General features: G+C 39.3%; 7 protein-coding genes and 1 pseudogene across 7 annotated transcripts; 5 read left to right on the top strand and 3 right to left on the bottom strand.

The window, feature by feature from the left end:
- Positions 1-3,214: 3,214 nt before the first annotated feature.
- Positions 3,215-3,727, bottom strand: LOC113752757. Its single transcript, XM_027296824.1, has one exon. It carries the CDS (start codon positions 3,725-3,727, stop codon positions 3,215-3,217), a length of 513 nt encoding a protein of 170 aa, XP_027152625.1.
- A 5,434-nt stretch (positions 3,728-9,161) lies between these two features.
- On the top strand, positions 9,162-13,125 carry LOC113753583 (high affinity nitrate transporter 2.5-like). The gene is made up of 2 exons (XM_027297770.1): positions 9,162-10,487; positions 12,342-13,125. The coding sequence occupies exons 1-2, from the start codon at positions 9,343-9,345 to the stop codon at positions 12,715-12,717; spliced, it is 1,521 nt and encodes a 506-aa protein (XP_027153571.1). The 5' UTR covers positions 9,162-9,342; the 3' UTR covers positions 12,718-13,125.
- Positions 13,126-14,392: 1,267 nt separating this feature from the next.
- Positions 14,393-17,139, bottom strand: LOC113752759 (polygalacturonase At1g48100-like). Its single transcript, XM_027296825.1, has 8 exons — positions 16,843-17,139; positions 16,412-16,540; positions 16,047-16,217; positions 15,883-15,915; positions 15,557-15,764; positions 15,287-15,368; positions 15,077-15,185; positions 14,393-14,794 (listed from the first exon to the last, which is right to left on the bottom strand). Exons 1-8 carry the CDS (start codon positions 17,137-17,139, stop codon positions 14,393-14,395), a joined length of 1,431 nt encoding a protein of 476 aa, XP_027152626.1.
- An 18,868-nt stretch (positions 17,140-36,007) lies between these two features.
- On the top strand, positions 36,008-38,620 carry LOC113753642 (rust resistance kinase Lr10-like). Its single transcript, XM_027297846.1, has 2 exons — positions 36,008-36,964; positions 37,177-38,620. The coding sequence occupies exons 1-2, from the start codon at positions 36,157-36,159 to the stop codon at positions 38,307-38,309; spliced, it is 1,941 nt and encodes a 646-aa protein (XP_027153647.1). The 5' UTR covers positions 36,008-36,156; the 3' UTR covers positions 38,310-38,620.
- Positions 38,621-43,361: 4,741 nt separating this feature from the next.
- On the top strand, positions 43,362-45,961 carry LOC113751351 (peptide methionine sulfoxide reductase-like). The gene is made up of 2 exons (XM_027295329.1): positions 43,362-43,832; positions 45,428-45,961. Exons 1-2 carry the CDS (start codon positions 43,494-43,496, stop codon positions 45,680-45,682), a joined length of 594 nt encoding a protein of 197 aa, XP_027151130.1. The 5' UTR covers positions 43,362-43,493; the 3' UTR covers positions 45,683-45,961.
- Positions 45,962-46,285: 324 nt separating this feature from the next.
- Positions 46,286-48,074, bottom strand: LOC113754165 (vignain-like). The gene is made up of 4 exons (XM_027298519.1): positions 47,508-48,074; positions 47,144-47,379; positions 46,898-47,038; positions 46,286-46,703 (listed from the first exon to the last, which is right to left on the bottom strand). Exons 1-4 carry the CDS (start codon positions 47,953-47,955, stop codon positions 46,434-46,436), a joined length of 1,095 nt encoding a protein of 364 aa, XP_027154320.1. The 5' UTR covers positions 47,956-48,074; the 3' UTR covers positions 46,286-46,433.
- A 3,044-nt stretch (positions 48,075-51,118) lies between these two features.
- LOC113752760 (putative multidrug resistance protein) lies at positions 51,119-51,448 on the top strand. The gene has a single exon (XM_027296826.1). It carries the CDS (start codon positions 51,119-51,121, stop codon positions 51,446-51,448), a length of 330 nt encoding a protein of 109 aa, XP_027152627.1.
- Positions 51,449-61,447: 9,999 nt separating this feature from the next.
- LOC113752761 lies at positions 61,448-62,271 on the top strand (annotated as a pseudogene).
- Positions 62,272-69,330: the final 7,059 nt, after the last annotated feature.

Below are 69,330 nucleotides of genomic sequence, written 5' to 3' on the forward strand. Positions count from 1 at the left end.
AAAATGTGCGAGTTAGTAGTGAATGTGTTTGGATAGAGTATTATTTGAAATAATTACTATAACACTTTTTATGATATGATATATGTGAGATAAAAAAATAATTGGAAATATAAAAAGGTAGATTTGAAAATGTGTTTATGATGCAAGCAAAATATTATTTGGGATAATTACTATAGCACTAGTATTTGTAGCAGTGTTTTCAAAATCGGACTGGACTGGCCGGTTCGATCGGTCGGACCACAAATTGGCCTTGGCTCCGGTCCGGTTTATGCTTTGGTTGATTATACTTAAAAATCGGATTGAACCGGTGATTTTTTTGTTTTTGCCTATTAAATTGAAATTTTTTTTTTTTAAAAAGTATGTTGTCCCTAACCCTAAAAAACTAATTATTAAATGCCACATTCACTCACTTCCTTCTCATTTTTTCCTCTTATCAAGTTTGTATTTTTATTTTCTATTTTCTTGACTTCCTCCAAACTCAAAACTTCTTGTTTTTAAGTTGCAATATCTAAATATCAAAAACTTGAATTAAAATTTAAATTCACAATATCTAATTCTCATAGACGTGAAGTTTGTATAATTTCAAAATATTATGGTATTTTTTAGTTGGATTTAATATTATTTTTTTGGTCAATTCAATTAAAATTGAGATGAAATTTATTTATTTCAACTTATAATTTAAAAAAATTATTTGTGAAAATCTAATTTCTTTGAAAATATTAAAATTTTCATCATATAAAGTCTTAAATTAGTCTAATGCATGTCTTATTTTGTGCATATATATTTATATAAATTATTTTTAAAAAAATTCATTGAACTAGAATTGAACTGGTCCGACCGGTTGAACCTCGACCCGAAAACCTCATCGATTCAATTAACGGTCCGAGTTTTAAAACATTGGTTTGTAGTTACAAGCGTCTAAAATTAAGTATATTTCATACATTATTAACTTTTCTTTTACCATTATTTCATTCATGATGGGACTTTTGTGATCACTCCTATGAGTGTCTATCAAAGCTATAAATCATCAACCTTTCATTGACTAGTTTAAAAATTAATTATTTCAAGATAACAGTAAGGCATTATAAACAGGAAAGAGAAATTTGCCAAATTGGTCCCTAATATTTACCAAAAATACTTTTTTAGTCCTTTACATATAAAATTAGCCAGAATGGTCCTTCACATTTAAATTGTGAGCCAATGTGGTCCTATTGCTCGTTTTTGCTCATTTCTCCGGCTAAAAATAGCACGCCCCTCTCACATGGTCATATTTTTAGGGGCAAAACAGGAAACACATTTCATTACCCGTTGAAAGTAAAAGGAATGGATAACCACCAAAATACACATTTCACCTTTGGCTCTCAAAGTTTCAAGAAACCCTAAATTGCATCCCCGAACATGGTGGCGAAAATCAGAAAATGTTCTTCTGGAGGGTTCAAGGTCAAGCTCAGGCCTTTCAGAACTCTTGCCAAAGGGTCCCTATGCGGCCGGTGGCTCTCCAATGAGGGCAACAGCACGGTGACGCAGCGGAGGAACAAGAGAGACAATAATACCAAGGAGATTGCCGAGGTGGAGGCTGTCGATGGTGGGGTTGAAACCACAGTAGACTCGAAGAGGTGGTTGGTTAGGGGCAAAGGAGGAGCAGATGACCTGAGACTATCGCTGATGAGAGATTCCAGCAGGCCCTCTGTTCAAGAATTTCCACTACACTGGAGGAGGTATTGGCGGCATGTGAGCGTGGAAGATGGGAAGCAACATCTGCTACTTCTTGTGAAAGCTAGAAGTAGAATAAGAAGCGAAGTGATATCGGTATGAAAATGGTGCAAAAGCTCGGAGTCCTTTGAGAAGACAAGAGCAGGAGGAGGGTGGAGGGGGAAGAAGGCAACCTGCTTAGTCTGAACAAGGCGACCACCCCAGCCCCAACAGCAGCAGCAACAGCCGAAGCCGCCACAGACATCTCTTTTGCTGCTAGATATATATATATATATATAAAAGGGCATGAAACTAAAAGATCCTTCGAAAAAAAATCAGAATTTAGCAAACGCCAACAGCAGTGGAATGCTGAAAAATGAGATTCGAGCTAAATACACACTACTTATTCAATAGCCAATAGCAGTTTCAAGAAACTCATTGTGAAGTCCCATTTTCCCGATTCGTTCTGCATCTTTTTTATTTTCTTCACGAATTTCTGGCCAAATTTTCGATTATTTCTCAATCACACCTTACAGGTTTGTCGTCGTCATCATCAGCAGTACATTTCCAAGTAATGCTTGTTAATTCGAGGATGCAATTTAGGGTTTCTTGAAACTTTGAGAGCCAAAGGTGAAATGTGTATTTTGGTGGTTGTCCATTCCTTTTACTTTCAACGGGTAATGAAATGTGTTTCCGGTTTTGCCCCTAAAAATATGACCATGTGAGAGGGGCGTGCTATTTTTCGCCGAAGAAATGAGCAAAAACGAGCAATAGGACCACATTGGCTCACAATTTAAATGTGAATGACCATTCTGGCTGACTTTATATGTAAAGGACTAAAAAAATGTTTTTGGTAAATGTTAGGGACCACTTTGGCAAATTTCCCAACAGGAAATGATTGCTTTTCATTGTTTGACTTTGAATCCACGACATATGCGATATGGATGTCAACGTGATACAAACCAGGTTATTATCTTCATTATTCAACCCCGTAAAAAAAATTTAAAAAAATGACTATTCTAGTTCAGAAAGCCATACATCTCTTCCTCTATATGACAAGACATGTAACATTTAGAGAAAAGCAAGAAAGAAAGAACGAAGGATAGGGATCAAACGGGTTGCCTTTAGGATCACTAGCTAGCTTGATACATAAAGCCAAGGATTTTCAAAAATTTTTGTCACCTTTCTCATACTCTTCCTTAATTTGCTGTCTAATTTGGGTGCTCGCTGACGCGGACTAGAATGGTAATCAAACTATGAAGGTACAAAAGTTCCTGACAATTAATACGCCCTTATTATCAGGCTGAATGTTAAGTAATTAGATGTATGAAGAGGAAAAGACCTTCTCTTGAACAGACATCAGCCCTTAATCAATAAGAAAAAAATGAAAACAAAACCAAACAACGTCCGTATCTACGTTTTACATCAATAAAAAGAGAATTCCATGTGCTTGATTTATGCGCTTAAAAAGCGTGATTGCAGGGACCACGGCTTCTCCTTCTCCAAATGGAACAGCAATCGATCAAGATTGAAACGCCACAGCCAGGGAGTTGTCCATGACTTTTTCGAACCTTGAATAAATCCTGACTAAAGATGGGACGGCCACGCCTTGCTCTTTCAATGCGTCCAAGCAATCGCTGTCGAAAGCTGCGCTCAGACGAGTACCGACTCCGCCCATATCTCCTTGTCGGAGCAAATCAAGGCTGAGATTCAGGTCTTCGATGGTATTCTCGAAACTCTCTTTGCATGTATCCACGATTTGGCTTTTCATGGTCGGGTCGAGATCGGAAGCTGCTTGTACAACCACAGGGGTCAGGGCTCGAATTTTGTTTGCAACATGAATTGCTACCTTGATGGCGCTGGCCGATGCATCTTGCAGATTTGTTGCACCGTGCACCATTCTAGTGCAGAGAATCTTGTAAGTTGCAGTTTTGCAAAATTGGTTGACGGGAATTAGTGCGTCGGCGTTTTGGCTGGCGAGAAGCAGGGTGACAATGGCTAGCGAGAGCAACGAGAAAGAGTTGTAATTCGCCATCTTTAATTGGTTGATATATATATATGTATATATATATATATGATTTATTATTATTTTGTTTCTAATTTTTCTCTTTCTCTTGCTCGAACAATCTGATCTCTTTGGCTCTAGAACTAGGTCCCTGCAGCACAGAGTGACCTGAAGACGAAGGGATCATTTTCCAGGAAATATTGCGGAATAAATAATAAATGTCATCCAGTGTTGGTTCCCGTGACCTATGGTTCTCCATTAGTATAGCCAGCAAAGCTTTTATTGTTAGTATCTTAAGGCTACAATCGTGTTATACCGCTAATATTTCCCGTTTCCAAAGGATAAAAGTCTAACTAACAGAGAACCTTTGTTGGAGCCTTTGAGGTGGACTGGCATTCGAAATACTACTTGTTAGTGTAAGGCGCTATCGTTACAAGTTACAACTAGCAAACATATGTGATGGACGAGGAAATTCATCACCTGTAAAAATTTATAATACGTCAAATTATCCACTCTCTCTGTCTCATTTTAATAGTTCTAGTTTTTTCACATAGTTTAAGGGAAAGCAGTTAATTTTATTTAAAAAATAAATTTAAAATACTATTTTTCTAAAATACCCTTATATTAAATAAAGTTAGCTTTTCATATATTAACATATGTTTTGAAAAATCTAAATGCATTAAATGGGATAAGTTATATTCAATACTAACAATCTATATTAAATAAGGTAATTTATAGTAATAACAACTTACATTGAACAAGGGTATTTTAGAGAAATTAAAAGACACCTACATTCTTCAATTAAAAAGTGGACTATAATTTGGGGCAGACAAAAAAAAAAGATTATCAAAATGGGACAGAGGGAGTCCTACTTAATAACTGCAACAGGACAGAACTAATTAAAGAGGCGCACCGTTTCGACCAAAAAAAAAAAAAAATTAAAGAGGCGCAGTTTCCGAATAAACGTGGCCCAAGAAGATCCGCAATCTTTCGTCAAGTCTGAAAGTGTGAAGATAAATATGTAGTGTTATCATCAGGACTAGGAGAGTGGGCTATACAGTACAGATGCTTCCTTCCCATTCACGGCTTTGTAACATGGCTGGAGAGTTAATGAAGGAGTAATTAGTCCGGATTATTGCGTAAAAGTGGCACGTGATTCTGAGTTGAGTTACAGACACTCGTTAGCGGTGACTCAACTTTCCTATTATTTGCCAGCTGACCCTCGATGAATATGAGTACTACTGTTAACCTTTTTATGAATACGACTACTATCGTTAGTCCTCTCAAAATAATAATAATAACAAGAATAATAATTTGTTAGTCTAATCTCGTTCTTCTCTTGGACACATGGTTGTAGTAATTGATGAAACGTGTTGTTCTACTATATTTTTTCCATAATTTATGAGAAAAAGATCACACACTACCTCCATGTTATTCTTGTCTGTCAATAGCACATTTTTATTTTCATTTTTTTAAATATTTGGCGCAATGTAGCCGCTTAGTTACCAAATAAGTAATTTGGAACAGTTTATTGCGCTTAAAATTAAATTAAATGTCTCAAAAGATAAATCTTAGAACTTTTTATTGAACTAAATAAAAAGAGAGTATGGCAAAAGGTTTTTTTTCCCCTCTTTTTTCCAACCTATGATAGGTCTAAGTACGTTATGCAACGGATACTTTTGTGTTGCTAAAAAATAACTTAGACACCCTGCACCAAATCACCAACAACCATTTGATCTGTTGATCACCACCAAGACTTTAAAGTTTTGATTGTGGGAGAGAGGCATTGTTGGGAATATTGTGACAATAATTGGCTTCAAATCGTCATAGAATATCACTTTTCTTTTGGCTTTATTTGTCTGGTATAACGTACAATAACCTTGGACAAATATTCTTTAGGATAAGATGAAATTTGTTTGTTTTAAACTCTTGCACAAAGTAAGACAAACCCTTTTAAATTAAGGAGTGCTTTTGAGAGAATACACAGTTGTAGAAAAGTGATTTTCTGCACCAAATCACTCTCTACTTGGCCTCTTTATATAGGAAAGATTGTTTAAGAAACAAAAAGAACTCATTAAATACTTGTATGAATAAATTCAAAGTATTGGGCTTTATTTGTCTGGTATAATGTACAATAACCTTTGACAAATATTCTTTAGGATAAGATGAAATTTGTTTGTTTTAAACTCTTGCACAAAGTAAGACAAACCCTTTTAAACTAAGGAGTGCTTTTGAGAGAATACACAGTAGTAGGAAAGTGATTTTCTGCACCAAATCACTCTCTACTTGGCCTCTTTATATAGGAAAGATTGTTTAAGAAACAAAAAGAACTCATTAAATACTTGTATGAATAAATTCAAAGTATTGGGCTTTATTTGTCTGGTATAATGTACAATAACCTTTGACAAATATTCTTTAGGATAAGATGAAATTTGTTTGTTTTAAACTCTTGCACAAAGTAAGACAAACCCTTTTAAACTAAGGAGTGCTTTTGAGAGAATACACAGTAGTAGGAAAGTGATTTTCTGCACCAAATCACTCTCTACTTGGCCTCTTTATATAGGAAAGATTGTTTAAGAAACAAAAAGAACTCATTAAATACTTGTATGAATAAATTCAAAGTATTGTGTACAAATTCATGCACTTTAATTCATGCATCTCATGATCCTAAGATCAAAACATGAATCTATCATTTCATTCAATGATTCCCACGTACGTGAATATATTCATGAATGAATGTACATTTTAGAAATATTCACAATACCATACATGTATCAAAAACATGAATGAGTATACATTAATTACATGTATGTACATCATACAAATTTTGAAAAATTTCCAACAAGCAAAACTGCCAAAGTTTCGAATCTTGCCTCCCACCAGCCATTATTTGTGGCTTTCTCCTTCCCTTTTCCTTAGATTCGGATAACCTTAGATTCGGATAAAGTAGGTTATACAATTATTATAATTACTTGAAAAAAAAAAATTGCACCAAATCCTCTTAATTCTCTACAAATAATAATTATGTTCCCCTAATAGAAAATAATTTTTGCTATGTTTTTTTAAGTAGCATATTTAAGGTTAGAACATAGGAAAACAAGAAATCCTCATAAAATGAGTAGCAAAACAAGAAATCAATTTAACCTTTTGTTGCCCTTTACCCTTATTTTATTGCCCTTTTCCCTTATTTTATTGCTAAATCAGTTGCCAACCACTTTTGGAGATTTAAATTTCAATAAAAAAATATTTTATAGAAAAATAAGAAAGGAAAAACCCGTTGTGTATACTGCATTCCACCACTCATAGCGAGCAGATGACCTCCGAGAGTTGATTGGAAATAAAAAATAATAATAATAAACTTAATGGTCGTAAATCATTCTAACTAAGATTGGAACAAGATTTGAGGCGGCAGGTCTGCCTAAGCCTCTCTTGCTATTGGATTCCAGTCTCTCTCGAATAGCTTTCCTGACTACACAATTCTAGTACATTTGTATAAATGAACAATATATATATATATAGAGGTCAAAGAGAGCCTGATGACAAGCTCTAATAATACTTATTTGTGTGAAAAGCTTGGTTGATTTGTGTTCTTAATAATATCCTAAATTAAAAAGCTAGCAACTTCACGGAGTAGTCCAACGTTGAACCCTTCTTGCTTACCGTGCAAGGGACAGGACATAGAGGATTACGCACTCCCCACTATCAGAAAAGGAAACCTAGTCATCTATACAATAATTTCAACCATTAATTCAAAGGTAAAATTTTTTTTTAAAAAAATCACATGTCTTTGTTAATCAATTACTTGATAGAATTCTTTGGTCAGTGGCAGCGGTGGAGCCCGCATTTTCATTCAGTTGGGAAGCATAAATCAAAGGATTTTTTTTCTTTTAATTTATCATGAATAGAAGCAAAGAGTAATGCGTTCATAGAGCAATTACTTCTAATAACTAGCAAATAATTTTACATACATATTTAGTAAGAGTAAATCTTATATACACCGAGTACCCTTGATTTATATACACCGAGTACCTTATTAAGCCCTGCAACTCATTAAATTACGAACTGCTTGTCGATACCAAAAACTCACTAGTGAAGTAAAACTTCTAAATAAAAAAAAATATATATATTGGGCTTATACTGTACTAATCAGTAAGTCATGAATTATGTGTGCCATTTAGTTTTCAATAAGAATTGTTCTCAAATTACTTACAGATACGGATGTAAGTTAACTTTCTGCAAATTATTCGGTGTAAAAACAAAAAAACTTCTAGTACTAAAATGACCATTTTCCTTTAATCTTTTAGTAAAACAAAATTAAATCTTTCAGTGTAAAAAATAAAAAAAAAGAATGTGATGCCTTAAACTGCAATTTTTAGTTTGTCCAGTAGGGGGAGCGTGGCCCCACTGGCCGACGCTTAGGTTGGGGAATTGTAGAGAGATGGGAAAGGAAACAGTTGTCATCAACTCATCACTTAAAAACATAAAAAAGCAAATTGGAATATGCAATGTGAAGAATAGGAATCTCTTGCCAAGTCAACAACGGGATATTCAATTGGGATCCTGCAACATGAACCATGAATAAATATGCACTGGCATTAAGCTCTGCAAAGTCAATGAAGGCAACGTCTCTTTCCTTCCTTCCTTCCTACCTGCCAATCGTATTATCCATCCTTGGCATTGGGATCGACCAAGCAGAAGTTCATACGGCAATGCATTGAATTCAACTAAAAAATTTGTCAGTCTTTCAAGTAGTAATAGTTTGGATCTATACGTCGCCTCCGTCTTACCCAATTTCAAAACTGGAAAGAATGGGGCAATGAGACTCGGCGATCGTCCTGCGCGAGTACCCCATACGCCTTGAAGCTTTCTTCTGCACCCAAAAGCCCACTTCAATTCTCCAAGTCCCATTTGGATGCCTCCTGTTTACAGTATTCAAACACGACTTCTGTGTCACAAAGTCAGATAGAAATGGTACAGCTTGCGACTTTTCCATCCAACTTCACTGCCTCGTGCTGCGAGGAGCATCACTCTTTTCTGTATTTGGTGATTAATCAGACAATAATGTCTTTGTTCCTTTGTTCAATAACAAAAATGTGAACGGGGAATTGAGTTCTGACCGCTTAGTGGAAGAAGCCGCCAATTAATCACCAAAAAGAAAAATGGACGATTTGATACATTTTTTTTTTAAAAATTTTTACCCTGTGAATTGAATCATTTAATGTGCCACAACAAGTCCGTTGAATTCTATTCATAACATAAGATAGGCTCTTTTATATATTTTTTTTAAAATTTTTTTTACGGTACTAAACTACAAAGCTCCCCATACAACAGATACAAATTAAACTAAAAAAATGATCCACCTCACCTCACCTCTCCTCTTGGTGGCTGGTGCTTGGAAGTTGGCTCACGTTTTTGTAGGCGAGCTCTTTGGAATATCCTCGCGACGTCATTAGTTCTCGTTCTGTACATAAACCAACAAGACAGGGCTCCTTGGGGCTTTCCATTTCCTTTACAGCAATACTAACAGGCCCTCGAAAACAACGTATTAATATTGTCTGCTCTGTTACCCAAGATCTCTCCTAGTTCGCAACTCTTCCTTAAAAGTGCGATAGTTATTCTCAATTACCAATCTTGAATTCACAAAAATGGAGGTGGAGCAAAAACCAAATGATCTTTCTACCCAGAAATTTCCTCTTCCAGTGGATTCTGAGCATAAGGCGACTGTATTTCGAGTACACTCGTTTGCACCACCTCACATGCGAGCATTTCACATCTCCTGGATTTCCTTCTTTTCTTGTTTCGTCTCCACTTTCGCTGCCCCACCCCTCTTACCTATCATCCGTGACAACCTTAATCTAACCTCCACAGACATTGGAAATGCTGGAATTGCTGCTGTTTCTGGCGCAATATTCGCTCGAGTCGCCATGGGAACAGCTTGTGACTTATTCGGACCTCGTCTCGCCTCATCATCTCTCATCCTCCTCACTGCACCCGCAGTTTTCTGTAGTTCCATCTCCAATTCCCCCGTCTCTTTCCTCCTTGTCCGGTTTTTTACCGGGTTTTCTCTGGCCACTTTTGTTTCAACTCAATTCTGGATGAGCTCCATGTTCACTGCTAGAGTCGTGGGAACTGCTAACGGCCTAGCAGGAGGATGGGGGAATCTTGGAGGTGGCGCGACCCAACTGATCATGCCCCTCGTGTTTTCAGTCATCAGAGATATTGGTGCAACAAAGTTTACAGCTTGGAGAATTGCATTCTTTATTCCAGCCCTTTTCCAAACATTATCAGCATATGCTGTTTTCTTTCTAGGCCAAGACATGCCCGATGGGAATTACTCAAAATTGCATAAATCAGGGGAAAGGCATAAAGATAATTTCCCACAGGTTCTCTATCATGCGGTCACGAATTACAGAGGGTGGATTCTGGCATTGACTTATGGCTACTGTTTCGGAGTTGAATTAACTGTTGATAACATAATCGCACAGTATTTCTATGACAGATTCAATGTGAATCTCCGCACTGCGGGAATGATTGCTGCCAGTTTTGGACTAGCCAATATATTTTCCAGGCCTGGTGGGGGAATCTTGTCGGATGCAGTTGCCAAGAGGTTTGGAATGAGGGGTAGGCTATGGACCCTGTGGATGGTGCAGACAATCGGAGGTCTGCTTTGTGTGTTGCTGGGGAAGGTGGGATCTCTAGGCGCATCCGTAGCAGTGATGCTTGTGTTCTCTATTTTCTGTCAAGCAGCTTGTGGTCTTACTTTTGGAGTGGTTCCATTTGTCTCAAGAAGGTATGATGCTTTCTCCACTCAATTCAGATTCCCAGAATCCAAAGAATCTGTTCCTTTATTTTTTTTTTAAGCCATTTAGCACGCTTATCTGAGTTGTTGAAGTCACAAAATGCAGCACAGTCATAAAGATTAATTGATAAAAACTATGGCAGGTAATCAAAGTGCACTTTTCCCATAGTCAACATTGAGAAAATCATGGTTTTCAATTACTAATAACAATCTACGTTGACCAACGATCTCTTGAGTCTGAAAAAGGGCAAGTAAAAAGAAAGAAATTTCCCCTGTTCGCTTCACTTTTCTTGTGACAATTCAAATCACCACTTCGGCTCCATTTGAATTAGCTATTTTTTGGGGTGTTCTTAAAATATTTTACTGTAGCAATGTAAGTGAAAAACTTTTACCGTAAATGAGTTTATTTTTTAGGTTATTTTTGATGTTTTTGAGATTGTTTTTTGTGTTTTTGGTATTTTTGAGGTTGTTGAAGTTTTATGCATTACTGTAACATTTGAAATATTATTTGAAACATTACTGTTATTTGAAATATTATTTGAATAGAGTATTATTTGGAATAATTACTGTAGCATTTTTTGTGATGTGATGTATGTGAGATAAAAAGTAGTTGGGAATATAAAAAGATAAATTGGAAAATGTGTTTATGATGCAAGTGAAATATTATTTGGGATAATTTGACAATCCAAACATGCCTATCTCAAAAACTTGTTTTTCAAAATGACCACTTCACAAATGACAATTCAAATCACCACTTGTTAAGAGTATACTTATTTATTTAATGTGTTATTATCTGCTGCTGATAAGCATACAAGCAAAACAAGAATAGTAGTTTCTAATTTTTCTTTTTTTTTTTTTTGAGGAAAAGATAAACAATGTCATAGATTAGATGGAAAGTATCTATCACAAGCAGGGGCGGATTTAAGGTGGGGGCACGGCCCCCACTGCCCCTTAAATTCCTATAATACTTATATAATTTTGATATAATTTTAAGTGTGCTTCTAGAGTTTTTTTAGAAAAGATGTGAAAGAATGGGTCGCAAAATTTAGTTTAGTTACTTATATTAAGAAAAGTATACTTCGTGAAGTTCAAAATGAGAAAGTTATAAACTGTTATCAAAATATGAAAACTCGTCGTGAGTAATTGTAAATAGTTTAGTTTGTTTTTGAAATAAACTTATTATTACATTAATAATTTTGAGTTTTTTTTATGTTTTTCATGGAATATACGTATCATTTGTACTTGTTGGTGAATTTTATTTTTTTTTGCTTAAAAAACTACAAAAAAAAGTAGATAAAAAATTTTTATATTATTTTTGCCCCCACTAAGACTTTTTTCTGGCTCCGCCACTGATCACAAGGCCAATTTTTCTACTTTTTGAACTTTAAGATCCTTTTAAGAACAAATTGAGAGAAAAAAAAAACGGAGAGGGAACAAAATGTTTCCATCCCCAACTTCTGGGAGACAATCTCAATGGGCATAGATGATATGCGCATGGATATGTTATCTTCACCACATAGAAAATCCTTTTACACTGGTTTACACATGGTGGTTACCGCTACTCAAGTGGATAATTTGAGTCTTTGAAATGGAGCATCAAGTTGCCTGAGATAATTAAGTTTGACAAGACAAACTCTGATAACTAATGCTAGCATAGTTAGTTTTCAAGTGTTCTTCTTGACGCGTTGGAAACATGGATTTGATCTTGGCTTGCCCATTTTGGAGAAGGAAATACTCTTTTTTGATTATGAGATTGAGTTTGAACCCCGAAAAGAAATTATTAATTGTAATTACTGCAACAAGCTATCGTATTCCAACGCAATTTGTTGCCATCTTATGCACCAGGTCGCTAGGAATAATATCTGGGATGACTGGAGGAGGTGGAAATGTGGGGGCTGTTTTAACACAAGTGATTCTCTTCAGGGGATCAAGATTCTCCACGGAAACAGGGATAACTCTGATGGGAATCATGATTCTATGCTGCAGCCTCCCAATTTGGTTGATCTACTTCCCGCAGTGGGGAGGAATGTTTCATGGCCCGTCGTCTAAAGGAACAACAGAAGAAGAATACTACATGTCTGAATGGAGTTCAACAGAGAGAAACAAAGGTTTCCACCAAGCAAGCATGAAATTTGCTGATAATAGCAGAAGCGAAAGAGGTAAAAGAGTTGAATCTGCCCCCGCCCCTGTTGATCAGGGGACTCCAAGCCCAGATGTGTAAACAAATAAAATAACCCTCTTTTCTTTTATTAAACTTCCAAGAAAACGAAGCGAGGGTGGAGAATGCCCCAGTCCCGGTTCAACGAGTGCATTCGATTGCTCCTCCTGCCTTCCACAATCCTCCACCCGTCCACAAGTAAAGAAATGCTACCTTAAACCTCATGAGATGCAAGCCCCTCTCTAAGATATTTTCACTTTTTCGCTATATGTGCTTGTGGATTTTCAGCATTTCTTGGTCACTTCTGATTTGCGAATTTGTCAATAATCTTCAGACAAAACATCTGACTAGATAAATACTTAACAATTGGCAAATCAGGCCATTCCTGTTGAAAATGCGGCTACATGGGCTCTGGGAAAAAGGGGCTGGTGGATGGTTGAAAGTAGGGGGAGCTCCACTTTTCGAAGGCCCAAAGTCTTTCTTAATGGCTAGAAAGCAGTAGAAACTACCAACTTGTTAGCAGGGGGCCCAAAGAATGACATCACTTTGTCGTTTGTAGAGTAACCCGTGAGTATCTTTTAAAGTTGCCAACAACTCGCTTAGATCGTATAATTTAGGATTACTCAAGTAACTTGGGAACAATTACAACAGCCCAAAGTAAGTACTGTAGTAGTTTGATTTAGGTCATGTCAGTAACCAGGTTACCAATACTTTTGCATTTTCTCACGTTTCATGCTTGGTAATTCGTAAGTTCTTCTTATTTTTTTTGGAAGTAACTAGCAACTTGGCTGGTGTTAGTGTTAGTGTTACTAGTTCCAAGCAAGTAATAATTAATCTGTTAAGAGAGCTTGCATTCAGGGATCGAATTATAATAAGCTTGACAGTTGGGGGTAGGAAGGGTGCGAGAGAGAGAAAGGATGGAAGAGGCAAAAAAAATTAGATTATTTACTTAACTGAGTTAATAATAGTTTAGTAATTTGTGGCAACTTTAGGAAGTTATCAGCTATTCGTCCTTTGTGATTAAACCAAATTGTCATATAAAATTTCAATAGATATGAGATACTAAATTGGTAACTTGCACAAGCAAAATTATGCTATTATATTATATTCCGTTGTCGTGATATTATTAGTGTAATCAGCTTTTAATTAAGTAAAAAGGTACTGCTATTTTAATTACTCCGCTTTTACCCTGTGAGGAATGGACGCAAGCAGCTTTAGCTTTATATGTATAAACTATCAGTCTCTCCCGGCAACTTTTGAGGTTACCTGGCCTTCAATCGTGCGCGTGCAATAAAGGGTACAAGATTATGGGACGGTGGAAACAGTAGTACCTTTTGAGGTTCGTCACCACCATTACATTACCAGTCCACCACCACCACCACCATCTCCCAAAAACTTTTATATACGCTTTCTGCCAGCTAACTCAAAGAAAGCCGCAGCCACATTTGATGGTGGTGACATCGATTCTACTTGGAAAGTGTTTTTACTTTCATATATTCTATGTTACTCTTAATATGTCTGTTTGTGGGCGCTTCTAAGTTTGAAGCTCTACTCGAACGATTGCAAGCTTTTCCCGCAAGGCATCCTGACTGATTAAGGAAAGGATTCTTGGTCCCTCTACTATGGATGAACTTTAAACATATTGCTATGACAAAATTGTCCTATATTCAATGCCAGAAACTTTCGCGGCCAACACACTATCAGGCAAATCTTCTGATATTATACAAAATACAAATGACTAACAAGATTTCCCGTGGGATCTTGATATTTTTTGCAAGACGCTACCTCCCTTTAACAGGCAATAATCAATGCTTGTTGGAACAAGGGGTGCTTGTGACTTCCCGTAAGAGTTCCAGCACAAGGCATCCCGCAATCCACGAAACTCAAGCGATGGTTGTAAATTAATGGCACTTAAATCAACATTGCTGCACGGAACCGAACTGCTGCAGGCCAAATGAAGGGGCTGAGCTGAATAAGTTCCTGTTATTTGATCAAATTTGACCCCAGATATTGCCACTGCTCCTGTTTTATTCTTGCAAATATGCTTGTCGCAGTAGTACTGATCGATCATTATTGGGACCTTAACATCAGATACTTTTATGTTGGAAAATGACACATTTTTCACTGCTCCAAGACCACCCTGATATTGGAACATAAATGTAAAAATAAATACATATATCAATATAAAGCGAAACTTCAAAATATGAACAATTTTCAGTTCAAGGACATTGGACACTATTCTACTGTTGCTGACAGTTTGGTAATTTACACTATGGGACTGCGAATAAATATGTTTGCTTTGTGAAATGGCCCTTTTACTTTTTGCACTGGGTACCTATCTAGTGATAAATAGGAATCTCGCGAAATACATTGCAACGAAGGTTAGAATAGAAAGTGTCGGTGATTATTTGACCAATCTTACCTGCCACGTCTTGATCCGTGCACCATATAGAGTGTTATTCATGAAAATGCTATCCACAATAATGTTGGAGACACAAGCCACGGTTCCACCCTTACCTAGCCCTCCTAAGCTGTTATTTTCAGCGCACAGTACTATTTAGTACTCAATTAAAACTAAACTCCAAAATACCGCAGTATGGTACCCCAAAAAAAAGAAAGAAAAAAAAATTACCTTATACCATGTCCAGGACCGCAATTGATATGATGCACAAAAACATTGCTGCAACCAGTTTGGATTGAAACACAATCGTCCCCTGTTCAAATCCAATTATCCATTAGAAAAATAGTTTTATTTTGCCTTATACAATCGCCATAAACAAATACTTGGGCTTTAAGAACACTTAATAAACAGTATCTGGCCTAAGGTAATCAATCTCCTTTGGCCTATTGTATTATCCAAGAACGACTATTAAATCATAGCACATTAGTAATAGAACCGTACCACATCCGATGTTGGAGTGGTGAATTTCTACATCTTGGGAATTTTGCAGGTGAATGCCGTCAGTGTTTAAGCTGGTTTCTGGTGCAGAGATTGTAATATTGTTGACCCTCACTCCTCTGGAGTTGTCAAACTTTAAATGGCAGTTCGGACTATTTATGATCTTGATGTCACGAACCGTAACGTTGTAGCTTGAGTAGAATCTCAAAGCCTTCATCGACAGGTAGAAAGCCAAAAAAAATCCATTAAAAACACGAGTGTGAGGAATTTTTTCTAAAAGAAAAGGAATAATATTCCCTATATATTTTATTGTAGTAAGTCTTACGTACCGTGGGTTTCATGTCTGGAAAGGTTTTGGGCCGCTTGTCCTGGAAATGAATATCATCAAAGTTGTGAGAAGCAAAATGAAGTCAAAAGAGAGAGAGAGAGAAAAATAATGCTATTGCAAATTAATTACGTACGTAATTAGCAATTCTATGGAATTGGTACAAACCTTCATCGAATCAAATGGAGACGAAGGAGTCCACCAGTTAGAACCTTGACCATCAACAATCCCAGAACCTTGAATAGTGAAATTCTGAAGCCATTTGAAATTTATCCATTGAAACAAACTTGATTTTGGCCCTGACCATACTTTCGAAGGAGCCAATACCAGGCCATCTATCTGTTCTCGATTCCAATAACTGAATATTAGTCGGCCAGTATCCCTACTAATTAGTTGTGGAGTATATATTTTGCATTGTGAAATGACTTTCTAGCAAAAGAAAGAATTATACATTCCAATAATTAAATGACTTTCATGCAGTTCATGAAATGCAGAAATCTATTCAATTCATTAGTGAACTAAGATTTGGGTACTTGAAGAGTGAGGTGTGGCTGGCATGGTCCTTGAAGTGTTATGGGCTTAATAAGAAACTTGAATTCCGACGGAAACTCCATAGTAGCTCCGGGGACCTTGCATGCAGCCTCCCATGCGGCTGCAACCGCCTAAAAAGTTTACAAATTCAATTAGGAGTTAGACGGAAAACACGACTAATCTCCGATCAAACTCCCCATCATTATTTTACCGGGACAGCGGAGAGGTGGAATTAATGCCGATCAGTAGTAGTTTGAGCTCCTTCGCTTTTTTCAAGAATAGTTTTTCTTGTAAAGCTGGGGTGAAAAAAGCATGGAGGAGTATTTTCGTTAACTCTTTTTTTTTTTTAATTAAAAAGTTTTCTATAATTGAGCTTTTTTCCGTAAATATGTAGAACAAAACAGATTGAGGGCTCGACGAGTAATATATTTACCTTGGAATCATCACAAATTCCATCGCCCTTGGCACCAAATGACAGGACATCAAAAATGGTGGACTCGGTTATTGGCGGTGAAGCAGGAGCATGAGCGGGAATGCGTGACCTTCTGGGTGGAGAAGTAACATTTCCTTTATGGTTTTTGTGTTTCTTGTGCTGACCACGATGCATTTTCTGGCCTTGACTTTTCCTTGCTTCGACGGACAATGTTGAAAATGCAAAGAGGAGAATAAGCGAAAAAAGAAGGAAGAAATAAGCTGAAGAGTTCCTGTTCCTCTTCATGTCCCTGGCCATTTTACTCTAGACCTCTCGCTGATTGAATAAAAGCTGAGAGTTTCCGGGAGAATCTTTTCAGTTGATGGAAGTTTATATAGTTGCATTTTGCAGAAATGCCCTTACAACTATTTCAAATTACAGTGCAACACACAATTACTTCAAGGTCGTCATGTTCAAGCTCAAAAAGCATTCCATTGAGCATAGAGTGTCGCGCAATGATTGTCGAAAAGTATTATTACATATATGATTAAGTATGAATTTTCTAATGGATTAGCATCTAATATATAGAACTAAATCTTTAAAGAGGTGACAAAAAAAAATTTAGGATCCAACTAAGATCTTAGTAATATACAAATGGATATAAAAAAATGAATAGTTTTATAATGCAGGAGCTTCCCAAAGAATTGAGTCACTGACCCCATTCTCCCCCGTTCTCTACCCCTGTAGTGTACAGAAAAACAAAAGGAGCAAGCAGCCCATACTTCGTGTGGTGGTTGGTTGCCTTCCTCCCTTTTTCTCAACACATGAAAAAGCAAATAAGTATAAAGAGCTAAACTTCTAAAGGTCGTGCCAGGACACTCTCTTGGTCTAGTTGAGTCTGCATGCTCACTAGTCCCCTACCACAGCCTCCTTGGACTCCCACTCCCCCTAGATTATCATAGAATAAGTTATACAAATATATCGTTGCTGACAAAAAAAATAAAAATAAATAAAGAGCTAAAAAGTTCAACAACCTATCTATGATATGACATGCGGCGAGCGACGATGAGGATGAAAGTGGAATCTCGTATATACCGTCCACTCTGCTTACCTAGTTAATTTAATTAAGGATCTTTGGATCACTATTCCCCAAATAACGTATTTAACTAACAAAGGTTGTCTGGTACGAGTGCTTTTTGTGCGGAATATTAATATTGTCTCCTCTTATTGATAAGGCATCCATCTCATTAGAACACAATAAATGAGATTCTTCCGTATGTGTAATAGTAATCATTGGTGGGTTTGGTACAACAAAATAATATTAGTAGGTTGTCTTGTTTCTGATCTAATAATTATCCTTTTCTATCTGATTATACGAGGGGCAATTGTTACCGATAAGTTTGTTGCTAGACATAATCATCACAACTTGTCCAGACACTCTATGCTTTTTTCTTTTTTTTTTTTGTTTAACGAGAGACTTTCAAACCTCATAAGAAAGAAGAGAAGGCAAATTACTAAAACGTTAAGGTCACATGGCAAATGTTCATAGAGGTTAGTTTTGGGCACTGGGCATTTCTTAATTGGGACGACTAATGTAACAGAAGCCCATGACAGTTTACTTCGTTAGGCTAAAAGTGTTTGGGAGAGGGCCCATGCATTGCCTTCTCCGGTGTACGAGCTTCAGCCTGTGGGAAATTGTCGATGCAAAGTTGACAGAGGAGAATCTAATTTGTCCAATGGGAAGCCCATAACTGGCTGCAGCACTCAGGTTCTGTATTCTGTCTGGGTTGCAACACCGAAAAATCAACATCTACAAAATTTGTTCTCTCTCTCTCTCTTTCATGTAACAACTATACATCATACAAAATTTGTTCTCTCTTTCTCTTTCATCTAACAACATATACAGAATTTGCACAATGCGCGGAGCACGTTTTGGAAAATTCTCTACGCAATTGATCTCGACGACTCTTATTTTTATCTTTCCCTAACCAAAAAAAAAAAAGAAAGACAAAGATATAGAGAAAGACGATTAATTTTTCATCGTGATTGAACGCGGGTACTGAATTGCGGCTGCCGACTACCACAAGGCGGCTGCTGGACACATTATGGGCCCTCTTCTCAAATAGTGGGTTAAATATGGTCCCTGTTTCTGTTTCCATTGGACGACGACTTTGACAACTATGAAAGGGTAGTCATATAGCTCAGGACCAGAAAAACCGAATCCACGAAAGGGCCCATGTTATTTTGAGTCTCCTCCTCCTCAGTCCAGACCTGTGGTCGACCGTAGTCGCGTGACATACAAGTATGGTGCAACCAAGTTGACGTTCAACGTTATTGACCGACCGACCCCACACGCCATTCTGGTTTCTACTATCCTTTTCAGTTTTGTTTACTGAGCAAGCTTTCTTTTCTTGGGTGACGTCTTCAAAGATTGGACGCTCGATTTTAGAACTTTGACAACTCACTTTCAAAAGCATTATTGACATTTGTTTCGTACAGAAGATTTTTCGAAAAAAAGTTTCGTACAGAAGATCACTGCAGAGGCCCCGTTCCGGGCCCAGACACGTGGCAGCCCAGGAATGGCCGAGCTGGGCCTTGGCCCTCAGACCCCTGGGAGCAGCCCCGGGCCGTACCGACTAGGGCTCCCAGGGGAGGCGAAGGTCCATCCCGAAGAGGTCGGAGGAAGTCCCCCCCCCGAGTGCGGGATACTATCTATACCGGGCAAGTCCCGCGTCGTGCGGAGGTCGGACTCCCTCGCAGGTATAAATAATAGCACACATCCACTGTACAAGGGACGCTGATTATTGGCAATTAACTCTGGACAGTTGCTACTTCCCGTGAACCCTACTCACCGGAAAACTAACTTGGCCGTCGGAGCGCCCTCGGGGACCACCCTCGGGCCCCCTCTGTTAGCTCATCTTCTCTGTTTTGCAGGTCTTGGATCAGCTCTCCCATCGACACCCCGAGCTGATCAGGTCAGCTCTCCTCGGGGAAGCGTCTGCGCTTCTTCAGTTGGCGCCGTCTGTGGGAACCGTAAGGTAAGTAAGATTGTGTTGATGGCCCGGACGCGATCCAAGCGTACGGCAGAGAGCGCCGGCCCTGGGGGCGGTGAGGGGTCCCAGCGGAAAGAGGCCGGGGCGTCCCAGGGCGTCGGTGGCTCGGCCCTTTCAGGGGAACGGAGGCAGCAGATCTTCCAGTTCGTGACGGAGAATCTCCCCATGCTGGAGGATATAATTCGGCAGGCCAAGCAGGGAGAGGGGGCTGGAGGTGCACAGACCTCCAAGGCCAAGGGAAAGGAGAAGGATTTACCCACTGATCCTTCAGAGGATGACTCGCGTGACCAGCCCCCTAGGAGGAAGCGACCCCGGACTCCTCCCCGCCCCCGAGCCTCGGTGGTTGAGGACAGCGAGAGGTATTCCCGCGACAGGTCCGCGAGGAGCCAACCCAGAGACCCCTCTCCGAGGAAGCCCACACGGAATGGGTTCGAGCGTTCCCCTGCTCGGTCTGTCAAAAGCCGGCCCCGCGATCATCCGGACCCTGCTCGGGATGAACTCGAGCAGATCTTGAGGCCCCGGTCATACGAAGATAACTATGCAACCTCGCCCTTTACCCGGGAGATAGAGGACTACCCCCTACCCCGGAGGTTCAAGATTCCGAGCATCGAGATGTACGATGCCTCTACAGACCCGGAGGACCACCTCTCGGTATTCCTGACGCATATGCGCATGCAAACCGCCGCGGATGAGGTCCGCTGCAAGACCTTCCCTATGTTCCTAAAGGGGAAGGCGCGGCTCTGGTTCCAGGGACTGAAACCGGGATCTATACGGAGCTTTCCCGAGCTGGCCCGGCAGTTTGCAGCCCAGTTCGTCTCCTCGAAGGTTTACGCGAGAAACGCAACCCACCTGATGTCCATCAGGCAAAGGCCCGACGAGTCGCTGAGGAATTTCATGACCCGCTTCAACGCGGAGAGCTTGCAGGTCAGGGACAAGGACGAAAAAGTGGTGATGGCCGCCTTCACGAACGGGCTCAGGGTGGAGGAGCTCTTCTACGATCTGGCCAAGAAGCCTCCCGTAAACCTGGAAGAGCTCCTACGCAGGGCTCACGAGGCTGCCAACGCGGAGGAGGCGGGTCGCCTAAAGAAAGAGTCAGATCGGGAGATCGGAGATCGTAAAGGCCGGACCAACCCCCTGGAGGTGAAGGAGGCCCCGGCCAAGAAAAATGTCTTTGATCGGCTCTCGAAGGAGAAGGCCCCTGCTCTGCCACCACTCTCAGAGAAGACCTACACCCCTCTAACACGGCCCAGAGCTCAGATCTTGGCCGTCATGGAGGAGGAAGGGCTGGGAGATCGGCCGCCCAAGATGGGGACGCCCCGGAACAAAAGGAACCAGGACCGATATTGCGCCTTTCACCGTGACGTCGGACACGACACGGAGGGGTGCTGGGCCCTGCGTAAGGAGATCGAGGACCTGATCCAACGTGGCTTTCTAGGTCGGTTCGTACGCCGACCAGGACAGGAGTTCGGACGCAACCCTTACGGAGATAGGCGCGAGGGACAGCGTCGCGACCGTCCAGAACGACGTGAGGCTCCTCGGAACCACTCTCCCGACCAGGACACCCAGAACCTGGTGGGAGTGATAAACACCATCGCGGGAGGCCCCACGGGGGGGGACAGTCATGCAGCTCGGAAGAATAAGCGGCCACCTCCCGAAGGGGACGACTCTTTGAAGCGTCTGCGCATGGACGAGGAGATTACCTTCGGACCAAGGGATGCGGTTCCCTTGGCTTCCGGGAACCATGAAGCTATTGTGATAGACATTGTCACCAATAACTACCGGGTGAAGAAGGTGTATGTCGACCAGGGTAGCGCGGTTGACATCATGTTCTATCGCGTGTTCAAGGAGCTCGGATTAAGGGATGACCAGCTGACCCCGGTCCGGACGCCCCTGGTGGGCTTCACCGGACCACCCATCAGCTCGGAGGGAATGATCACCCTGATGGTCACCGTGGGACAGGCCCCCAGGTGCCGGACCATTCTCGTTGATTTCGTGGTGGTCAAGCAGTCGTCCCCGTACAATGTGTTCTTGGGGAGACCCGCTCTGAACGCCCTCCGAGCTGTCTCCTCTACTTTCCACCTCAGAATCAAGTTCCCCACCCCTGGGGGGATAGCCGAGGTGCGCGGCGACCCAGAGGTAGCCAGGGCCTGCTACCTGGCCACTCTCCGGGGGCAGGAGAAGGTGGTCGCCCAGACAACCTGTTTAGAGCCCTACATCCCAGGGGATGAGGCCCAACTGCTGGGCACCCCGGATGAGATTGAGGAGTTCCCCTTGAGGAAGGAACGTCCCGACCAGGTCATCCGCATCGGGGCATTGCTGCCAGCGGACGAGAAGGAAGATTTGAAGGCCTTATTGAGGGAGTACTCCCAGGTCTTCGCATGGACGGTGGATGACATGCCCGGGATCCCTACGGACCTGGCGGTCCATCACCTCGACGTGGACCCTCACTTCAAGCCAGTAAAGCAAAAGAGAAGGAGTTTCGCCCCCGAGAGAAATGAGGTGATCAGGGCGGAGGTCGGCAAGTTGTTGGAGTCCAAGATTATCCTGGAGGTCTACTACCCGACCTGGCTGGCCAACCCCGTCCTGGTCAAGAAGGAGGACCTGACCTGGAGGATGTGTGTAGACTTCACAGACCTCAACAAAGCTTGCCCAAAGGACTGCTTTCCCCTGCCTCGAATTGGCAGGTTAGTAGATTCCACTGTGGGCTTTGACGTTCTATGCTTTCTGAATGCCTTTAAGGGATATCACCAGATAGAGATGGCCGAGGAGGACCGGGACAAGACCTCCTTCATCACCGAGGAGGGAACCTACTGCTACAGGACCATGCCCTTCGGATTGAAGAACGCGGGAGCAACTTACCAGCGCCTGGTGAACAAGTTATTCCAGAATCAGGTCGGCAGGAGCATGGAGGTTTATGTGGACGACATGATCGTCAAAAGTCGAACTGACCAGCGCCTCATACCCGACCTGCGGGAGGTCCTGGACATCCTACTGAAGAGCCGGATGCGCCTAAATCCGAAGAAGTGCACTTTTGGGGTCAGATCGGGAAGGTTTCTCGGTTTCCTGGTGTCCCGAGACGGAATCCGGGCCAACCCGGATAAACTCCAGGCCATCATGGACATGGCCCCTCCGAGGAGCGTGAAGGAGGTCCAGCGGCTAACAGGAAGGATGGCCGCCCTGAATAGGTTTCTCTCGCGCTCCGCGGTCCGGGGGCTGCCCTTCTTCCGAGTACTGAAAGCGCCGAAGGACTTCCACTGGACTGAGGAGTGCCAGAAGGCCTTCATCGACCTAAAAACATACTTGGCCGAGCTACCATCTCTGACAGCCCCAGAGCCGGGGGAGACCTTATTCCTATACCTATCTGCCTGCAACGAGGCCGTCAGCGCGGTCCTGGTGCGGGAGGATGAGGGGGCTCAGAGGCCGGTGTATTACGTAAGCCGAGCTCTACAGGGGCCAGAGACACGATACTCGCCAGCCGAGAAGTTGGTCCTTGCCTTGGTACATGCGGCACGCAAGCTCCGCCCTTACTTTCAGGCTCACGGCATTGTAGTCCTGACTGACCAGCCCTTGCGTCAGATACTCACCAAGCCAGAGGTCTCGGGCAGAATGACCAAATGGGCTGTCGAGCTAGCCGAGCACGACATCGGCTACCAGCCCCGCAAGGCTATCAAGGCCCAGGCCTTAGCGGATTTCCTGGCTGAAGGGGCTAGCTTGAGTCTAACCGAGCTGAGCCCCCAACACGAGGAGCGGCTGCCGAAGGAGCCCTGGGTGTTGTTCGTGGACGGGGCCTCCAGCAAGGAAGGAAGCGGGGCGGGTCTGCTACTCATTTCACCCACCGGGGAAGAACTGACCTACGCCCTCCGGTTGGACTTCCCCGCGTCCAACAACGAGGCCGAGTACGAGGCCCTGCTCACAGGGTTGCGGATGGCCCACCAGATGGGCATAACCGCGATCCAGGTCAGGAGCGACTCACAGCTCGTCGTCCTTCAAGTCCTTGGGGAGTATGAAGCCAAGGACGAGGTTATGAAGAAGTACCTGGCCAAAGTTCGAGAGGCGGTGGCCTTGTTCGAAACGTTCGAAATCGAGCGGGTGCCAAGGTCCCAGAACAAGCGGGCAGACGCCCTTTCAAAGTTGGCATCCTCCTCATTTGCCCACCTGAGCAAGGAGGTATTGGTGGAGGTGCTAAAGCAGAAAAGTATCGATCAGGTCCAGGTCCTGGCTATAGACAGCTCGGCCACCTGGATGACGCCCCTCATTGACTTCCTCAGCTCGGGTGCCCTCCCCGAAAACAAAGCTGAGGCACGCCGAATCCGGCTCCGGGCTGCCAAGTACGCCTACACCGGGGGTACCCTCTATAGGAGGTCGTATTTGTCCCCCTGGTTAAAGTGCGTGACTCCCGAAGAAGGTGATTACGTCCTGCGCGAAGTCCACGAAGGAATATGTGCGGCACACGTGGGATCTCGGGTGTTGGCCAAAAAGTGCCTCCTTTTGGGCTACTACTGGCCATCTGTCTTCCGAGACGCAGCGGATCTGGTCCGGAAATGCCGAGCTTGCCAGGTACACGCCTCGCTGCGTCATCAGCCAGCTCAGGAGATGATTCCCATCCATAGTCCTTGGCCCTTCGCTCAATGGGGAATAGACCTCCTGGGTCCCTTCCCCCGAGCCCTAGGAAGATATGAGCACCTCGTGGTAGCTATAGACTACTTCACAAAATGGGTGGAAGCGGAGCCCTTGGTCTCTATCTCAGGGAAGGCAATTCAGAAATTCTTTTGGAAGAGCATAGTTTGCCGGTTTGGGATTCCGCATGCCCTGATATCCGACAACGGCCGCCAGTTTGCCGAGAACCCTTTCCGGAGCTGGTGCGCCGAGCTCGGAATCAACCAGCACTTCACGTCGGTTGGTCACCCCCAGGCCAATGGCCAGGTGGAGAACGCCAACCGAACTGTCCTGCAAGGGTTGAAGACTAGACTGGAGTCCGCCCAATCGAGCTGGCTGGATGAGCTCCCAAGTGTCCTCTGGGCTTACCGCACTACGCCCAGGGCGGCTACTCACGAGACCCCGTTCTCCCTAACATACGGAGCAGAGGCGGTGGTGCCCGCAGAGGTTGGTCTTCCCTCACCCAGAACGCAGAACTTCGTGGCACCGTCCAACGAGGAAGAGCTTAGGTGCAACTTGGACATGCTCGAAGTCAGGCGGGAGGAAGCGGCTATTCGAATGGCTAAGTATAAAAGCCAGCTTGCTCGCTATCACAACGCCAAAGTAAAGACTATACAATACCAGCCAGGAGACCTCGTCCTGAGGAAGAACTCGACAAGCAGAGTACGCGGCTCCAACAAACTCGACCCAAACTGGGAGGGCCCCTACAAGGTCCTGGAAGCGAGTCGAGCTGGTTATTGCAAGCTCGCAAGGATGGATGGATCTGAAGTACCTCGGACTTGGCACTTCTCCAATTTGCGGTTGTTTGTAGCGTAGGTTAAACCAGGGGGTTCAGTGGCTTGTCCTCGGAAATCCGAATTTTTGTTTTTCCATTCAATCACAGCTCGTTTTCATTTTCATTTGTATTTGTTTTATTTTCCACTTTTACAACCAGCACATACACTAGCACATTCAGCAATCCCTCGCTCAACGTCCTAGTGGGAGGCTTGGGGTAGTGGGTGAAGTGTGAAGTGTTCGGCCCAGGAGGTCGGCACGAACGCACTTAATGAAGTGTGAAGTGTTCGGCCCAGGAGGTCGGCACGAACGCACTTAATGAAGTGTGAAGTGTTCGGCCCAGGAGGTCGGCAAGAACGCACTTAATGCTTAAAGTACTCGGTCGGAAGTGCGAATTGTTCGACCTAGGAGGTCGGCAAGGACGCGCTTAATATTTAAAGCACTCAGCCCCGAGGGATGAGGTGTTCGACCCCGGAGGTCGGCACATAGCATTGCGAGTGGGCAAGGAAAGAAGAAAATAACTCTTCGAAATCTTATGTATACATTGCAAGCCTATCTATTACAGAGCTTTCGAGCTGCCTATCTATTACAAAACGCCCTGCCTATCTACCGTAAAACTTCCGAGTTGGTAATCTCCTTCGATGTCTGTTCTACCTGCGGGTGGCCCGACCGGGGTGGAAGCTGAAAGTACACCTCAAGCATGTTGAGAGGCGTATGGTGAAGGCTATTCAGGAGCCCGGGAGCAGGGAACCCATTCCGTCCTGGATGGACCTCCAAGAGCATTTTCAACTGGAGCATGGTCACATCCTTACAAAAAGACAGAATGGGCTTCTGGAGTGGCCACCGCCCTAGGCCACCGGCTCTTTCCCGGCAGCTCTGCCTGGAGACCCGTCCTCCTCCAGGGGAACCTCCTCTAGGTCTGCTCCTACGTCGGTTCGGCGGACCAGGCTCTTCAGGGCATGCCCCTTCCGGTACCCATCAAAGAGCCAGTCCAGCCTATCCTCGGCTGCAGGATCGTAGTCCTTGAAGTCCGCCACGTTGAAGCCGGGTAGGTTGAGGCCCTGCACCTGGGTCAGGGCCCGCGTAGAGCCAACCTGGAGGATGGGCTGGTTGAGGAGGGCGATGTCCACCTCGAACTGATCGGAGGAGATAAACTCCCGAACAGCCTTCTTCCGCTTTCGGCTGACGGTGCCGGAGAGCTCCACGGCATGCTCCTCCTTCAGCCTGGCCACACCAGCCCTCTCCTGGTCGAGTTCCGACCTGGTGGAGGCGAGCTGGACCTGGGCGGCATCCATCTCCTTCTCGGCCTTGTCTAATTTGGCCTTAAGGGAGCTGGCCTCCTGGAGGGCCTGGGAAAGCTTCCTCTCCACCTCCAAGTTCTTCTTCCTCAACTTCTCCAGGTCGGGAGACAGCTCGGAGAAGCGGGTAGCCAGGGCGGCACCAGCAGCGTTGGACTGGAAAAGAGAGAGAGCAGATCAGCATGCCACATCACTTAACCCAGACACGGGGGTGAAATCAACCCAGGGGCGATACTTACTTGGGCCTGGGCGGTGTAGTACGCGTCCAAGAGCTCAGAGGGGCTGGCCAGCTCCATCCACTTCCTGTCCCTAGGAAGGACCGAGCCCACCATCAGCTCGCGAGCCACCTCGGGGAACTGGGCTCGGTCGTTGATGGAGAGTTTCCAAGATGGACAGAAGTGGCGGGGGTCATGCATCGTGGGGGCTTGGCCTGGCTTCAGGGGAGCTATGTGGCGGAAGTGCCACAAGCTCGGGGGAGCCGACTCCTGGACCTGCTCCTCGGCAGAGCCCACGCCCAGGTGGACTGGTCCCCCGGAGACCCGCGCAAGAGGAGGAGGCTGTGCGGAGACTAGGGCGAGCCTCTTCTGCCCAGTCTGAGAGGGCTCGTCCCCTCTGCCCCTCTTTTGACCGGCCGCCTTCTTTTTGCTGGCGGCCTGCTTGGAGGGGGATGGTTGTGATGTCTCCTTCTGGGGGGCTGAGCCGCCCCCCGGGGTGGAAGCCCCACCTGGGGCCCCCCGAGCAGCTCCGGGCTGGGAGTCGGGAGTGGCCTCCTCGAGAGATGCGCCCAACAGCTGGGAGAGCTTCCTCACTGAAATGAACACCAGGTCAGCCAAACGAAAGACAGTAAAAGGCAAAAAAGGGAAAATCTATACGCTATGAATAAAGACAGGGACAGAGCCAGCGTTACAGGTGTCGAGTTTGGGCTGGGGGGTCGCCACTTCCCCAGAGGATCCGGACAACGTCCCCATCAGCCCTGTTGCGGAGATCTGCTCGGTAGAGATCCTGGTAACATCGAGCTTCACCTTGGAGCCCAACAGCGGGCTGAGGGTCTCGTAGTCCAGGTCCTTTGGGTAGGGGTCGGCCTTGACCCCCCCAACCTTCCACACATTGGGGGGAAAATGTGTGGATCTGACAAAGAAGAAATCCTCCTTCCAATCCTTAACGGAGGAGGGGAGGCCGAAGAACAACTCCTGGGCCCCTTTCCCTCCCTTGGTCTGGGGGCCCCGGCGGGAGAAGTAGTACCATCCCGGAAGGGAGGACTTAAGAATGAAGGCGGCTCGGAAAAGGGAGAGAGAGTAGGGGATGTCGCAGAGAAGGCAGTAAATCAGGAATCCGGTGATGATCCTGATGGAGGTAGGGTGAAGTTGGGTGATTCTGAGCCCCCAGTAGGTCAGAATATGGGTCAGAGCTGGATGGATGGGGAGACGGAGCCCTGCGATGAGCTGCTCCCTGTAGATGGCCACGAAGCCTGGGGGAGGTCGGCAGGCTCGGTCGTCGGGCCCGGCCGCCCTCGGCTCGAAGGCCGGAGGGATGGAGTACGACTCGGCCAGCTCGGCCACGTCCTGGGGCAATAGGGTGGCCTCCTGTAGGTCTGGGTAACCGTAGGAGAATTCGGGATCCTCCCCCTGCTCCGAGGTAGGGGTCCCCTCAGAGGGATCCCTGTCTTCCCCAGCTCCGCCCTGGGCCCTGCCAGGGGAATCATGGGGGGACTGGGGAGAGGAGGTGGTTGCGGCCTCTCGCTCGAGGTAGGCGTCGAGCTCAGCCGTTTCCTCTAGAGCGCGGGCAGAAAAAGGATGGGATGAAGGAGACTGGGGTGGAGGAGAGCTCATGGTGTCAGTAGGCTCGGGCAGGTCTGAGGTGTGGAAGCTGGGACTAGAAGCAGAAGAAGGGGAAAGAGGGGGAGGAGAAGATGGTGACGAAGATGAGGGTGAAGGCGAGGAAAGAGCGATGATTCGGGGAGCTCTGCGGCGGACTGATACTATAGCAACAGAGGAGGAAGAATGATCCGACATAAAAAGTAGGAGGTAGCAGAGGGCAAAAAAGACACTGCAGAGGGGGAAGATGAATCGCAGAAAGGACTTACTGAGAACGGCAGAAGAAGGACTGAAGGCTCGCCGGAATCTGGGCACAGGACGCCGGAGGTTGCTGGAAAATGGAAATGTGAGTGCACAGGGAGCGTGATAACTTGAAATGCACAAGAAGAAGCGGAAATGGCAAATGGGACAGATGAGAATTTGGCATCCCCTATTTATAGGGGGAAGAGTGGAGGGAAAACGGTTGCGTGAATTTGAACCGACCCCCATGTGAACGCACTTAATGGAGGTACGGAAACCGAGGGACGCGACCATTGAAAGGAACGGGCGACGCTTCCCAATGACAGCCCTGCGCTGGAGGTGACCGCGGCAGAGCAGTGTAATGATGGTCTTCCACGTGGTTAGGGGATAGATCAGGTCTGCCCGGGAGCCTGACCTAATCTAGGGGGCTAGTGCAGAGGCCCCATCCTGGGCCCGTACACGTGGCAGCCCAGGGGCGATCCGAGCTGGGCTTGCGCCTCGGGCCCACGGGGAGCCCATCCAGGGTGCGCGGCCATTAGGGCTCCGGGAGACCCCCGAGAGCTATCTGGGGCAAGTCCCGGAACGTACGGAGGTCGGACTCCTAAACGGGTATAAATGGTAGCACATACCAACTGTACAAGGTACGCTCACTATTGGCAATTGACCCCCGTCTGCCTCACCGGTAGTACTCCCCCTACTCCCCGGAAAACTAACTTGATCGTCGGAGTGCCCTCGGGGACAACCTCAGGGCCCCCTTCGTTAGTTCACTCTTGTTCGTTTAGCAGGCTTGGACCCAGCTCTCCCATCAGCACCCCGAGCTCATCAGCTCAGCTCGGTCAGGGGAAGCTCCGTGCTTCTTCAATTACCATAAGATAAGATAATGGTCTCGCTCTTTATTTTCATATTCTTCCTTGATACCTTATATCTCTGACAAATCTCCCACGCTCCTAATTTGTCACAAAGATATCTTGCAATATACATAATTAGGGATGCTAATGAGAACCAGCCTTTAAAAGAACCACGCCTAAAGAAGCTTAGCTCATGCTATATAGAAGTAGTATCTATCATGCATTTTTTTGACATATTTAACTGGCATATACGTAAATAAACTGTGTATTTTTTTTTTTTGTCAAATGATAAACTGTGTATTTGTATGGTGGTTTATCTGCCAAATTTTATTTAACTACGTCATAAACGCGTTTTTCAATAATCTTTTATTTTTTCAATCATTTTTTAAAATCTCACGTGTATTATATAAAAAAAATGCTATAGTATTTTTTCAAAATATTATTCTAAATAATCTCCTATCCAAACACACTCAATACTTCACATTGCTATGTTTCCATTAAGAATTTGTTAGCTATTATTATCAAAATTTTCTTTCAGAACCATCTAAGATGATGAATGAAAGAAAAAGTTGAAGAGTCCTCATAAATAAGTCCTTATTGACCATTTAGATACTCTTCACGTGCCATTGTTAAAAGCGTAGTTGTTAGGATCGTGATTCGGATTGTAGGATCGTATAATCCTATGATACAGATTAAGGTTAACGATCCAGATCGTAAATAGGATTGAAATTTGGCTTTAAATTAGTAAGATTGATAGGATCGCGGTTCAGATCGTATGATTGTATGTTTTTACAATTCTACTATTTTCAAAAAATTAGGTAACGACCATATCTTTGTGTAGAAAACTCGAAATTGAGTGCTGTTTGTTGCGTTGTAAACTATATTAAAAGGGCTTTAAATCCATGTAAATAACCCACTCCTATTCCAAACTTACAAATTTTGATGAATCCTTAAATTTGACTCATATGTTTCACTAGAGTGAATAGATAATGATTTTTGCAATAGGTTATCACTTAAGGCTAGTGTTTGATGTCTTTATCATAATAAATTAATATGGTTTTGAGTCTTTAGGCTATAAATTTGAACCCAAAATACATGTTTTTTTGTGCATAAAGTCACTTCTCAAAATTTTTTTAAATTATTTGTCTATTTTATATCGATTTTTGAGTCAATTAAAATATAGTTGAAACATTTCGCTATATATGTAATATTTAATTATCCTATTATATAAAAAATGATGTAATAATCGATCAATGAATCATAATTAACTAAATGTATGGTGTTTAATTGTTTTATTAATCAGATGATTTATACACATATAAAGTCAACTTTTCTATGTATATTGTCCCATAATTGAATTTGTATTTAGAACAAGAAAGAACAAGTTGTTTAGTTTAATCAAAATACATTTTGAATATATTACAAGTAGTCCCAAATTTTTATGTAATTTTCAAATTGCCTTAAATACTTTATATAGCACAATTTTAACCCTGGTTGACAATATCATTATATTGATTGCACATGAATTACATTATATGTTACTATATTTGTGAATTTCAAATTTAAAAACTATAAATATGACAATTTATTACATTTTTGGTCGAATTTATTGGTTCTACGATCTGATCCTACCAACTAAAAATCGATTCTGTATAAGATTCCAATTTTGAAAACCTTGGTTAAAAGCTAACTTTGTAGACATCAAGTTGCAAGGGTAGCTGTATGCAAGTTGACGAGGTGGATATATAAAATAATAAAAGTGATAATTTCAAAAAGGGATAATTTTGAAAACCTCCCTTGAAATTTTTGAGAGTCTCACATTCCTCTCCTGAGGTTTCCAAAATATCAGAAACTTCCCCTAAAACTAAATGGGCAATCTCGAATCCGACCTAATTCAAAAATAAAAATAATAAAAAATTGGAAGTTGGAGAGAGAAAACAACTTGATACCACAAATCCCCTTATTCTCTTGCATTAGTGAAGTTCCAGGAAAAGGACAAGTAATAACTTTCAATAGCAAATCAGCATATTTGTAGCCTCTCACTCGTTTGCAGAGTATAAATAAATGAGTTAAGTACACTGATTTGGGATCTTACTATATAAAGCAACCCAAGTCATAAAAGAAACATAGAATTAACTAAGAATAATTTGGTGGAGGCTTAGCAAACCAAGTCATACGAGAAGTAGAAAATTCGCTAAACATAATCTACTATACACAAACAACAACTATATCTGTGAGAACTCAAAAATTTTCACATTTGCTCAGCATTATTTTATTTCTTTGCCTATATTTTATACTTTCTTTGGAAATATTAAATTTTCTATGCATTTTTAGAAGTAAGTACAGTGTTAAAATCATTTTTCCTAGTATGAGTTAGTGTACGTTAATTTGAAATGCATTCTAGACGTGGGACCCGCTAGTGCGCTTAGTACGATAAACTTTTTGGCGATTAATTGAATTTTTTATTTGGAGATATTATTTTACAAGGTGCTAGGAGATAATTAGAGGTTAGTTAGATAGATTAACCATTGGAAGAAAGAAGATAAGTTTGAACCATTAAAAGTGCCAAGTGTCGCGATACGATTGGAAGTTGGACTTGCCTAACTTTCTTTACCTTTACTAAAACCTTAATTTTGACCAATTTTTGCTTCATTCTTTACCTTCTTGGCCGAGCTTCTTGAAGAGAAAAGCCAAGGGAGAAAACTTCATTTGCCAACTTCAATTTGCTTCAATCTTGAGTTCTAACCAAGTAAGTTGCAAAATACACCATCAAAGTTGCTAGATAAGGAGGATTAAAGCTTCTAGTGGAGGGATTTGTGAAAGGAAACCCTAAATTATCATCTTTCTTGAGGTGTTAAGGTACTTTGCTTACAAACTTCCTCTTTGTTCATGCTAATGTCAAATTAGTGGTTTGTGGTGGTTAAATATGTTATTGTATGGAAGATTTTATGGTTTGAGGTAGAATTAGCTAAATTTCTGTTTTTTTTTTTGGGAATTTTCTGTTTTTATATGATATTGGTTGGCCATGAATGATGGCTTGATATGGTGAGAAATGAAGCATTTGTGTGTTAGTTGTAGTTGTTTGCGGAAAATTTCAGACTTTGTGCGAAAATTCCAGCTTAGGGTTAGTAATCTGCCCTGATTTTGCACTACATATTCGTCCTTGAACGAGGCCGAATCAGCCTTTTCCCAAAACATGAAAGTTGTTGGTAATTGAGTTGTCTAGCTACCTGTAAAATTTCAGCTCAATTGGAGCACTGTAACATGTAAAATGACCAAAAAATCCTTGACTGCCCATGAGCCCTGTTCCGCGGACAGCTTTCTGTTTTCGTGGAGATTTTCATTTTTTGACCCTGAAAATGCATTATTTGGCTTTGGAGGTCTTCATAAGAAATGTAGGTATATGTCTTGGCTTCGAAACGCCATAAGATTTGTTGCAATCCGATAAGTGTACCTTCAATTGTGGTTGTTATACCGAAAGATGTATTTTATCGCCTATAATTTGTATATGAAATTGTGGTTGTTTTGGAATGTGAGTTGGTGTTTGATTGTAGGATGGAAAGTAAAGAAAGTAAGGGGAGATGCTGTCCACTTGTTTTCTTGTAGTTTGAGTGTGTAAAAGTGAGATTTGACATGTGATTTGGTGATGCGTTGGACTTACTTTGCTTGGACATACTTAGGTCCACTTAATGGTGTTATTTGAGCTACCTTTCATTTGAACTTCTACACTTTTGCATGGTGAATGAGACAACCGTTTTAAGCATGATACTTATCTACAAATGTCAAGTTTTGCACTTCAAATGGTTACTCATTTCTTTCCGAAACAAAGAAGAATTGCCTAGGGTTTCTTGGCCGAAAACCTAATTTCATCACGCGAGGCTTTAGGTGTGAATTTAGGGTTTCTTTATTTTCCTTTTCTCGGCCGTAAAATCTACATGTATACTTTTTACTTTAAAACTCACATTTATATATTGTACTAGTAAGTATTCGGATTTTCTTTGACTTACTTAAACTCTTGATGGTTGAACTGTGATAGTTTCTCTTGGTTATTAGGGTTCCTTGGTGATTGAGGGTATTACCCGGAGGGTTCCTTTGGGCGTTATTTTGCGTAAATAGGTGAGTATTCCTTGTTTGTTATATTTTCATTGACTATGTGACTTGTTCTTGATTATATGACTTGTTATGAATGAATGATAACATGTTACAAGGTTTCAATGATTGCTTAAAATGAGTTTTCTAGGCGAGTATGTACTTTATCGCACTCGACCTAAATGAAATGTGAAATTTTCAATGATTGAATGATTATATGTGCATGAATGTAAGTCTCTTGGCTAAACTGGACCCTGCCCTTCGTTACTGATCGACTCGAGCCAGAAGCGGACTCGGTCGGGTGATTTAGTGACCTTGGGTGAACGTTGGGTATACTCGAGTATTACCTTGTAGTCTGTTGGAGCTTGGCCAACGTCCAGGAGGGGGTGAAATGAAATGAATGAACGAATGTCAATGTAAATGAAGGATTTTACTTATCAAAATGCATTTTCAAACGATTGGAGGAATAAAGAAATGAAAGGAGAATGAATGAACGAATGAATGAATGGCTCCATGTGAGCACGTATCCTTTTAATGAATGTTATTATTGTTTTATATTGTCATGTTTCTTGAATTACTTGCTATCTATGGTTAACGTATTGAACTCATTGTTTGTTTATGTGTTTGGAACCTCACCGAGCTTTTAGCTCATTCCGTTAGTTTTGTTTCCTTAACAGGGGATGCGAGCAAGGACGAGAGCTCTGTATAAACTAGTTTAGTCTAGTTTTTTGGATTCTTTTGTAATGGTTCTCGCTCTAACACTTGGCAAGGGTTGGATGTATGAGGATTGGGAACCTTTGTATATTTGAATTTTGTAATTCCTTTGGAGATAGGAATGTATATAAGTTTATGTTTTAAGTTTGAGATCGTTATTCGCTTGTTTTGTAAATTTTATCTTCAATTCCTTGAGGTGAATGACTGAGTCCCGGCAAGAGTTGGGCAGGCGGTCCGCCGAACCTTTTGGTTCGGCTTAGGGTAAGGTGGGGCTGTCACAATATCAATATAGGCTACCAAGGAATATTGAAAAATTCCAAAATTCTTACAGACTAAACTGGTAGAGGTTTAAAGAACTCTTCAATTCTTAGACACAGGTGACAATCCAGAACTTTCTATGCCATGTATCAAGCTTTTTTGCCATATATCAAGAATGGCTTAAAGAGACTAATTGAAATCTTTCTAGGCCATATATCAATCACCAAGTGGCGCTTGAATTTGGTGCCATTTTGTTTATGGCATTTTAGATATTAATTAAAGGAATCTAAATTTAACTGTATTTATAACTAGCTTAACTAAATTTGTCTAGATAATTGCGAAATATCCGGCAACTTATGAGAGTATTTAAGTCTTTTCACCCATGATGATGTAAGAGATGGGACCCAATATTCTAGCGGGGGAGGTTTTTGATAAACCTCATGGAAGAGGAGTGAGACTGTCAGAAATCTCACGGGAGGTTTCTGAAATCATCCCTTTCAAAAATCTCCCCTAAAGTTTCCAATAATTTCAGTAAACTTTCTCAAGATTTTAAAAATTATACTTACCTCTTTGCTACCTAAAATGACAATATTAGTCTTACCATTTGAATAAATCTCCTTGTCGGGCATATATATAGAAAAAATGGGATTTATAATTATTTTTTCTTTTCCTTTTCTCTTCTTATTCCTCTTTTTTATAATTTATGAGTAAAATTACATAACTATAAACTATAAATATTGATTCTAGTCGCTATCATTATCAAATGTTGAACTATTGATTTTGTTTTTACAACTTTGAATGTGATCCAATTTTTTGTTTATCTTTCTTTTTCTTTGTATCAAAAGCAACAATAACTTAAAAAGAAATTGTCCAAAACTACTAATAATGATTGATAGTTCCAACAATTCAAAAATTTACAAACTCTAAAAGGATTATGTTAATATTTTCTTCTCCAACTTTGAGGGAATATATATACCCAATAAAACACTATGTATAGTAGCCTATCATATTGATAAAACTATTGTAATAATGGCTTGTTAAATAATAAATATAGGTATTGAAAATTTGATTATTTTTATATTTGTGCTATATATTTTACAATTATTTTGGAAAGTACTATAAATATTATAAACTGAGGACATTTTAGGATGTTCATTTATATTTTTGACCAAGTCTAAGGTTTGTTACTAAATGTGTCAAATTAAGGGAGGTGATTGTAATTTTTGAAACTTTAGGGGAGCTCAGTAAAATTATTAGAAACCTCAGGGGAGGTTAAAGCAATTATGCCAGAATAAGATCAATTCTCAAAATAAAGAGTCAAACATTTTGGCTAACGTGCGTGGATTGGTCCTACGCGTTTTCGTTTGTTTCCATTTTCCTGTCTTTCTACTTCTGCTAAGCAAGGCCCCTGTTGGTAATTGCATTGTCCAGATCAAAGTTAATGGTATTGCAATTTCTATATTGCTAAAATTCTTTGTCGATTCCAGGCACCGGATCCAAATTCCGAATCCAAGTATCACTTGAGCTACATCTCTACTGAGCCTAAAATTTAATCTTACCCTGTATTCTGACGAGAATCACTGGAAAGAAAATGCTAAAAAGACGCAGAGGAAGTGTTGGTAAAGCCATGGCTATGCTGCTTTTCGGCCTCATTTGGTTATCATTTCTTGCAGATGTAGGGATTGTAGCAGCCCAAGATGAATGCTTGCCCACCCGGTGCGGCAACGGCACAGAAATCCGGTTCCCCTTCTGGCTAAAAGGGCATCAGCCGGATCGTTGCGGCTATCCAGGCTTTGAGCTAACTTGCTCTCCCAGCAACGCCACAGAGATGGAGCTCCAGTACCCGATTACGGCTTCAACCAACAATATAGTGATCCCTTTACGCGTTACACTTGGGATTTATGAGATTGATTACAAATCCCAGGTGTTGACCAGTGATAGAATTACTGTTCCTGAATGCCTCCCCAGGCAGGTTCCTCAGGTGAATTCATCTGCCTCGCCATTCGGGGTAGTTAGTGTCTTCAGTATTGATGGCTTCAGTTTGTTTAATTGTTCTACTTCTTCCAACAACGGTACTAGAATTCATTCCAGAATTGGATCGCCTGTTCCTTGCCTTAGTTCCCCTGCATTCCAAGTCCTTTACTTGGATTCCATCTATAGTATTTCTGACTTTGCGCAGCCATCTTGTGTAAAGATGTACAACATTTCTTATGTTCCAAAAGCTGTGTTTACTGGGCAAGAGCAATATGAACATTATAGTCCTTATGATTATGTTCGTCTCAATTGGTCCAAACCATCTTGTGCAAATTGTGAGGCAAAAGGGGAGTATTGCAGCTTAAAGATCAATGGCACAAATGATGAAACGGAATGTGTTGACATTCCTATCCAGCCTGGGGATGGTACTTGTCTTCATCGTGTATACTTTTCCATTCATGCTTCAAACTAATTTGCCTTGATATGTCTATACAGATTAAGACACACTTGCGTCAACTATTTAAGTAGAATAAGATAGTTTATGTCATAATTTGTAGATATGTTGGCACTTTTAGTTCTTGGGTATCAACGCCATATGCAGAATGGTTTGACCAGTGTGTTGCCTGTTATGTTGCAGGTTCATCCAACAAAAAAGCAATAATTGCCGGTGTAACAGTAGCTGTGGTCGTTGTATTCACAGTTCTCCTTGTGTTGTCTGTCGTTTTCATATCGGAAAAAAGAAAGAAAGAGGAGCAGAAAAAGTTTGAGAAATTTCTGGAGGATTACAAAGCTCTGAGGCCTATAAGATTCTCTTATGCTGATATAAGAAAAATAACATGTCAATTTAAGGAGAAATTAGGCCAAGGAGGTTATGGAACAGTGTACAAAGGAAAGATCTCTGATGATACATTGGTTGCTGTTAAGGTCCTCAGCAATTTTAAAGGGAATGGCGAAGAATTCATCAATGAAGTAGGTACAATTGGCAGAATTCACCATATAAATGTGGTTCGGCTGGTGGGATTTTGTGCAGATGGCTACAGGCGGGCACTCGTGTATGAGTTCTTGCCAAATGATTCCCTCCATAAGTTCATATCTTCCGGGAAGCAGCTGGTTCGTTGGGAAATGCTGGAACAAATTGCCATTGGCATAGCCAAAGGGCTTGATTATCTTCATCAGGGATGCAATCAAAGAATTCTTCACTTTGATATTAAACCACATAATATCTTGCTAGATCAGAATTTTAGTCCTAAGGTTGCTGATTTTGGCCTGGCCAAATTATGTTCGAAGGAGCAAAGCATAGTGTTCGTGACTGCTGCCCGAGGGACAATAGGCTATATTTCAGCTGAGATGTTCTCTAGAAACTATGGTAATGTATCTTACAAATCTGATGTTTATAGTTTCGGCATGTTGTTGCTTGATATGATTGGAGGAAGAAAGAACTTTCACGCTGGGGCAGATGATAGCAGTCAAATCTATTATCCAGAGTGGGTGTATAATCAACTGGAGAAAGGAGAAACCTTTTCAATCCAAATTGATGAAGAGAAAAACAGTAAAATATTCAAGAAATTGGCAATTGTGGGGCTTTGGTGCATTCAGTGGTATCCTGCTGACCGGCCTTCCATGAAAGCTGTGATTCAAATGCTGGAAGGAGAAAACTTGCCAATCATGCCGCCAAACCCTTTTGCTTCCTCAAAAGTTGGAAAGACTGATGGAAGCTTTTCCACTTGGGAGGGAGATAGCATTTCTGAAGCAATTGAGGGCAATTGTTAACCTTTTTTTTTTTTTTTCCTGTGGTAGTATATCGTTTACTAATATTCAGCATATATCAAATACATTCAGGCTAGAAAATGCTGCTTTCTTCAGAAATGTTCCCACTTCTGCTGTTAGAATTGTTTCTGATAGTGTTAGTTTAATCATAGCTGTGGAATGTGGAGGCTCCCTGCTATGGAATTCAAGTGTTTTGGACCTTTGGTACTGTGTAATGGGTGTATAGATGAGGATTTACTGATGTACATACGGCTGTTGTGCCTTGATTAATAAAAAGTTACTTTGCTAAAAAAATAAAGTCATCTTTTCAGTTCTTCGTTTACTCATAGCTAGTTTGGGAGTTTAGAATAGAAAAGAAAAGAAGAGAAAGGGTTAGAAAAGAAAAGAAAGGATGAGAAAGGATTTAAGTTTCTATCTAAGTTGTTTGGAAGTTTTAAAAAAGAAAAGAGGGTAAGTGGTTTTCTTTTGTTTGGGAGTTGAAAACAGATGAAAAGAAAAGATGTTCAAATAGGTTATTTTACAAAATTGTCCTTTTTGTAAATAAATGTGAATTAAGTAAGCTAAGGGACTCATCGGGAATTAAAAATTTTTGTATCATGATTTTGAAGGTAATATTGTCATATTGAAAAATTCACTTAAAGCACCGTCCCTTCCTTCCTTTTTCGCCCAACTTTGGGCGGAAAGTTTTCCAAATACACGAGAGAGAAGTGAAGTCTTTCCAAATTCTTTCTTTTCCTTCTCTTTTTGGCTTTCAAATGATGGAAAAAATTTATAATCCTTTCAAAACCTTTCTTTTCTATCAATTTCCTTCCTCCCAAACTAGCTATCAGTCTCTGGAATCATTCATCTTAGCTGCAAACAACATCTGGGAACTGTTCACAGTAGTCACCACTTACCAACGAAATATGTAGCAACAGCCTATCTTGTTCAAACTCCATCTTCTGATTGTATCGCAGGCAAAGCCCAAAAGATTAGTTTTTTTCAGAATCATGTATTGTAGGAGCCACCTTGTTTTGGACCCCATGACATGGAGGAAACACGAGGCCATTTCCTCTTGTGCAGGTAATAGAACCCTTCATAATTGACTGTCTCCTCCTAAATGGTCCATATTCATTTGTATGCTGACAACCTTAGCTACCCTAACATGTTATTGAGCTAAAATTGGATCCAATTGGGTTCGATGAACAGATGAAGTGATTACTAGCTGTTTGTGGGATCTGCTTCTTCTTCATTTTCTGGTTTTAGGTATTAATCTGTTCTTCTTCTTCTTCTTCTGCTTTTTTTTTTTTTTGTGAGGATCCAATCTTTTGATCTCAGGAATGCTACTGCATCTATTCTAATGCAACTGTCGGATTAGAATGGATTGCAATGCATGTATTCAAGTTATCTTTGTGAAAGAGGTAAAAGGAGTCGGTAGAAAGAAAAGTTAAGAATGACACAATAATAGAGCCAACATTGACCTTGTAATTTTCCTGGTTGCCTGTTCTTCATCTGCCGCTCCAGAAGCATTGGGGGTTTACAGCCTTCTTTAACAAGAGGGTAAAATTGGTTCGATGAATGTTGAATTTAACTTCCTTTTAATTTAGAAACCTGCAATATAGCCTCTTATGATTTCGATTAAATTAAAAATTGGATGAAAAGCGTTCAAATTAATTATCGTACGTGAAATGTCAATATTTCCTTTGTTATATGACCAAAAACACCTCTAAAAATATGACAAAAAAATACCTATAATAAAAATTTTTTGTATATATATTATTCAATAAAATATTTTAAAAATATATCAAAAATAGCTAATCCAAATCGAGTCACGGTGACATTGAGGAAGGCAAACGAGCCTTCTACAGTTCTACGTCTACATGGACACGACATCCGTACTACATTCATCAGAGTTAAATAAGCTAAAACCAAGGGGGTTAATTCCACTTTGTCCCCCCAAACTTTGGACGATTACCCACTTAAGTCCCTAAACTTCAAAATGGGACACTTAAGTCCCTAAACTTATAAATACCTTCCACTTAAGGAAAATTGTTAACAAATCTGAATGCCGTTGGTGGTCGAAGTGTCCCATTTTATGAGGATTTAGGGATTAAAGTGTCTCATTTTATAAGTTCAGAGACTGAAGTGGGAGGTATTTATAAGTTTAGGGACTTAAGTGTCCCATTTTGAAATTTAGGGACTTAAGTGGATAATCGTCCAAAGTTTGGGGGGACAAAGTGGAATTAACCCAAACCAAGGAGAGCACGTCCACTTTATTTATTTATTTATTTATTTTTATTTCTGTTTTTACTCGGTAAGAAGTAAGAACATTTTTTAACAGATGCTTCAAGGGATATTCTTATGCATATAACTTACCATTTCAATGCAGATTGACATTTATTTTTCTCTCTTTTATAATCAGTTTCCTAATTTAGCTTGATTTTGTTCAAAATGTTAACACCTCAATTAGTGGATGTGTTGGATACCTGTTACTCAAACTCTTATTTATAATATATACTCCCTCCATTCCTTATTAGATGACCTGAATAACTAATTCTCTTAGATTAAGAAAGTTGGTTATTTTCTAAAAGTCAACAAAAGATGTGTAATGGTAGAGCGTTGAGTTTAGTGTAAACTCTTTTGTTTTTCGAGTCACATTTTAGATTTCCAAAGTTGCTCTCGCAATCACTTAATTAACTTATGATATCTGATCATATGTTGCTTATATTGCTAACCATAACTAACTTTCAACCATAATCACTACAAACATTTTAACCACCAAGTACATCAAAATTTTATTTAAAAATTTTTAAAAGATCAAAGTTTATTCTTTTATTTATAAAAATTTTATACTAATTTGTTTCATATAAAAAAATGATTTTTCATAAATTGTGCACACATATCGAGTGCACCTTATCACCAGCATTAAATGAACATGGGACCTTTGTTGGTATTTTTTTTTGTCAACACAGGGGTGTCCGGGTTAATCTTTACGGGGTCCGACTAATCCCCTGCGGCCCGGGCCTTGGTGCCCCAACCCGACCCAAGCACGGTAAGTGCGCGGAGGAATCTAGTAGCGCAGGGACTCGAACCTGGGACCTAGAGGTTTACCAGGAGGAGGTGCTGCCGCTGGATCATTCACGCGAGAGCTTGTTGGTATTCAGTAATACACTACTGTACTTTGCATCTCACTGAATTCATTGACCAGGTATTCCTTGACCAGGTTCATTTATGTCACTGCTCACGTTTCACCAGGATTTATTGTACTCCCTCCGTCTCACTTTGACAGTTCTATTTCTTTTTTCACACAATTTAAAAAAAAGTAGTTAACTTTGTTGGAAAAGTAAATTTATAGATTGCTATTTTTCTAAAATACCTTCACATTAAATATGGTGCAATTTTATGGGAACTTGAATTGATAGTAAAAAAAGAATCAACTCTCATTAAATGGGATAGGTTTATAGTAACAACTAATTATATTGAATAAGGGTATTTTAGGAAAATTAAAATACAACTATATTCTTCAATTGGAAAGTGGACTACAATTTGGGACAGATGAAAAAGGAATACAGACTATCAAAGTGGGACGGAGGGAGTATGATGTGCACATATGGCTAAATCACAGAGACCTCCCTAAAAGATTGCTGTAATTGCAAAAACTCATCTTAAGATTATATTTGTGAAAGTAATCCTATAGTTTAAATTTCAACTTATAAAAGTACGAACGAAACTATTGTCATAGCATATGTTAGACAATATAACAAAGTTAAACAAAAGTGGTAGTTCGGATGACTAAAATAACACATACTCCTTCCGTCCCATTTTGATAGTCCCGTTTTCCTTTTTCGTCTGTTTCAATTGATAGTCCACTCTCCAATTGAAAAATATAGTTGTATTTTAATTTTTTTAAAATATCCTTATTTGATGTAAGTTGTTGTTACTATAAACCTATCTCATTTAATGAGAGTTGATTCTTTTTTACCATTAATTCAAGTTCCCATAAAGTTGTACTCTAATTAATGTGAGGGTATTTTAGAAAAATAGCTACCTAAATTGATTGTTCCAACAAAGTTAACTATTGTTTCTTAAAGAGAAAATGACCTGTTTCATCCCTTACATTTCGTAAAAATATTCTTTTCGTCTCTCACTTTTAAAATGAAGCAAATTCGTCCCTGACATTTAAAAATTAAAACTATTACATCCCTGAACCTAATTTTCAATCTGAATCAAACCATCTAATAACCCAGTAATAAATTTTGAAAATAGAATTGATAGATCATTCAGTCAATTTCATCATATTCATATGACATTTATTAATCCAAAAAAATAAAAATTATAACATAAAAGGCCATTCTTTGTTTTGGAATAGTAAAGTTTTTTTTTTTTGGATAAATCTTTTCATGCACCGTTAGTATATCTGCTTGCGAATCTAGATGTGTATCATAAATATAAAATTTGATGTTTAAATTTAAATTAAAATGATATGGCTATACATAAAACCATCAGTGTATATAATGATAATGTAGAAAAGATTAATCTTTCTTTTTTATGTTATAATTTTTTATTTTTTATTTTTAGGTTCATTAAATTTTACATGAATATCAAGTTGAGTTAACCAAGTGATCTACCAATTACACCCCCAAAATTTGTAATCAGGTTGATTGGTGGTTTGATTCAGATTGAAATTTGGGTTCAAGGATGTAATAATTTTAGTTTTTAAATGTCAAGGACGAAATTGCTTCATTTTAAAAGTGAGGGATGAAAAGAATATTTTTGTGAAATGTTAAGGATGAAACCGATCATTTTCCCTTTCTTAAATTGTGTGAAAAAAATCAGAACTATCAAAGTGGGACGGAAGGAGTATCACTCAAATTATCAGAGAATAGTCACTTCTTTTTTTTTTTTTTTGCCTTATCTCCGTGAGAGGTTGTGAATCTTACAAAAGAAAAATGAAATGACTTGAGAGTCCCAACCAATAAGTTAATAGTGATTGTCGCTTTCATATTGTGCATAAGGGGTTAAATGTGAGAGTCCTAACAATAATGAATTCTAAAAACAATTTTCAAGAATATAAACGTAAAAGACCAGAAATTGCATGCAATGATGCAGTGAAAATTGAAAATCTCCAATCCGGCAATCCCCCAAGTCTTCCCACAAAATATATTAGCCAACCATCACAAAAGTCTTCCCATTTCACAGTTCAGGAAAATGGCTTCAACCCAAGATGAACAAAACAACAAGTCAACCAACCGGGCATTGGAGCCGGATCTGGATATTCCAAACCAGCCTGGGCTTGAATTCGCCCAGTTTGCAGCCGGGTGCTTCTGGGGAGTGGAGCTGGCTTTCCAAAGACTGGAAGGTGTTGTGAAAACTGAAGTGGGTTATTCTCAGGGACACGTTGATAACCCGAATTACAAGTTGGTTTGTACCGGATCCACTAACCATGCTGAAGTGGTTCGGGTTCAGTTTGACCCTACTGTTTGCCCGTACACTAATTTGCTCTCTCTTTTCTGGGCTCGCCATAATCCCACCACTCTTAATCGCCAGGTTTCAAATGATTTGGCTTTCATATATATTTTTTTGTTTCATTTTCTGCTTTTTTTTTTAATTTGTTTGTTAGTTAATTTTTATTTAATTAATTCATATGAATCCTTTATTTTAGTTGAAGAAAAAGTTAAATTCCAAATTTAGTAATTATTTTCTGGTTTCTGTTTCAATTATGGATTTTTGGGCAGTGAATTTGTTTGTCAGAGGGGATTGGAACGGGAAAAAAAGTTCTTTTTTTTATTATTATCTTGGAACGGAAAGTTTCTTTTTGTTGTTTTTTTTTTTGCAAATTTTTTTGGTTTGAGTTTGAAACGAATAAATTTGACATGGGTTTGTTTTGTTCTATCTTCATCTTAATTATCATTTGATGTGATAAAAAATTTATTCTTGGCTTGGGCAATGATATGACCCAAATTTCTTGATTGAGGTATTCTTCACTTTGGTGCATATAGAATTTAGTAAGGGGGAAAAAAGAAAAAAGGGAATGTGAATTATTAAATCTAACAACAAAGAATGGATATCTCATTTTGACCCCAATTAATTCGCATGATCAAAACAAGGGCTTAATTTTCAGGTAACTGCATTAACTGTTAACTAGGCGAATACAAAATCTATTATTAACTGTTAATGCATTAACTGCATCAACAAAATCTGTGGGAGATATTTTCTAAGTTGGTTTACGGATTTTGGGTATAGTGGTGGAGATTAGAGGCAATGTTGAGCAAGATGCGAACTTCTTATTATTGTTGCATGGCTCAACAGTTTCAAAAAAGGTTGCCATAGAATTCACTTGACGAGCTGTGTGTGCTACCAAGGAGCAAATAATCCTCCAATGTTATCTTGTTTTGCCTACCGGCGAGTAGGTAATCCTCAACCAACGCTTTCGTGTTCTGGGCATTTAGCTAATGCTTGTACAGTGTTATTAGGAAAGGGTACCTAAAGCCTATTTGAGTGAGCTCCCCTATGGAGATTGATTAGATACCCTTAAAAGAAATGCAGAGGATGTATTGATGTCACCTGTGAGCATGGTTCAAAGTTGCAGTCGCGGCTGTGGCTCGGACCTTTCCACATTGGTCTCGGCATATTAGTTGCGGTCTTGGCGAGACACAAATTTTTAAAACATTTAATATTCTAGAAATTGTGAATAATATAAAAAAAATATGATAAACAAAAATAATAAAAATTAGCAAAAATAATAAAAATTCAAGTTGACTTGGGGTGATTCGGGACGACTCGACTGTTTCTATCCGTCTCGGCGACGTCTCGGCCGAGTTCTCGGTGATCCTTTATCTTGGAGTCATCTCATTCCGGTATTGTATCGGAGAGCTTCGTTCCGATAACGACTCGACCGAGTTGTCTTGGACTCGGCCGAGTCTTTGAACCATGCTTGTGAGAAGAATTCTTGGGAGGGCCATTTTGGTAGTATATAGCAAATTGATTAGTGCTAACTGACTAGGAATTTGATGATGGTTTCTCAACAAATAAGTTGTTTTTTGGATTAAAATGTTCGACAGTGCATGTCTTGCTTGTATCTTTCAATTCGGTTGCACATCCTTCAGGTTGCTTAAGTTACTTTGCTGCTTGATCTCTGTTAGGGTGGTGATGTTGGCACACAATACCGGTCAGGAATATACTACTATAATGAGACCCAGGCTCAACTAGCAAAAGAATCACTAGAAGAGAAGCAGAAGGAATACAAGGACAAGAGGATTGTGACTGAAATTCTTCCTGCCAAGACATTTTACAGAGCCGAGGAGTACCACCAGCAATATCTTGAGAAGGGTGGAGGGAGAGGTAACAAACAGTCTGCTGCAAAAGGCTGTAATGACCCAATCCGATGCTATGGTTGATGCAGGAGACATTGCAGGCATCATACTCGAATAAGGCTGTGAAGTAACACATTTCGTGATATGTTGCATTTATGCGATTAGACTTTTAACTCTACTTCACATTGCATGCTTCTATTATAACGTAAATGCTTTCAGCTTCTAAGTTTAAACCTTTGGGTCAACCTGTGATGTTTATCATAATCACCTATTGTAGCAAAGCCTGAACTATCATATCTTGGCTGCTTGTACTATATATAATATGGAGATGTCTCTTGCAGAACAACCAATTTGTTGGATAAAGTTTTATTAAGATTTGTTTGATTCGACTTGTGGAGATTCTGTGAGAATAGGGATTGATCGTTTTATTTTCCAAAAAATAAAATAATGTCTATTTTCCGATGTAGTTCATCGATCAAGCACAAGGAAACAGTTGACACCAGCTATAGTATATTGAGATCATTAGTATCCTTTTGGTCATTATATTTAAAGGAGGGTATGAGTAATTCTTTTCATCTAAAGACAGGAAATGCTCTTATTCAGCAAATTCAGTCATGGCTTTTCTTGAAGGGAAATAAAAGATATAGACAAGAGATAAAATTTTTATTGACCCATCAGTGTTCTTTCAATCTCAATACATCAGTATCACAATCACAGTGGAATCAGTACGAAGCGATTTGAAGTTTCAAAGTTTTAAGAGTTGATGAGAACTGCAACTAGGAGAGGAAAGCAATATTATCACTAGCTTTTCACAGTAAAAGAAACTATGCTGTGTTTAGAGTTCATCCTTAATCTCAGATGCATCAGCAGCTCCAACAGGATTGCTGGAAGAGTTTTTGATCGGATATGAGGGTTCCATGGCTATACCACAAAGTCCCTCTTTATCATCTATCCCGCGCTGCATCCTGATGTAGCCTTTCTCTCCCCATTCAGTTCCCCAAGAATTCCTCACAATCCAATATTTGGTTCCATCAAGTGTAGTTCCGTAGCCTACAATTGCCACCCCATGATCCAGTTCTGTTCCACAGTCTCCAGTAAATACTCCCTGTCATCGGAAACCAACAAATGTTAGATATTAATCAGATAAAATCCATAAAACCTCTTGTTTTTCTGAGTCTCTTCTCGTTTGCTATAGATATGTGAGATGCATCTCTAAATGTGATCTTTGAGACCTGGTCTCAAAGTACTATGAAATGCTGATGGTCTATTATGTAAGATATATGATTAAAAAAGGTTTACCTCAGAGTAGAACTGAAAATCAGAACCACCAGCATCTATGGCGACAGAAACAGGTTGGTTGGCCGCTGCTTTCAGAAGTGCATCCTCATCATTGGGAGGTACATCTTCATATCCATCGATTGAAACTACTGGCTGATGCAACTGCAAATTGAAGCATTGTGTTAACGAAAAAATATATAAGATCAGGTACATCTCAAGCTAAGCTATCAAATTAGTAGCTTTACAATTCAATGCCACAAACTTTACCTTCCGCGTATCACATCTACCATCCGCTGCCTTGTAGGGATAGTTTTGCTCACTGGTGATACCTCCCTGTTTCTTGATGAATTGGAACGCTAAATCCATCAGGCCTCCATTGCAACCTTGATTATCTGTGTTGTCACAATCGACAAGTTCTTGCTCCGATAATGAAACTAGCTTCTTTGTTCTGATATAGTTTATTCCCTCAACTGAAACCACTGTTGAAAATGCCCAACAACTACCTGTAGTAACATCATCAAGAAAGAATCTGCAATCTTAAGCATCATCATAACCAATTCCAGAGTTCAAATCTTAATTTGTAGCAATTTATAGACTGCATATATCAGGATATTTTTAACAGTAGTCTTACCACATTGGCCTTGATCCTTTATAGGAGTTACAGCACCTTTCTGCCTCCAATCAACAGAAGGTGGAGCACGATCATCGTTAGCATACATAAAAGTTCCATTGTCAGCTTTTTGTCCTCTGAGCAATCTGTGATGCTTAATCTTGGATCCAGCATAAAAGCTTCTGAATTCATGGTTAGTCAGGTCAGCAAACTTGTTAAGTTTCAACTTATAAGGTTTGTCCTTCTTGTTGAACTGATGGACATGGAGAACATTTGATTTGAACACGTTGAACCTCTTAAGCTTCTCATCAAGACTTGTGGAGTCTCTATGATGGCTTCTCCACCTCTCATACAAATCCCACAAACTCTCCTCAGTTTCTAACTCCTTTTCATGGAAGTCGAAACTCGATCCGATCTCAAGAACTAAAGCTAAAGAAAGAGTAACAAGCAAGAACTTCTTCATTTGCATTGAAATTGTACCTAGTGATCAACAAAGCGTACAAGTTATGATATGGCAAGTAAGTGACTGCTTTGTTTATATAGAAAACTTGATCTAAGAGATAGAAGGAGGAGGTATGGTTGAACGAGATAAGCTAATATTCCTCAATGATATCGACTCAATTGATTCCTTATGGGTAAGAACAGCCTAAAAATAATTATGATACTCTATGGTCAAGGACTCATGATAGGGCAGCATGAGAATGTTTAGTACAGAGATGGATGGAGGATTCCTATCCTATCCTATCCAGGTTGATTATACAAGCAAGCCTTTTTATAAGTTCATATGGTTAGTAATTTAAACACTTTAAGCAAGGAAAGAAGAGAAAAAAGGCTGTTCAGGGAATGAGCAGTTATGAACCTTGCATTGCGCGAGTAAACGGAATTCCTTCTCAACTGACTTCCAAGAATTGGGAACCTTTTTGGTCATAAAGTTTCCTTGTTCAAATTCTTGTGCTTTTCAACCTTTGCTAATGTCATAAGGGACTCTAGGGCCAAGGAAGGAGTTAAAATTTTGAGATTAATTTCCAAGGTGCAATTTCTATTTTCCAAACCATTCCTATAACTTTTCTAGTGAAAGCAATTCATTAAGTTTTGTCATTTGTGTGAATTTATCATTTCTTTTTTCATTGACATTGGTGTGAATTAGCTCAAAATTTGTTTCTATTGTCAAAGAATTTAAAAAGAAAGAAAAGAAAAAAAGCCCTTATGAAATAAGTATGGGGTAGTTGGGGTGGTGGACTTAGGGAAGCTAACACGCTATCATGTTGTGTGGTAGCGCAAGGGAAGGAGAGGTGACGAATATAGCGGTTAGTTACGTTGTTAGGGACTCTTATGCCACGCTTTCTTGCATAGTGGCGAAATAAAGCGTTATTAACTGCTACTTTTGCTTATCCGAATTCAGATATTTTTCTGCAACATTTTTCTCTAAAAAGAAATATGAACAATTCTTCTTTTGGGAACAAATTACATGACCATTTTTTTTTGGGCTTAGTTTCTCTTAGGTATAGGAGTTATTCCCATAAAGTTCTTCATTTTTCTTTCTTATTAAAAAATTATGGAATAACGAAAAATAAAATGATGGGAATAAGTGAAGTAAGAAAAGGAATGAAGAATGTGGAGTGAAAAGCTTAAAATATTTTGGCTGCCTTGGGAAAGGGTTATTTGAACAATTTGCTGGCCTTGTTCTTTATGGACTACTTGACTACGAAATATAAAAAAAATTATGTCTTATAAGGGGAAAAAAATAAATTCGCCTCCAATTCCCATCTAGAAATATGTTAACTGAAAAAATTTATTTTTTGCATTTGGAAGTCTAAGTATTATCTATTTACCTCTAAATATTATAACAACATGATTGAAGTTGACCAAATTTTTTAATACATATTTATGTATTAATTTAGTGAAAATTAAAAACTATATATTCTTAGACGTAGTATTTTGGGCACGAAAGTCGACTTGTTCTTAAGATAATCCGACTGATTAGGTCTGATAACTATTAACTAATCAAATGTAAACTCTATAAATGTGGATCATCTAAAGAAAAGTGTCATACTTAGAAAATTTTTTTTTTTAAAAAAAAACTTAGAACTTTAATAATGAATACTCCAAGCCAAAAATCTAAGACTTAAGGCCTTAAGGGTATCCTATCCTTACTCCTCTATCCATAATGTATTACTTTGTTTACTTCAACTGCACAAATCAAAAATGCAAACTTTGAGTTGATTTTCTTTGAAAAGATGAAGAGTCTTTAGTTTGATAAACAAGTTTTGCACTTAATAATGTCGTGCCCATGAATCCATTACCTTCGTGTTCTTTGTTGCGTTTGTCATGTTTCAACTGAAGCTTCTATCTGAGGATACCATGCAAAAAGATGGGATTACACCAAATTCCTCCCTCAGCTATGCATTAGGTTTTGCCAAAAAAAAAAGAAAAAAGGGAACAAGTTGCTTGTAGGACTTCTTTAGCGTGAGCTATGCTGGGGGGGGGGGGGGGGGGGGCAGGTTTCCCAATCAAGAAGGGGCAAGAGTTAAACTTTTTGTCAGTTACATGTATTTCTATCTATAGGTCTGATGATTAATATGCTTTCCTTGGTAATGAAAGGTGCAAAGTAATATAATTAGTTGCTTGATTCATAAGTGACATTTCTTTGGTTTAGTGATAAGTGTAAGCTTAACTGCCAATTAATAATCAACCTGCTGTATTTGTTTAGGTAAAATATAGCTAGAGTTGTCAAAATAGGTGATTCGAATGGTTTGACCGGGTCATAATTGAACAATGAGTATAACTAGGTCAAACCATTTATACCCATATATATATATATATGGGTATAAATGATGGGTATACATTTAATGAATGGGTGTAGGTATATCATTCAATTATCATTTATGAGTCACTTAAAATTCTACTTATTTTTTTTCTATTTTTTCGCATGTTGTTTCACAAGAAATAATGGTATTTTGTTGTTATTAAATTGGTAAGAAATTCAAATTTATTTTCTTAATAATCATCAAAAGTTGAGTTTAAATGTATAATTATTTTTAAATTAGTATAAGTGAGTGAATCGAGTCAACCCACTATGCACCAATTAAATGAATTTAATTGGTTATCCATTTTGATCCATTCAAAATTAATGAACAACAAACTTAAAAAACCCAATTTATAATAAAAAATTCTTTACACAGGAAGGGTAACGTACCTAACCCTTTCTCGATATTATGGTTACTCTATCACCAGTTGATCAACCAAGGAAAAATAAAAAAGTCAAACTCGGAAAAACGATATAATTCCGATAAGAAAGATAATTATACCAAGAATAGTGACGTAGAAACTGCATTGTGCTTGGGAGAAGAAACTTGACAAATGTACTCTCATATATATTCAGAACTAGGAATTTCAAACAATTTAAACTAAGCCGAATCCAATAACGTTGAAGAGGAATATTTTCCCCCTTTTTGTTTTTAGTGCTGATGCTATGAAAAGTTGGCTTTGACAGATTATGAATCTTTGTCGACAAGGCAAATTCCAATCAGAGTACACTAACTCATTAAAGTTGGCTTTACTTTAATGAGTGGTTTGAACAAGAAGGTAACAGCACCGGTGCATTGTGCTCAATATTAGCAAAAGATGCAACCATGGCAAGATCTCTGGTTGCTTGCAGCTTGGCGTTCCAAGTTCAGTCGATTTCGGGAGTAGCTTTGGCAGTCATTTTGTCATTGGCACTGTCTTGGAGACTTGATCTTGTAGCTGTTGCAATACAAACAGCTGCCATCCGTGCCTTTTATCTCAAGGCCAAGATGATGACTAGCATGTCCAAGAAAATGTTGCAATCACAAAACAGAAGCAATGAGTTAGCAAGTGAGGCTGTTGGAAACCATAGAATTATTACAGCATTTTACTCTCAGGAAAAGGTGATGACATTGTTCAAAGAAGCACAGATAGGTACGACCGTTGATTACCCCTAATCAGGAAATACTCCTAGGCACGACCGTAGGAATTAATTTTTTAATTGCATTAAAAACTAGAAAAGCCTAATCCAAATTAATAACACGCTACGAGAGTTATTTAAATCAGATTGCATGTTCCCCTAGTGTAAGAAAACACTAGTTGCCACTAATATTAACCAATTAAACAATTACGAATTTAATTGATTAAATTGACAAGAGATTAAAAAATTAAATTGCACATCGGGCCCTTGATATCCAATTAACAAAATAATCCCATGAAAATTCAAATAGAAAACATGCAAATATTAATAAATTAAGAAACACATGAAAATTAATTAGATCTCACAGATATTTGGGACTGCGTCTTCGCGTTGATCCTTGACTAGAGGAGAAAATTAGCCACGCCTCATAAGAAAATCTCCACGCAATTTAATTGAATTCAAAGACATAAACACTCGCTAATAATTTAGAATAAAACTTTGAATCTCCGTAGACTCTTTGAAGAAAAATTACATACCACACAACAAAAGAAGGAACAAGTTCCTTCTTACATAAAAGACTACCTATTCTCCTACAGAGCTTCTTTGGAGAGAAAACTAAAAACTAGTCTAATGTCTTCTAAATATATATATATATATAAAATAACATTGTATATATATATATATATATTATTTTTTTTTTTTTTTAGCCTTCAATTATGTTTTTCATTCAAAAAAAAAAAATCATAAAAATAAAAATAAAATCAAAATACAATTACTTCCCTTCTTAACATTCGGTTTAGTTTTTCAGCAATTCAATTTCTGAATTAAAAAGAAAAATGTAAGACCAAAAAACTATTTTTTTTTCTCTTTTCTTCTTTTTCTTTCCTTTCTTTCTTTCTTCTTTCCTTTCTTCTTCTTCCCCGCTGCCCGCTTCTTCTTCTTCCTCGCGCACTCCGCCTTGCTCTCTCCTCCTTGCGCGACCTCCACCTGCGCGAGTCACCAGCTCCTCCCCCGACTTCCATCGCCGCCAACCCAGCTCACCGCAGCTCCTCCTGAGCTCCCGCAGCTACCAGCTCGCCATCGACAGCCAACCCAAGCGTCTGCCGTCGCCGCAGCCTCAGTTCAGCCCAGCCACGCCACCAGCTCTTCACCCTCCTTGAGCTAGCTCATCTCCGTTTCCCCACCTATCTCGTCGACCTGCGCAAGCCACCACCAGTCCGCGTCCACCTCTGCTGCTGCTGCCAGCGCCGCCACCCCAGAGCTGTGCGCAATTCCTCCTCCCTGTCCATAGCTGCCGCCGACTGCAGCCTGAAGCCCACAGCAATCCAGCTCAACGCCATCTCCTCGTTGCTCGCACGCGTCGCACTACCAGCTTGCGTCGACCTCCTGCTGCTGTCACCAGCTCACCCAAGTGCCGCTCTCGCTTCCACTTCGCAAGCTCAACTGTCCGACACCCAAGTCATCTCGACACCACCAGCTCCACCGTCTGCCAGCTTGAGCTAGCTCATGCTAGCTAGCGCGCCTCCACCTGCGCGCACCACACAAGCCAGCGACCTCCATCATCTCCCTCGCAAGCTGCTCACGCCACAACTCGCGCGACCATCGAGTGACACCCATAGCCGCCGCCGTCGGTAGTTGGGTAAATTTATGGTCTCTTAATTTTATTTCAATTTCTTGATATTGATGGGATTTAGATGATTGTGAATTTGTTGGGTAAAATTGTTTGATTGCATTTGTGTACTGGAACCAGTGGGTTGGGTTTCGTCTGCTTGATACCCTTATTGCACTTTTAGTTGAGTAATTTTCTGGGTTGGTTTGTTAAATTACTATTGCCGTTGGTTGACTCTAGGTACCTTGTTTGGGAAGCATTCGGTTTTGTGATTTCAATTACTAAGCTCATTGGAGCACTTGCTGCTATTTTGGGTTGTATTTTCTGCATTTAACTAACATTTGGACCACCATTGCTTATTGTTTGTAATTGCTGCTTTGTCGAGGCTTTTGTCTAAACCTTGAGTGCCTCACGTTTCCATTTTCTTGATTGAGGTGGGCGTCTATGTTGCTTCATTACCTGTGAAGTGCACCAGTGGTACTGGTGTACGTATTGTGCCTACAATTGTTGGTTCTATTTGGTTGGCTGATGGTTTGAAAGCTAATTCCCTTTTGATTAAGTTGTTCACCAATTTCTGAACTACTGTTGATTCCCAACATCTGATTTCTTAAGTCACTTGCTAATTTTAGTAGGTTGAGTCCTGTATTTGACTGTCCAATTGGTGACAGTTGTTGAGCTTTTGGGGTGAGCAATAAAAAAAAAAAAATTTGTTATTCTCTGTGATTGTTGGAGGCCATCGATGTCATTTTCTTGTTGGTTCAATCTACTTGCTGTGCCAGGGTTCCTTGCATTGTTGACATTAGCTACATTTATTGGGCATTTGTTTGTTGCTTGGAGGCTGTTGTTCATTCATCTGGAGTGCTGTTTCTGCATCTGTTGGTCGCTTTAGTTTCCTGATTGGTTGGAGTGATAACTACCACCCATGGTGAAGCCACGGTTTTCCTCTCTAGAACACCTAGGACATCTCAAACACCCCAACCCACCATTCCCGCCTCTGACCCCTCGCACGACCCTTCTTCCTCTGGACGGAGGGCTCGCCTTGGGAGACAGAGAGGCGTCCATATTTCTGATCCTTCACATTTTTGTGGTAATTTGAACTTCACCAGAGCCGCCGACAAACAGCTATATGCTATTTGTTGCGAACGGCGAATTATTCCTTGCCGCTATCAGGACGCCACCACCTTAAGTCTTTTGAATATACTAGTTGACTTTGACCGCTTGATTAATGCAATCGGGTGGCGTCCCTACACATATATTGTTGACTGTTCGGCATTTATTGAGTTGGTTAGGGAGTTCTATACCACATTTGAGTTTAACATTTCCATTGGATACATAGTCTCTACCCCTAATGTCATTCATTTTCGATTAATGGGTCAAGAATTCCACCACTCCATTACTGATTTCAATCTAGTCTTTGATTTTATTGATAGGGCCTACGCCGACTCTCGTGAGTATGCCGAGAGTGCTTGTGACTACGTAGAGCCATTCTTCTCCCACTATAGCTATTTTTGGAAAGAGATGTCCGTGGACCGTGATCCTTACGACCCTAGGAAGTCCAAGAGCTCTTATCTCAAGGACCCGGCTTCTCGATACATCCAGCGTTTCTTGGCTTATAGTTTCTCAGGCAGGCGAGATAGCTCGGGCATTTTGTCTAAGTCGGAGTTTTTCTTTATTTGGTGCATGCATAATAATATTAAAGTTAATTTGGGGTGCTGGCTAGCTTCTCAATTCAAGTCTGTTTTGACTAAAAAGAAGCGCCCCTTGATTCTTGGATCATACATTACCCACTTGGCTATTAATTTGCATGTGCTTGATCTCTCTAACCATGATTTGCATGTAGCATGTCAAATGGAGCCTTTAGACATCCCTTGTTTACAGAAAATGGGCTTGGCTAGGGAGGGTGACAACGGGTGGGAGGTTCCACCACCGGGACCGTCTTGTATTCCCCCTCGTTCATCTTGTGCCCGTTCCTCCACTGCTAGCGGTGACCCCGGCCCTTCGACCTCCGCTCCACCTCCTCCAACCCCAAGGGCTGATGACTGGCACCAACTCCAGATGCGAGTTCAGAAACTGGAGGCTCAGGTAACCAATATTGATGCGAATGTGCATAGCATGGCGCAGAATTTGGCAGCGTTTATGCACCATGTGGGTGTTGAACCTCAATTTGCACCTAACCCGCCGCTGTTTTGATGACTTAAGGGGAGTTTCGTTGCCCTTTTTCTTATTTTTACTGTTTAATTGTCACATTGAGGGCAATGTGTGCTTTAAGTGTGGGGGGAGATTTGGATTTGACTGGTGTTTCTTTAATTTGCTGCTTATCTTACTGTTGTCTTGATGAACAAATATGGCAACTCACTCTTCTATTGCTAGTTGTGATTTATTCTATGAATTTAGTTTAGGTGGTAAGTAAAAGCATGTTATCTTGGTGAATATCATGAGTTTAATGATTTGGTGCAAATTGTGGTTAACTTGTTTAGGCAATATAAATATTTTACTAGCAATTGTTGTGTGAATTGGGCGATTGTTGATCTCAGTTCTCCATGTTAGGAGATGACGTAGGCTATGATCTTTAATTATCTGATATTCTGGTGCTTTAATTGTGATTAATAAAGGACTCTACTCCGCTAGTGTCGTCACCCAGTAACCGGGAGTCTTCACCACAAGTGTCGACTTTCGCGTCAAAAAGTGGCGATATCTATGAGTAGTTAGTCCTGAAGCTGTGAAAAGTTGAGTAACTGAGCTCTTTCATCTAAAAATGTCAGAGTTCACGTCAAAAGACTTGAATAGCTTGGGACTGAGCATTTATCTAAAAAAAAAATAAATAAAAATAAAAGAATTCTCAAAAAAAAAAGAAAAAAAAATGTGTAAGCTTATGATCATGTTGGCCTGCCGATCCTTGTTCTTCAATGTTGAGATTTTGGTTGTCAGTTGACCCAATTGCTAACTTTTGCTAGTTTAATATTTTGATTTCCTAAATGAGTTAACCATGAATTGGAGAGTTTATGATTTCAGGAGCTAACCGGGAGAAATATGTCTTGACACTTAGCTACTAAAACTTGATTTTGGGATAAACGCAACTTGGCAATAAATGAAATGAGAGTTAGCCATTGTTGAATTTAGTTGTTCTCATGCTTGAGGACAAGCATGATTTAAGTGTGGGGGGGATTGATAGGGTGTTAATTGTTAGTAATTGTATTGTTAATTCTCCTCTTTATCCTTGCCAAATATTGCTTTAATTGTCAACATATATTTATATTTGGCATTTGGATATAATTTCAGAAAGTGGAGCAGAAAAGTGCTAAAAAAGGAAACCTTCTTGAGAAAATTTCTCCACACCTGAAAGCTTCTAAAAGCTTTACACAATTGGTCCAGTGAAGACCAACGTCCATTCCTTTGCTGATGAAGAAGAATTGAATTTCATATCTCAATTCAGCGGGGACCACGTATGGATTGATTTAGAAAGTTTGTCCTGCTTTTGGAAGATATATTCATTGGCCATGATGGACATGTGACAATTGGATGTAACTTTCCAATTGCTTCCTACGTAGCTAGTCCCTTAAGAGACTAGTGCTCCAATAAAATAAGAAGGCACGAGATTAGTGGGCTTATGGAAAAAAAGCTATGAAGACTAAATGCTTGCATTTATATTAGACTAGTTTTCTCTCCAAGGGGGGAAATTGGACAAGTGCAGAAGACATTAGACTAGTTTAGACTAGTTTAGTTTTCTCTCCAAAGAAGCTCCGTAGGAGAATAGGTAGTCTTTAGTTTTCTTTTGTTGTGTGGTATGTAATTTTTCTTCAAAGAGTCTACGGAGATTCGAAGTTTTATGCTAAATTATTAGCGAGTGTTTATGTCTTTGAATTCAATTAAATTGCGTGGAGATTTTCTTATGAGGAGTGGCTAATTTTCTCCTCTAGTCAAGGATCAACGCGAAGACGCAGTCCCAAATATCTGTGAGATCTAATTAATTTTCATGTGTTTCTTAATTTATTAATATTTGCATGTTTTCTATTTAAATTTTCATGGGATTATTTTGTTAATTGGATATCAAGGGCTCGATGTGCAATTTGATTTTTTAATCTCTTGTCAATTTAATCAATTAAATCCGTAATTATTTAATTGATTAATATTAGTGGCAACTAGTGTTTTCTTACACTAAGGGAACATGCAATCTGATTTAAATAACCCTCGTAGCGTGTTATTAATTTGGATTAGGCTTTTCTAGTTTTTAATGCAATTAGGAAATTAATTCCTACGGTCGTACCTAGGAGTATTTCCTGATTAGGGGTAATCAACGGTCGTACCTTGGTTATCAATAAATTAAGGAAAAACTGGTCGTTAGAGTTTTTCGACGACTATAACTAACCTATTAATTAAATTAAGTGAACCCTTGTGCATCAATGATCGGATGAATGGACTGTATCTGCGTAGTTGTATCCTTGGCTAAAATTTATTTATTATTTATTTAATTGCCATTTACATTCGTATTAATTAATTATTTATTTTTGGTTAAATTGTTTAATTATTTTTAGTTTTAATCTGATAAAAATCCCCCGTGTCTCGAATTTGAAAAGAATCGAATTTTTTTTCCAATCCCTGTGGATTCGACCCTGCTCACTACTATACACAGAAATAGTAGTGAGCAGGGTCGAATCCACTGGAATTGGAAAAAAAATTCGATTCTTTTCAAGTTCGGGACACGGGGGATTTTTATCAGATTAAAACTAAAAATAATTAAATAATTTAACCAAAAATAAATAATTAATTAATACGAATGTAAATGGCAATTAAATAAATAATAAATAAATTCTAGCCAAGGATACAACTACGCAGACACAATCCATTTATCCGATCATTGATGCACAGGGGTTCACTTAATTTAATTAATAGGTTAGTTATAGTCGCCGAAAAGGTCTAACGACCAGTTTTTCCTTAATTTATTGATAACCAAGGTACGACCGTTGATTACCCTTAATCAGGAAATACTTCTACGTACGACCGTAGGAATTAATTTTCTAATTGCATTAAAAACTAGAAAAGCCTAACCCAAATTAATAACACGCTACGAGGGTTATTTAAATCAAATTGCATGTTCCCCTAGTGTAAGTGATAAGAGTTTATTTTACGTATTTTTAGTGTGTTTTATTAGTTAATTTTGGTTTGATTATTTAGTTTAATAACTAAAATAACTAAGGTTTTGGTAAAAAACTACATTTTATGTTAAAATGGCTAAACATTGCATTTTATGGATTTTTATGGGAAAAACTTCATATTTTGTAGGTTTAATGATTCAATCATCAAATGAAGTGCATTGAGAAGATATTTGGATGATTGAAGATGGATTAAAATGGTGAAAATAAAATATGAAGTGTAAAAAGGAAAAATGCAATTTGAATCAAGAAAAGTCAGGTTTTGACAACTCTGACACGTTTTGGTATTTTGACTATATCTGGAGCTACACTGATCGGATCAAGGTGATCTTGGTACCATTTTGAAGCTAAGAGATATATCTACATTTGGTATGAAGACATCAAAGTCCAGTTCAGCCATTTTCATAGTCCAAAAGTTGAAATACCGAAATTCAACTCAGCTGTCCAAAGTGAAAAACAGAGCTCTGACCAGTGTTTAGTATTTCGATCATATCTCAGGCTACAAAGCTCAGATTTGGATGATTCTTGAAGCATTGGAAAGCTAACTCAAAGGGCTACAACTTTGCTGTTTTACACAAAAGCCAGTTCAGCCTTTATGATAGAGAAAATTGCAGTTGAAGTAAGGACAAAGTGAATACGCGAGTACACAAAACGTGACTTGTAACCGCGTTTTGTGTAGGCGCGTTTTCTGGCCGCAATTCTGCAATTTTGCTCAGTCAATTCTCTTGTGCTCTAACCACTTTCCAGCTACAATCTGCAAGAGAATTCGGTGCACATGCTTTAGAAGACAAAAGGGCAAGAAAGTTGGCATATTTTCAAGTCAAAAACAATGGCTATTGACTATCTTAACAATTTCAGATTTGGAAATCAAATGCAGCAAATTTGGACCAATGGAAAAGGAGCTTTTGGAGCAGTTTTATATAGGGAGCAACCAGGACATGCAGAGGGATGATACGGGAGAAGCTTGGAAGTGCAGAAATGTAGCTTTTCCATTCTCTTAGTATTAGTTTAGCTTAGTATAGAGTAGTATAGTTCATCCATTCTTGTTTATTATCTAGATTAGGATGAAGATGGAGGATGAAGAAGGCAAGGAAGAAAGCTCATGTGACAAGGGTTGTATTCCTTCCAAACTCTTTATTTTTTGTATTTGATTCCAAGTTTAGTTAATATACAAGTTCTGGATTTTGTGTGTAATATGTGTTTTTAAAGTTTATACCTTGGGTTGGGTTGAACTTTCTATGATTGTTAGTGTTTATTATTTGGTTATTTGATTGCTATGATTTGAGCAAGTTATTTAGTATTTTAGCTCTTTAAATCATGATTAATCTGGTACCATTAATTGTGATTATCTAAGGTGTTATTTCTACAATGAAAATTGAGATTTAACATTAGTTCAAGAAGTGCTAAACATAGGGAGTACACTCACGAAAGTAGAGGTGCACCTATGTGGTTTTTAGTGATTCATTTCATGTAATTTCACTGAAAAAATGAACTTGTAGCTAATTTCATAACCATGAGAATAGGTATGGATTAGTTATAAGTATAATTGATTCACTACGAAAGTAGGATTCAAATGCATAAGGAAATTACACCATAATTAGCCTAGATGTAGTACTCAATGATCCAAATATAACACTTGCATGAGTAGTTAGGGATACCACAACCTAAGGAGCTTTTATTTGTTAATTTCTTGTATAAGTGCAGTAGGTTAAATTTCTTATCATTCATTGATAGTCTAAATAATAGAGAAGCTTTAGTAATACCGGTAATTGTTCACTCTTCCTTGTGGGATCGACCCGATATATACCCTAAACTACTAGTTGATCTGTATACTTGCAGTGAACGGGTGTAATTCGGTATTTTTTAGCTTGCATGTATGTAAAATACCCGTCAGTAAGAAAACACTAGTTGCCACTAATATTAATCAATTAAATAATTACGGATTTAATTGATTAAATTGACAAGAAATTAAAAAATCAAATTGCACATCGGGCCCTTGATATCCAATTAACAAAATAATCCCATGAAAATTCAAATAGAAAACATGCAAATATTAATAAATTAAGAAACACATGAAAATTAATTAGATCTCACAGATATTTGGGACTGCGTCTTCGCGTTGATCCTTGACTAGAGGAGAAAATTAGCCACGCCTCATAAGAAAATCTCCACGCAATTTAATTGAATTCAAAGACATAAACACTCGCTAATAATTTAGAATAAAACTTTGAATCTCCGTAGACTATTTGAAGAAAAATTACATACCACACAACAAAAGAAGGAACAAGTTCCTTCTTACATAAAAGACTACCTATTCTCCTACGGAGCTTCTTTGGAGAGAAAACTAAAAACTAGTCTAATGTCTTCTGCACTCGTCCGATTTCCCCCCTTGGAGAGAAAACTAGTCTAATATAAATGCAAGCATTTAGTCTTCATAGCTTTTTCATAGCCTTTTTTCCATGAGGCCACTAATCTCGTGCCTTCTTATTTTATTGGAGCACTAGTCTCTTAAGGGACTAGCTACGTAGGAAGCAATTGGAAAGTTACATCCAATTATCACATGTCCATCATGGCCAATGAATATATCTTCCAAAAGCAGGACAAACTTTCTAAATCAATCCATACGTGGTCCCCGCTGAATTGAGATATGCAATTCAATTCTTCTTCATCAGCAAAGGAATGGACGTTGGTCTTCACTGGACCAATTGTGTAAAGCTTTTAAAAGCTTTCACGTGTGGAGAAATTTTCTCAAGAAGGTTCCCTTTTTTAGCACTTTTCTACTCCACTTTCTGAAATTATATCCAAATGCCAAATATAAATATATGTTGATAATTAAAGCAATATTTGGCAAGGATAAAGAGGAGAATTAACAATAAAATTACTAACAATTAACATCCTATCAGGCCTCAAGAAAGAGAGTCACAAACAATATTAGTATGCTGGTCTAGGACTATTCACCTCAGTGTTTCTTGTATCAACAAATGTGGCATTACTTTTCTGGGATGTAGGCAAACTCATTAACCGTGAAAAGATATCATTCAAGTTTTTTTTTGGCAGCATATTTCATCATGATGTGAGTGGGAAAGGTTATAGCAGAGGCTGGAAGCATGACAATGGATCTATCAAAAGGAACAGATGCACTGAAGTCATTCTTCATGATTTTGAAAAAGCTGACCAAGATGGAACTTGAGGATCCAGATGCCATTATCCTTTCAAATTACATGGAAGAATAGAACTAAAAGACGTGGATTTCTTCTATTCAACAAGGCCAAAGCAGATGGTCTTAAACAATCTGAGTTTAACAATTGAAGCAGGGGAAGTGGTTGCTTTGGTCGGTCAAAGTGGCTCCAGAAAATCAACCATTATCAGAATGATTGAAAGATTCTATGACCCTGCAAAGGGGTCAGTTGAAATAGATGGAATTGATATAAGTCATATAATCTGAGAGCCTTGAGGTCACAGATTGCCTTGGTTGGTTAGGACCCTTGCCTTTTTGCAGGAACTATCCATGAAAACATCGCTTATGGAGCAGAAGGTGCGACTGAAGCTGAGGTTGCTGAGGCTGCAACTCTTGTAAATGCCCATGAATTCGTAAGGTTGGTTTATATGATACCATTTATCATTTGATCAATCTATTTCTTACTATTTTTTATGCTTACTGATTTCAATTAACAGTTCAATGCAGATGATTATCAAACATCCTGTGGAGAAAGAGGAGTGCAGTTATCAATATCATCAGGACAAAAGCAAAGGATAGCTATTGCTCGTGCAATGTTGAAAAGGCCAAGATTTTCCTGTTACATGAGGCAACAAGTGCATTGGATGTTAAATCAGAAAATCTTGTACTAGATGCCCTTGACAAGACCATGACTGGCAGGACTGTGTGATTGTGGCTCATAAACTATCTACAATTCAAAAGGCAAACAAAATTGGCGGAGAGGGTTCTGATGATCAATTGCTTGCAAAAGGAGAAAATAGGCCTATTATACACTAGTAAAACTCCAACACCAGGCTGCAGCCAAATAAAGAGCCACCTAGCTAGCTAGGCTGAGGAGGTCATGGTGAAAGAATCATCTGAATCGAGAAGTTGGGTGCTTTCGTTTCATAGTTACTTTTCAAGTTGAAGTAATATTCAAAACCAGCAAGGAGAAGAAAATTTTTAACTCTTTCAATAATTCCATACCATCTTGTAACTTTTGTCTACAAATTTTACCTATATATAACAAGCAAAGAACAAAATTTGTCAGTCTTAATTTAATCATTCATGTTTCATATTTGACAAATTTGTCTCACTATCTTTACAGAAAAAGAACATCCTTTTTATCTGTATCAATAGGCATGAATCCAATGAACCAAATGTGAGGAAGGCTTCGTTAAAATAATACTAGCGAACTCATGAATTATAATCAACTAGGAAAGAGCACGTGCATTTCACATGTATATTGTCGAACAAAACTTGTTTAACTTTTAAATTTATTCTTAAATTACCTTTTCAATTAGGCAAACTACTTAATGGTTGATTAAAATTTTTTCTTTCATTATTTTCTATCTTAGTTTCTCTTGGATTTGTTCATATTCTTTTGTAATGTTTATCTTTTGGTTATAGTACAGTTAATTTTTTTTTTGGTTATCAAGGAGAGCTAAGTAGCTCAATACATAGATACTAAATGGGGGGTGGTTACTCCCACAATATCCAAGTTCATCCATCTCTGAACTATATTCGGTGGGCTCTGTAAACGATACAACCCTGGCTCCTTCTTGAGGCTATCTTTAGCTAAACAATCCACACTATTGTTTCCTTCTCGCCAAATATGCGATATCCTTACCTTCCATTCCTTGTGTCTCCACTGATCAATTTGTTTTAGCAGGTTAGAGTAAAGACACAAGTGAGATGGCTTGTCTAGAAGCAAAATCGCAGCTTTTGAATCTGTCTCTACAATCACTCTCTTATGTCCATCTTCCCAGGTCAACTGTAGTCCATGTATGATTCTCCATAGCTCCGCAGCTATATTCGAAGCTACTCCCAAATTCACCTCAAACCCTCCTTTCCATATCCCGAACTCATTTCTCATAATCCCTCCAACTCCAGCCACCCCTGGATTGCTTGTTGATGCCCCATCTACATTTACTTTGGTCCAACCCATTGGCGGTTTCACCCAGTGAATGAAGTGCCAATCTTTCCTGTGTGTATCTGTTTCGGTTAAAGTTGCTGTCTGTGCCTGTCTCGCACGAGCCACAATCTGATTAGCCGAAACCTGCAACCTTGACCCCTCTCCTGTTATGTTAAAGTCATTCCTCGTCCTCCATACTGAATACACCATTTCTTGAAAAATAAATTGCCAGCATATATTATCATGGACTCCCAGCTTAACCATTCTCAGGTTCCAGTCCAACCAATCCCTATAATCCATGGTCATAAACTCCTCCTATCTGTTTGGGTGAACCAGACTCTCCCATTTTCTTTGTACACTAGAGCAATCTCTTAGAGCATGCAATACCGATTCTCTCGCTCATTTGCAGACAGGGCATTTGCCATCAACATGCAGGTGTCTTCTGTATTTTTCGGCATTGGTGATCAACCTTTCATGTCGAATTAACCATAACAAAAATTGCCATCTACCAGGTCCTTTCTGTTGCCAAATTTTATCCCAACCACGATCCATGCTTTCCCCCCCAAGCGAATCTGAACATTCCACCTCATATGCTGATCGAGTTGAGAACCTTCCATTCGCCTCATATCCCCAACACACTACATCACCATTCTGCTCTCCTGGAATTACACATAAAGCTCTGATTTCTAACAAGCGCCGCTGCGGTAAATATTCCGAGAACTCGTTCCAATTCCAGGCCCTTGTGGCGTCCTAATACCGAGTCACCGTCCTGTCCATCACTTCCTCTGGTAACTCTTTCAACACATCATCCGATAAAGATGAATTCCCCACCCAGTAATCTTTCCAGAAGCGAATACGCTCGCCATTCCCCAACCTCCATTTCAAACCTTTCCTAATCACTTCATTTCCAAGTCTTAGACTTCTCCAAACTTGTGAAACGCCTGTTTTGGGAGGCGTTTCAAACCTTTGGAATTCTTCCTCACTACTATATTTATTTCGAAGGATTTCTATCCATAACGCTCCCTTTTGTTCGTGATATCTCCAATTGAATTTTGCAAGTAAGGATTTATTCACCTCTTTTAATTTTCGTATTCCTAAACCCCACTTGCCCCCAGCTTGGGTTACAATTCCCCAGCCTATGTGGTGCATGCCTCTCCTATCCTCTGTTCCATTCCAAAGGAAGTTCCTCACGCATTTCTCTAACTCATCTAACATAGAGGTGGGGATTGCCATTGTTTGCATGATGTAAGTTGGGAGTGCCGATAGCACTGTTTTTATTAAGGTCACTCTCGCTGCATATGACAAACACTTCTTTTTCCAGCTCGCAAGTTTACCCTGAACTTTATCTAATAAGCCCGAAAACATCTCTTTAGACACCCGATTATGGAGTAGTGGCATTCCCAATTACCGACCCAAATCTTGTGTGATCCTCATCCCTGTTTGGGCACTAATCTTCTTTACTATCCTTCTGGATATGTTCTTGGAACAAAACAAACTGGATCTAGCCACATTAACTTTCTACCTAGACATATTACAAAACTTTTGCATTACGTGAGCTATAACTTTAGCTTGCTCCACACTAGCTTCCGAAAATAAAATAAGGTCATCTGCAAACATCAGATGAGATAGTTTTGGACCTGTTCTGGAAGCTTGAATTGGTTTCCACCTGCCTACCCCTACTGCTTTATGTATCATGTGACTCAACCTCTCCATACAGAGCACAAATAAATATGGAAATAAAGGATCACCCTGTTTCAATCCCCTTAAGGGCCACATAACGTTTTTCCACAATTCTTTAGTTTGTACTTTTTTTCCAAGTATAGAAAGCGCCAGGGAATGTAACTTGAGATACATTTTTTACTAGTTATGAGCAGAAACTCGGTGGATTTAGGAAGAAAAATGGCTAAATCTAATGGGTTTAGGAGCTTGCCACCACTGCTTCACCAACTATTTTTATTGACTTTTTTCCTTTTTCTTTTTTCTTCTCCTTTGAGGGTTTCTAACCCAAATTCTAAATACATCGTAACCCCCAAGTGAGTATAAGAGAATCGGATCCCATCATTTCATGTCCAAAATATAGTATAGATACAAATGTTATGATTGATAGTTGTTGTATAATGTTTTTGAAAAAAATGATACAACATACAAGGACGTAGTTCGTAGACAAAAATTCTTGTCGAAAATAGACTATCGACTAGGTTGGATTACAAATTTTCACAAAGAACATCTGAAAAATTGTCGGCTACCCTAGTTCCTGATCGGCCATTCCATCCTAATGAATTCAATAAATCATTTCACCTTAATTTCCATATTCTCATAATTTTAACAGCCTACCATTGCTGCCCTGAAACTTTTCGTGCAAATCAACAGTGACAATTAGAGTTTGCATTCAACCTAATCTTTAACTTCATTTTTTTTTTTGCCTAAACTCAATGTTTGAATTGACTAATATTACTATCCAAATTCAATCCAAATGGGGTGCAACCTTGTTGATGCTAAAGTAATATCACCAATCAAGAATATAAACATAAAACAACCAAAAGCAACACTAGAGATCACATTCCATATCTCTAGGCAAATATGATTGCAATTTTTATATTCCAAAATTCTTTTTTACACAATTTGTATAATACCGCAACCTTCCTCAATCCATGTTTCCTTTTTAGCTATCACTTTTATTTTATTTTATGTACTCTGTATCACCGTTATTTTTTTCACCCACATTTAGTTTGACAATAAATATGATCCGACAACTTGTCATTTTGCAATTTCAATTCAATAATACTTATTAAAAAAGGAAAAACAAAAAGGAAGAAGATCTATTTGCAGAAAAATAGTGGATTATGAAATGTAGGAGAAAGAAAGTAGTTAAAATAGTTCGAAAGTTAGAATAAGAATTTATTTTATGATGCAACCGTTGTTTTAAAATGAAAGACTAGTTGTTTTAAAGTGAAATAATGGATTTGGAGTACTTAACACTTGAATAATTAAACAATCATATTTTTTTTAGAAAATACAATCCGACATTATATGCTAAAGAGAAACTTTACATCCCAAAAACCATATCAAAGTCACACATTTATTAAGCGTGTTTATCCCAGAAATCAAGTTGTGGGTTGATAATTAAAAAACAGGTATCAGCATCAACAAAAACACTTATTTCAGCATACAGACGATAAAAACAAAGTGGCTGTTAGTATAGCAGTAAAATAAACAGCCCTTTAACAAAACATAACTTTCTTAGAGATTTTCTCATTTGCTATCTTTAAGTAGATACCATAAAAAATCAAGGTAGCTTTCACATGAATAGCAAGTTAGTATAAACGAAGCAACAGATTAAATTTATCCAACAAACAGACAAATTTGTTCCTGGTTGTTGGTTCTGAGTCCTTCCCTATAAAAGTAGTTGCAGCACACATAGCGTTTCTCAACAATTCTTTAGTTTGTATTCTTTTTTCAAGTATAGAAAGCGCCATGGAATGTAACCTGAGATATTTTTTAATTATGAGCAAAAACTCAGTGGATTTAGGAAGAAAAATGGCTAAATCTAGTGGGTTTAGGAGCTTGCCTCCACTGCTTCTCCAACTATTTTTTATTGTCATTTTTCCTTCTTCTTTGTTCTTCTCTTTTGAGGGTTTCTAATCCAAATTCTAAATACACCGTATTTCTCAAGTGAGTATAAGAGGACCAGATCCCATCATTTCATGTCCAAAACGTAGTATAGATACAAATTTGATGATTGATGGTTGTTGTATAATGTTTTTGAACAAAAACGATACAACATATAAGGACGTAATTCGTAGACAAAAATTCTTGTCGAAAATAGACTATCAACTAGGTTGGATTACAAAATTTTCACAGGAAACATCTAAAAAATTGTCTACTCGCCTAGTTCCTGACCAGCCATTCCATCCTAACGAATTCAATAAATCATTTCGCCTTAATTCCTATATTCTCAGAATTTTAATAGCCTACCATTGCTGCCCCGAAACTTTCCATGCAAATCAACAGTGACAATTAAAGTTTGCATTCAACCTAATCTTTATCTTCATTTTTTTTTTCATAAATTCAATGTTTGAATTGACTAATATTATTATCCGAATTCAATCCAAATGGAGTGCAACCTTGTTGATGCTAAAGTAATTTAACCTATCATGAATATCAACATGAAACAACCAAGAGCAACACTATAGACCACATTCCATATCTCTAGGCAAATATTTATTGCAGTTTTTATATCCCAAAATTTCTTTTTTACACAATTGGTATAATATCGTAGCCTTCTTCAATCCATATTCCCTTTTTAGCTATCACTTTTATTTTCTTGTATGTACTTTGTATCACCGTCATTTTTTTCACCTTTATTTAGTTTGATAATAAATATGATCCGGCAACTTGTTATTTTGCAATTTCAATTCAATAATACTTATAAAAAAAAGAAAAACAAAAAAGGGAGAAGATCTATTTGTAGAAAAATAGTGGATTATGAAATGCAGGAGAAAGAAAGTAGTTAAAAGAGTTCAAAAGATAGAATATGAGTTTATTTTTCGTTGTAACCGTTGTTTTAAAATGAAATACTAGTTGTAATCGTAGGATTTTTTTTTGTTTGTGGGAATTATTTATAAGTAAATGATATTATAATCATTTTACTACATAAAGGGAGGTTAGTGTAATTATTTAAATTTGAAGGGAGGTGATTGAAGTTGTCAGAAACCTCAGAGCACAAAAATATGCTCTGCTAAGATTTAAATCCCAAGAATTAAAGGTCATCCTGTATCTTGCGCTTATATTTTTGGATTAAGCAACCTAGCCATAATTGACAATTAATTACTGTTCGATTCTAGTTATTGTTGTTCTCTCCACAGAACTTAAATTTTTTGGTTTGCCATATGGATGTCCAATCACTAATTAATTGGAATTGTTGCCTTGTCCACAAAACTTTAATTTTTTGGTTTGACTTGTCCACAAAATTTTAATTTTTTTGGTTTGCCAAATGGATGCCCAATCACCAATTTAAGATCAGTAATTCAAGAATGATTTAACCTAACAAGTTGTCTAACAAAAGAAACAGAAACAGTTTATCTTACTTTGTGAAAACATAAGCTTGGTATCAAAGAAGACAAAAACAAAAATTTACCTAAGAACATAATGCTAAAGAGTTTGTCTCTTGTAAATTACTTTTGAATTATCAAAAATATGATAGCAAGAAATCATGTCTATTTAACTAAGATGGTCTCTCAACAATGAAAATGAATTTGTTTTGTTTGATCATAGAGCACTAGAAAATCGATAAAATAGCAATGACAAAACCCACAAATCAGCAAAACCACCAACTTTTTTTTGCTTTGATTAGCAATGCGCAAAGTGATCTAGATTCATCTAATGCATGAACAGTCTTGTCTACCATAAATAATGGATTTGGAATACTTAACACTTGAATAATTAAACAGTCATCTTCTTTTAAAAAATATAATCCGTCATCATATGCTAAAGAGAAACTTTACATCCCAAAAACCATATCAAAGTCACACATTTATTAAGCGTGTTTATCCCAGAAAACAAGTTGCGGGTTGATAATTAAAAAAAGTGGTATCAGCATCAACAAAGACAGTTATTTCAGCACCCATACGATGACAACAAAGTGGCTGTTAGTATAGCAGTAAAATAAACAGCCCTTTTAACAAAATAGAACTTTCTTAGAGATTTCCTCACTTGCTGTCTTTAGGTAGATACCATAAAAAATCAAGGTCGCTTTCACATGAGTAGCAAGTTAGTATAAACGTAGCAACGGATTAATTTGTCCAACAAACAGACAAATTTGTTCCTGGTTGTTGGTTCTGAGTCCTTCCTTACAAAAGTAGTTGCAACACACATAACGTTTCTTTACAATTCTTTAGTTTGCACTCTTTTTCCAAGTATAGAAAACGCCATGGAATGTAACCTGAGATACATTTTTTACTAGTTATAAGCAGAAACTCGGTGGATTTAGGAAGAAAAATGGCTAAATCTAATGGGTTTAGGAGCTTGCCACCACTGCTTCACCAACTAT

Source organism: Coffea eugenioides, chromosome 11 (genome assembly GCF_003713205.1).
Source record: "Coffea eugenioides isolate CCC68of chromosome 11, Ceug_1.0, whole genome shotgun sequence".
Classification (NCBI taxonomy): domain Eukaryota; kingdom Viridiplantae; phylum Streptophyta; class Magnoliopsida; order Gentianales; family Rubiaceae; genus Coffea; species Coffea eugenioides.

Bases quoted from the DNA above. Each gene is read 5' to 3' on its own strand.
- LOC113752757 (XM_027296824.1), bottom strand. From the start codon at position 3,727: ATGGCGAATTACAACTCTTTCTCGTTGCTCTCGCTAGCCATTGTCACC.
- LOC113753642 (XM_027297846.1), top strand. From the start codon at position 36,157: ATGCTAAAAAGACGCAGAGGAAGTGTTGGTAAAGCCATGGCTATGCTG. The intron at 36,965-37,176 runs GTACTTGTCTTC...GTTATGTTGCAG, and splicing joins TCCTATCCAGCCTGGGGATG to GTTCATCCAACAAAAAAGCA.
- LOC113752760 (XM_027296826.1), top strand. From the start codon at position 51,119: ATGGCAAGATCTCTGGTTGCTTGCAGCTTGGCGTTCCAAGTTCAGTCG.
- LOC113752759 (XM_027296825.1), bottom strand. From the start codon at position 17,139: ATGGCCAGGGACATGAAGAGGAACAGGAACTCTTCAGCTTATTTCTTC. The intron at 15,369-15,556 runs GTACGGTTCTAT...GGATTTGAACAG, and splicing joins CCACTCCAACATCGGATGTG to GGGACGATTGTGTTTCAATC. The intron at 14,795-15,076 runs GTAAGATTGGTC...TTCCAATATCAG, and splicing joins CACGGATCAAGACGTGGCAG to GGTGGTCTTGGAGCAGTGAA.
- LOC113751351 (XM_027295329.1), top strand. From the start codon at position 43,494: ATGGCTTCAACCCAAGATGAACAAAACAACAAGTCAACCAACCGGGCA. The intron at 43,833-45,427 runs GTTTCAAATGAT...GATCTCTGTTAG, and splicing joins CCACCACTCTTAATCGCCAG to GGTGGTGATGTTGGCACACA.
- LOC113754165 (XM_027298519.1), bottom strand. From the start codon at position 47,955: ATGCAAATGAAGAAGTTCTTGCTTGTTACTCTTTCTTTAGCTTTAGTT. The intron at 47,380-47,507 runs GTAAGACTACTG...ATGTTACTACAG, and splicing joins AAAGGATCAAGGCCAATGTG to GTAGTTGTTGGGCATTTTCA. The intron at 47,039-47,143 runs GTAAAGTTTGTG...TTCAATTTGCAG, and splicing joins GTAGATGTGATACGCGGAAG to TTGCATCAGCCAGTAGTTTC.
- LOC113753583 (XM_027297770.1), top strand. From the start codon at position 9,343: ATGGAGGTGGAGCAAAAACCAAATGATCTTTCTACCCAGAAATTTCCT. The intron at 10,488-12,341 runs GTATGATGCTTT...CTTATGCACCAG, and splicing joins GTTCCATTTGTCTCAAGAAG to GTCGCTAGGAATAATATCTG.